The sequence below is a fragment of the Salvelinus alpinus genome, chromosome 13 (genome assembly GCF_045679555.1).
Source record: "Salvelinus alpinus chromosome 13, SLU_Salpinus.1, whole genome shotgun sequence".
Lineage (NCBI taxonomy): Eukaryota > Metazoa > Chordata > Actinopteri > Salmoniformes > Salmonidae > Salvelinus > Salvelinus alpinus.
This window is the reverse complement of record NC_092098.1, coordinates 25,676,386-25,747,897: the sequence shown is the minus strand read 5'-3', so window position 1 is coordinate 25,747,897 and position 71,512 is coordinate 25,676,386. Positions and strand designations below refer to the sequence as shown.

The 71,512-nt window shown below is 43.2% G+C and overlaps 3 protein-coding genes across 9 annotated transcripts in view; 2 read left to right on the top strand and 1 right to left on the bottom strand.

Annotated features, from left to right (window-relative positions):
- The window catches only part of LOC139537450 (vacuole membrane protein 1-like), a 376,416-nt gene extending 364,550 nt beyond the window's left edge, over positions 1–11,866 (top strand). For all 3 annotated transcript variants that reach the window (XM_071338748.1, XM_071338749.1, XM_071338747.1), the window contains 2 exons: positions 7,492–7,594; positions 8,928–11,866. In XM_071338748.1, the coding sequence (XP_071194849.1) occupies positions 7,492–7,594; positions 8,928–9,071 (247 nt within the window). In that variant the 3' untranslated portion in view covers positions 9,072–11,866. The remainder of the gene's footprint in view (positions 1–7,491; positions 7,595–8,927) is intronic.
- A 10,656-nt stretch (positions 11,867–22,522) lies between these two features.
- On the top strand, positions 22,523–43,329 carry LOC139537445 (ribosomal protein S6 kinase beta-1-like). 4 transcript variants are annotated; one of them, XM_071338741.1, is made up of 14 exons: positions 22,524–22,752; positions 27,857–27,900; positions 28,287–28,407; positions 28,527–28,595; positions 31,076–31,223; positions 31,349–31,406; positions 36,917–37,108; positions 37,299–37,389; positions 37,552–37,659; positions 38,621–38,683; positions 38,811–38,888; positions 39,008–39,115; positions 39,409–39,491; positions 39,604–43,329. In XM_071338741.1, the coding sequence occupies exons 1-14, from the start codon at positions 22,681–22,683 to the stop codon at positions 39,860–39,862; spliced, it is 1,494 nt and encodes a 497-aa protein (XP_071194842.1). In that variant the 5' UTR covers positions 22,524–22,680; the 3' UTR covers positions 39,863–43,329. The 4 variants fall into 4 exon arrangements, with proteins under 4 accessions (XP_071194841.1, XP_071194842.1, XP_071194844.1 ...); XM_071338743.1 differs by having other exon boundaries at positions 39,409–39,525; positions 39,629–43,329; XM_071338740.1 differs by having other exon boundaries at positions 22,523–22,752; positions 39,409–43,329.
- A 1,359-nt stretch (positions 43,330–44,688) lies between these two features.
- LOC139537446 (E3 ubiquitin-protein ligase RNFT1-like) lies at positions 44,689–51,602 on the bottom strand. Of its 2 annotated transcripts, none has more exons than XM_071338744.1 (9): positions 51,423–51,602; positions 50,220–50,683; positions 50,043–50,119; positions 49,843–49,943; positions 48,677–48,830; positions 46,710–46,868; positions 46,496–46,561; positions 46,210–46,311; positions 44,689–46,022 (listed from the first exon to the last, which is right to left on the bottom strand). In XM_071338744.1, exons 1-9 carry the CDS (start codon positions 51,446–51,448, stop codon positions 45,888–45,890), a joined length of 1,284 nt encoding a protein of 427 aa, XP_071194845.1. In that variant the 5' UTR covers positions 51,449–51,602; the 3' UTR covers positions 44,689–45,887. The 2 variants fall into 2 exon arrangements, with proteins under 2 accessions (XP_071194845.1, XP_071194846.1); XM_071338745.1 differs by lacking the exon at positions 51,423–51,602 and adding an exon at positions 51,179–51,275.
- Positions 51,603–71,512: the final 19,910 nt, after the last annotated feature.

Genomic DNA, 71,512 nt, shown 5'->3' with positions numbered 1-71,512 from the left:
TGGAATGTCAAAGTAGATGATCAACAAGGTGAATGTATTATATGAGCCGCACGTACACAGCCACCCATTATTCACTGCATACTCTATAAGCCACACATTCTGCATTGGTCAGTCATAGATTTGTTACTTACATAATTAGTTTGTTGACAATGGTCCAGAAATGGCGTGACGATTTTGCAACAATAAATATAGCATGGGAGATATTCAACCTATGTGGAGTGTCTCTGACTCAGTAATGTGGCCATCGATACCTGGTTAAATAAAGGTGAAATAAAACATTTAAAAAAATAAATTGATCAATGGGATCAGATCTGCCCAGGCAGACTCTGGTTCTAGCTTTCTCCCATACCCCCTGCTCCCCTCCTCTTGGCCTCTCCTGCGTTCCAACTTGGAATCCTGGCCAGGCTAGTCATGGCTGTCTCTATCCCTCTGTGAGTCAGTCAACCATCCCATTCCCCACACCCTACCTCTGGAAAGGCCAGCAGCACAGTCACTGAGTGACACAGACCTCTCACCTCATCACACCTCCTCAGCCACTCATAGGCCCAGACCCGGGTGGTTGTTGGTGGGTTGTTGGGGGCTGTTTTATAGGACTACGTGCATGTGAGGTGACAGGAATAACAGAGTGCTATATATAATTGGTGCTCCTTGTTTCCTGGCAGTGGGCACCCCTGGGGGCAGACAGTGTGTTTAGCTGGCAGTCCCTCCCTGCAGACCCGTGCTGATAAGTCATTTCCAAAAAAGAAATGATCTCATCCCTTCTTCCCTCCCTCCCTTCATTGTTTAGTGCTCCCTCCTTTCTGTGAATTTGTCTGAGAGTATGTCTGTGAAAGAGATTGTGTGTGTGTGTGTGTGGTGTGTGTGTGTGTGTCTGCCACAGATAGTTGAGAGGGAAGCAGGCAGAGTTGTGATAAACACACTGGCTGGGTAGTACTAGGGGGATCTCCATCCAGGAGCGGGCTCCATGCCTTAGTGATGAAGTCATTGGGAAAGAGCCTGATTCAACGGGACCAGATCAGACTGACACACTGAGACATGGAGTCACACATACATTTTTTTCACCGTATTTTTTCACCGTAACTCAACTAACTTTTTTTACACTCTTCACAAATCATTATCGGGGATTATTGTTTGCCTACATGGGCCATTATTACATGCAGGCATGTGCACATATAGAGTCCTAGGTGTGCTGAAGCACCTGCCCTTTTGATTGGTGTTGTTTTTTAAAGCACATTACAAATGTTTTCTCTCTTTTTTCTCTTGTAACTGTAAATGCAACGAATTGTCTATCAAAGGAGATAATCTTGAAAAATAGTCCCCCGCGAGCACGGTGGTGCGTTGCTGCATGAAGTACCCACCGGCGCCGAGCGGAGAAATTAATATTGCCAGTAGAAGGTTACTTTGGAGTTGTTAGCGTTTGTTGTCTCATTGTCAGGCACAGGGGTGAAGGGGCCAACTGCAGTAAAGACTAGCTTGTTTTGACAGCATAGCCTAGCTAACTAGCTGATTCATCTAGTCTAGTAGTGGTTGTAGCAGAGATACTTAACCAACTCCCTTTCATCTTTGGTTCTCCCTGGCTTAGCCTACAATGTGTGATGAGTCAGTGTGTTTTCGTAGAAAATGAAGGCCTATGTAAAACACATCGTGGACAATTTGGCTATAGGAGCAGTAGAAAAGTAGGAGCACCTGCCCTGATGCCATTATTATTACCAGATAACAACAATTCTACAGTTTGTGTTAAATCTTGAACAAACTGTACATTGAAATATTATAATTGTAAAATTAGATGGAAACCTTTTAGATGAGTGGTTTAATCATACATATTCATAGTTGTGACAAAGACTTCCAGGTTTCATTGTCTCAGGTCAGACAGACACAATGCCATTAACACCAAGCCTGAGTTTCTGGCTGTATCTGGTTGTACTGGCAGAAGTGTTATGTTTGATGTGAACTTGGGCCCTGACGGTGTTGTGTTGAGTAACACTAACGGTTGCCTAAGCTCTTTGTTGTGATGTTGTAACCAGTTGGACCTGGCCAGGGGTTAGCTAGCTGTGCTCGCTGTCATGTGAGAATTGTTCTCTATCGCTGTCATGTCCTGCCCCTGGGTTGGGTGTGTGTGTGGGGGTATTTATGATTGTGCCACTAGTTTTCATGTGTGTATTGTGGCTGCTTGTGGTCGTGTGTGTGTGAGAGAGAGAGAGAGAAAGTTGTGTGTGTGTGTGTGTGTGTGTGTGTGTGTGTGTGTGTGTGTGTGTGTGTGTGTGTGTGTGTGTGTGTGTGTGTGTGTGTGTGTGTGTGTGTGTGTGTGTGTGTGTGTGTGTGTGTGTCAGGCAGCTTCACAAGGGGCCAGGGGTCATAGGTTACCTCTGAATCATGTTCTGTAGAATTTGGTCTCAAGGAAATGAACGCACCAAAAAAATGGGAATATAATATACGTGACAGAAGGAAATGATAGCTCGTAAAAAAAATTGCCCATTGTTGACGGTCACAAATGAACTCTTTAATGTTTTGTCCTCTATGTAGGAGGAGGATGTATTGGTGGTGGTTTCGTTAAGGAAGCAAGTCTCCTTGTGAGATGTTAAGAACATGGCTCAGCACCTGAACATTCTACTCCTCCCTGGTTATTTATCAATAAGTAGATTTTTCCTCCTTGATGTGACTTGGCTGTGAGTGGGTAGGCAAATAGACCTTCACAGCCAGACAGGGAGCTCAAATCGCTGACGGGCTAAATGAAACCATGGTTATCTGATTTGGCACTGCTCGTTTCTTACATATCAAAATGCATTAGGTACTAGTAATTTCTATTCTTCTAAGTATGGCCTAGGCACTATCTCTTACCTGCTTCAGTCACAGCCTCTCGTCTCCCCCATCTTTAGATAGAACACTGTCGATTTGACCGTTTGACAGTCAGCGTATGGAGTGTGTGTGTGTATGTCTGTCACTGTGTGTGCATGCATGTTTGCTTCAGTTGTTGTATGTTTCAGTGTGTGTGTCAGTGTGTGTGGTGATACCTATACCTCCCATAGATCTGTCAGTTCTCAGTTCCCACCACTGACCTGAGATGTGAGCTCACAGGGTGAGGAGAAATGAGACTCATCATCTGCTTGATAAGGTCCTCCCTGCATGAATCTATATATCACTTCATTTAAATGGATCAATACAGGCTTCATAGAGTTAACAAGAGAGTTAGTACACCCAAATGTGGCACAGCAGCTGATCTAGTATATCAATGTAAAAAGTAAGTGTCCACTGATAGTTTGCTGCAAAAGTTATCTGTTAGGTCAGTGATGCATTACAAGTCTTAAAGTCCCCCTCTGTGTCCTACCTGGCATCATCAAATAGCTGCTGCTCCCATGTTATGTCCAGATAGTTTTTTTAGCGTGGGCTCTGTAGTCCAAACATACCACCTCTTCTGGTCAATGACGCCATATATTTGCCCTCAATGTTGCATATTGATTAAATCTAACCTTAAATCTAACAGAAACAACATTGATTTATTTATCTTAGCTCTCTATCTTAGCTTTTGATCGCATATAATTGGGCTTTATTATGCATTTGTAGATTATTGTAGGACTTTATATGTAGCTTCAGTTTGAATCTTTTTGTCAGATGTAGTTATGTAGGCTCTGGTATATTGTGAGTCACTGAATGAAGACCTGTCTGATCTAGTACATGTTTGAGTTTTCTTAATTCAGTAATAGTTCAAATTATCTGAATAAATGTGGAGACAAAATGTATGCTATGTTTTGTGTTTGATGTTGATATATTTTTTTAACGGCACATTTGAATCGTTTTGTCTCCCGTCGGAAACATTGCAATGTTTTCTCTCCCGTTGGATTACATAATATTACTGCAATTTGGACTCCCTTGTTATGGTTTATTGAAAATAGAATTATCTCATTCAATGTGAAAAATGACATTTAGAATTAAATGTAGCATTTGTTCAACAATAGTTAAATCAATAGCATCTTTTCACCAACATGCAAAAACAAACTGATTTTAGAAATTGGTGAATATTTCATACACTGATGTGTAAAAATATATTTGATAGGGATTTTATAGAAAAAAACATTTTCAGAAAAGTATTATTTTGCAAAAGTTCCAGATACTGTATCACAAAATCATAAAGATAGAGTCCTGAAGTACTAAAATCATGTTTTTGACCATTGGTTTTAGAGTTTTCTAAAGGTAGAAGGCAGTCAAGAAATAGACTACTATTGATTGTAGAATTTGTGGTTGATTTTATATTTTGCTTATGTTAATTTCCTGAGTTATTTGTATTAGATTCATGCTTTTAATAGATTTAGGATTATAGAGTAAATGCATGACGTGATTCAAATCTATCATTTAAATGTGTGATATGTTTTTGTTCTGTTGCTGATACTTATGTCTGCTTGTTGTTCATTACGAGAGACATTTTATTTTGAAATCAAGTGGCGTTATTTTAGATAGAATCTATATGGATCAATTGTGACTGATTACGGGAACTAGATAAGCCATATTCCTCTTTAATAGAGAAATCCTCTTTTTATATTTGATTGTTAGGCTAATTCTAAAAGTGTCAATTTGGTTATCTAGGTTTTTCTTGTTTGCATTGAATTATAATTATTCTCCACCCACCCACCCTATAACACCCACACTGTTGCTCTATAGTATATATCTTTATGTTCTAGTATTGTAAACCACATGATTTCAACAAACATGGTGGTTACAAGGTTTGTTCAGTAGCTGTTAAGCAAATAACAGGAATGTATTGTTTACTGAATAGCACTATTTTATTAGACTTTTACTGAAATACGGCTACTACCACGTTCTCCCTCTTATGATTAAAGAGCCAGCAAACTCAGGGTGTGGTTACAAAAATAATTTAAGAGAAAACATTTCATTTAAAAACTCACAGAGAGTAAATCTACTACAATAATGACCAATCACATTTTTTCATTTTTTTAATCACATATATTTGAATGCATACCTTCAGAAATTCTATATTTTCCAGATTCCACATACTCACATTGTCTGAATGTAACATTTACAATTCCCCTTGAACAAAAATACATTACAATCACTGTCTGTGCCTCTTACAAAAATACAGCACAATATATGGTTTTAAAGATACTTACTTAAGATATAGTACAACACAAGTCCAGAAGGTTCAGTCTGTAGAATGTTCTAGAAAGTTTGTGATAGTTCCAAAAGCTCAAAACAGGCAGTTTTATGTACATAAAGACACACAGATACAGCCCTGAGGTATTAAAACATATTTGTGACTGTTAGCTTTGAGTTTGTGTCAACTTGTTAAGTTTTGGTGTCAGGCTCATGACTCAGTGTTGCTCATCGTACAGGACATGAATTGAGCCCGCCATTTCTCAAACCCTGACTTGCTCTCTTTGTTCTTGTCAGTTTGCGTTTCAGTCAGTCGGAAATTGAATATCTGATCTGATTTTGAATTTATTTATTTGTCTTAGAGTTAAGTTATTACCAGAATTGTTGTACTATTTAGCATTTAGGAAGCGGTTTGGTTTATATGTGTGTAAAAAGTGCTGTAGAATGTGTTGGATGAAGGGTGGAGGGGATGAATCTTTAATCCACTCATCTTCCTCTGGATCTTCTTTTGTGCATTCTCTATTGGGTCAGATGAGCATGATCCATCTCTAGGATTTTCTTTGTCACTTACAGTCTTTTTATTCTGTCCATTCATGACAAGGATATCCGTAACTCTGTGTTTGGTTAATGATTAAAATAAACGTAACTGTTGTAAACTCATGCAAATGAAAATGCTTGCTGTGACAGCAGGCTGAGATAACTCTTGTTTTCTCACACAATGAGAGGGAAGATTTTGTGTGTGTGTGTGTGTGTGTGTGTGTGTGTGTGTGTGTGTGTGTGTGTGTGTGTGTGTGTGTGTGTGTGTGTGTGTGTGTGTGTGTGTGTGTGTGTGTGTGTGTGTGTGTGTGTGTGTGTGTGTGTGTGTGTGTGTGTGTGTGAGAGAGAACACGCACACGTGTTGGTCCCGTGTGGCTCAGTTGGTAGAGCATGGCGCTTGCAACGCCAGGGTTGTGGGTTCATTCCCCACTGGGGGACCAGGATGAATATGTATGAACTTTCCAATTTGTAAGTCGCTCTGGATAAGAGCGTCTGCTAAATGACTTAAATGTAAATCTGCTAAATGACTTAAATGTTCAGTGTGTGGGAAGTAAGTAAATTAAAGAGTTTGAAAGAGAAACTTATCGGTCCTATGAAGTCAACAGCCTTTGTGAACATACGGTTTGCACTTTGAGTTGTGTCTTGGAACATGCCATCCCCACACCACCGTTACAGATGTATAATTTTCACCTTTATAATCAGGAGTTGGAATGCTTTTAACAATGTTGGTAATGGGTTATAATTGACAAAGTTGTGCCACTAAAGAGTGTAAGGTCTTTAGTATGTATTTGTTTAGTGATTAATCACTAACTCCTGACTAGGGATGGGCCATTCTCTGTTCCAGAGCATTCTCTCTCTCTCTCTCCTCTCTCTCTCTCTCTCTCTCTCTCTCTCTCTCTCTCTCTCTCTCTCTCTCTCTCTCTCTCTCTCTCTCTCTCTCTCTCTCTCTCTCTCTCTCTCTCTCTGCCGCTCTCTCTCTCTGCCGCTCTCTGTCTGTTCCTCTTCCTTTCTTCTGTGCGTGTGCGCGCGTGTGTGTGTGTGTGTGTGTGAGAGAGAGAGAGAGAGGTGGGGGGTGGTAGTGTGCTTGTAGTTGGTGGCTGAATCTTGTAAAGGGTTTTCCTAATATGGGCTGTCTTACAGCAGCCTCCTCATCCTATGGCTGGTAGAGGGCAGGGCCTTCCCCCTCTCTCAGCCAGTGATGACACAGGCACGACTCACTTCCTCATTAATTGGCTGAAACCAGTTCTTACAGGAACCGCTGGTGATAAATGTGAGAGTTCTGAGAAGTCATTCATTTCTCCTCGCTCGCTGCAGCAGAGAGGAGAGGAGCACTGCAGGGGAGTTGAACGGGTTTGCGGATGTGTGCGTGTATGTGTGCCAGAGTGTGTGTGTGGTTGCCAGAGCCGGAGTATGTGTGTGTGTGTGTGTATGTGTCTGTGGACTTAGAGGACAAGCCAACTTTTTACCCTTTTCTTTTTATTCTCTCTCTTTTTGTTCTAAAACAAGCTGAAGTGTTAGAATATGTAGCTCTCAGTACATCCTGTACTTTTTCACTGTTTCTTTTTTTTTTGTCTGTTCTGAATTCCTGTCTGTGGGGATGAGCTGTTTGAATGCACAGTCTCTCTCGCTCTCTGTGTGGAAGAGGGAAGCAGGGAGAGAGGAAGGGAGCAGGAAGGCAGGACAGCATGTCTCCCTTTGTTGCTGCCCTTGGCTTGGTGGTGAGTAACAATGATGTGACGTGTTCTGTGTTCCCCTCCTCCCTCCCCTCTGTCTCTCTCCTTGCCTCCATCCCACCCACCCTCCCTCCTTCCCTCCCCTTCTTTTTCCCTCTATCTGTTGGCTGTGTGGCAGTGCTGTCCCAGTGCTGGGCTCCTTTCTACAGAAGCCCTTTAGGGAGTACTTGCAGGCCCAGAGAGCCAAGATGCACCACCACGCGGGAGAGGGGACCTCAGCCGTAAGTACCTCATCCAGGGGCCCATCCTCTACTATACTCTACTGCCTTCCTCTATTCACTACCTCCCTCATGGAGAGGCCCTCTCTCTAAAGAATGTTTCCCTCACTTTCTTTCTATCATTCTCTTAGACTCCCTCCACTTTTCTTTCTTTATCTTCTCTCTATCTCGCTCTCTCTTTTTTGTCTCCCTCTCTTTCAGTAATTTCCTTTTTTTATTATTCACTTTCCTTTCAATCTCATTTTCTTCTCTCTTTTTCACTTTTATTTTAAATTTTATTTTCTCAGATTTGTAATCCTCCCATCTCTCCCTGAGTCTTTCTATTACAGTAGTGGGATGAATATATATAGTGGAGATGATACTGTAGTCCAGCAGTAGCAATGTAATAGTATTGTACCTCTCAGGGCCTCTGGGCAGCGTTTAGAGTGACAGGGAGAGGGTTCATTGGGTGCATGGTGGGCTGGGCAGGCTGAGGGGAGGCTAGGAGGGGGCTGGGGCTAAGGGAGAGGGGGCCAGTGTAGGGTCTGGCTATAGCACTATTAGCAGTGTAGCACGATTAGCACTTAACAGTGTTAGCAGTAGGTGTGCTGAGTCATGCTTAGTCTGAGTTGATGGGAGTGTGTGAGTGTTCAGTGACTCCACCTTGTCACAGAGTGCCCCGCCTGAACCCACTGCTAGTGATGACTGGGGGGCGGGCGGGGCCCCCCTGCCCTGCCATTGACAATCCATAAAAAAAAAGCTGTCTGGAACAAAAAGAGCCAGTTGTAGCTCGAGCCGTATCTCTTTGAAAGCTTTTTAAAAATGTCTCTCCCTCTCTTTTTCTCTTTCTTTCTCTCTCTGTATCCCTCTCCCGCTCCTTCTCTCTCTCTTTCTCTCTCCCACTCCCTCTCTCTCAAAATGATTCATTGCAAACCTTTTTCTTTTTCCCCCCCTCATCCGATGTGCGAGCTAGTAAGAAAGAGAGAGAAAAGGAAAGGAGAGACTTTGAGTTGCACAACGAGAGATTAAGGCTGTTTCTAGAACAATGTTCCTTTTTTCTTGTAACTTGAACCTCCTGCAGTTACAGGAGAAAAGCGAGGCAATTTAACTTTGGGGAAACGGAGGCTGCCAGTTGGGGTCACCGGGGGCAAGGGAGGAGGTTTGGCGGGTTTGCTTTTTACTACTACTGATCTCTCTCTGTCCTGCACATGGATGTGGGAGCAGATCTCATCCCACTCAGATAGAACATAGGTTATAGTTTAGCATCAGAGACTGTAGATGCTAGGGACTACGTGGGGAAGGCTGACTCCAGAGTGACCAGGGTCTCGCCCTTCTGTTTCTGTTCCGTTTCTTGCAGGATGAAAACTGGCTGTCGTGGGGCTTTGAGAAGGTGATCGTGGTCATGGTTTGTTTCTTTGTCTGCTCCATCGTCAACTCCATGGCCCAGAGCTATGCCAAGCGCCAGCATCAGCAGAAGTACTCTGAGGGGAAAACCAAGTGAAGGCAACACTGAGAAGCGAGAAGAGCAGCTAGCCTAGCACACATTCTGGGCTCTCGGTCAAAAAACCCTCAGCACAAACTTGCTGTATCCTCCTCTTTTTTCTCTGTCTCCAATAATCTCCAATGAGACACAAACCGCCATAATCCGAAGTATGGGCGTCCATGTTATCGATCGATGGATATCCATCCGTATGAAGTAATCGTTTTCTTTGTTTCTGTAGTGATACTGAAGGTTATCCGTTTACATGGAACTTGGACTTAATTTATTTGCTTTCCAGGATTTTTTGATAGAGATGATGGCCCATAGTTTTTTGCTTCCTCAGTGGTTGTTCACTATAAGGTAGGTGCTTGGCCATGTGGTGTGGTGTTGTATGGATAGGACATCCATTTCATTGAGCAGCTCTACAGTGACTGTGTGTGGGTGGGTCAGCAGCTACTGGCACTGATTCTCCTCTGCGAGGCCTTAAGTACTCTTTGGTCCAGCTTCCACGACTAGAACTGATAGTCTTATCATAGAGCCTGTTTATTTAAATTATTATGTTTGGCTTGGATCGGTTTTATTTTACTTAAATGATTTGGTGAGTGCACTGTAATGCAGGGACTGATGTTATATATTATTTAAGTTATGTAAGGCCTAATCTGTTTTTTCCCAGTTAATTTTTTAGGATTTGTGTTTTTTTTGTGTGTTTTTTTTCAACTGAAATGGGATAGACAAGGAATGTACATGGACTGCACATCTTGTAAATATAGCTATGATAATATATGATTTTCATAACTTCACTTCTACAAGTCTGATGTAGATAGATCTGAATAAATCAAAACAGGGAGTTAAATCACTTGATTTTTATCTGTACCTATACTACTATTGATGTCATTTCTATGCTGTAAAATTCCACAGAGTGAGCACCTTTGGATCAGACTTCATAAATCGTCCATGAATCATTCTGCTGGTCCCTTTGTCTAGAGTTATTTTCTACTTCCAATAAGAGAGCACATGAGTCAGACCTGGGGCTGCTCAACCAACCAGACACACTGATGGATTGAATCAGATCTGTGTTTGTGCCACTTCTGTAACTCTCTTCCTTATAGAGCCTTTCATTCGGATCACAAGTCGTGTTTGGTGGTATCTGTTTACTTTATATGATCTTTTAGGGGTTGTGCCTGGTTTGAAGCTTGTGGTAAGTGATTCCTTTGTCTTCAGTGCCTGGCTGTGGAGGGAGTTTCAGACAGTGTGTGTGTTAATGCAGCAGACTCCTCTGCACTCTCTCAACTCCCATGTAAAGCTTGAACGCTCCGCAAGCTCATGTTCACAATTCCTCTGGGAGGAAGGGCATCACTTAAAATGATGTTATGTCATCAATATGTTACTTTTTTTCTGTCTTATGCTTGTTGGATAACGTCAGCTGGCTTGTGATCCAAGATTCCTATTTTTCGTAATTGCTTGTGAATTATTTTTGTATTTTTTTTGTACTGTTGCCCTGGTATGTTGGTTTGGGAGCTCCGGGCAGACAGGCAGGAAAGGGGGGGGAGCGAGCGGAGAGAAAAAGAGAGCGAGTGCAGTGAAAAGGGTCTGTGGCGTTACCTCCAGTGAACCCTCCTATGAACTCGCTGCACTGCCCCAGTGACGGAGCCAGGAGACGAATCAGTCGAGTAGATTCAAAACAGAGAGGCACTGTTGAACGCACAGAGCCTCAGCCTCCCTCCAGTCTGCTGCAGCTCTGATAATCACCCCATTCAAATACAGCCTCTCTCTCTCAGGGTAAGTAATGGAAGGATTTTTTTCCTCCTCTTTCCTCATATTACGTGTGTGTTTGTGTCTCAGGCATGTCCGTCACTCTCTCGGCCTGTCAGATAGCTTATCAGACTGGTGTTGGCTGTTACATTGCAAGGCGACAACAGTCTGTAGGCTGTCTGACATTTCGGGCTCTTTCATCTGACCAGCATCCTGTTTTCTCTTTGTCCGTCTGTGGTTGTTGTCATTGTTGAAGCATCGGTTCCCATTTTGAGCTGTGTGGTCTGATGTTATTGTTCCTTTGTTGCAAAATATTTTAGACATAAGTTTGGTTTATTCACTCTTTTATTGATATATTCTTTGTTGACTTCTTTTAAAGTGGTTATATATGTATATCTGTTTGTAAATGAAAATGTATTGCCGTTAATTTGTCCGATCGGTGTGTGTGTGTGTATGTGTGCATGTGTGCATGTATCATTGCATATCTGTTAAAAGGGCTTGTGTGTGTTTCTGGAGTTTGTCTTAATCCCCTTGAATTTCCAGAGAATCAGGAAAGCACACACCTTATTGCAACACTCCATTGTGACAGCCAGCCAGTATTTGCTATGGTACACACAGTCCTCACCTGAGATAGTTCCTCCTTCCACTTTACACTTCTCTCTTTTCTCTCACACACTTCTTTCCATTTTCCACTATTGCTCAATAGCTGATTTTTTTTGTCTAACGTTGCATTTTATTAGTACAGCTTTTTCTTGTTTTTGCTTCAGGGTTTGTATTTAGAAAAAGCTGAAATCATAGCTTGACCAGTACATGTTCTTTTTGTGTTCCTGAACCAGGATGACTTACCTTTTGAGAAATGACTTATGTTTTCCTTGGCAGTTTTAGAACATCTTGTTCCATAAGGGAGCCCCATTTTTGCGTGTGTGTGTCTTTCTCTGTGTGTTTACGTTTCTATGTGTAAATGTCTGTGTAATGGTGGGTGTCTGTACTTCGGAATTCTTTTCGATGTATGTATGCATGTCCTGTTTTATCTGTTTTCTCTTTAAATAAAGGACTGAAATAAAGTCACTGGGTTTTGTTCATTATTTTTTAATCATGTGATATGCCGTGACTGTGGCCACACAACCCATTAGTACTGGCCCGAGAGTTCCTCAGAGACACTCACATATCAGCCTTGGGGAGGGACAGGGAGTATATTGACTTCTCTCTCACATTTCATCTACTTATGTTTCACATTCAATCACGTTACAGACCGGCTCTTTTCCTTAAACATTTACATCATATCACTTTCAGATTGCAAATCATGTCAGCGCTGTGAGGTTACAGTAACAAATGTGATTGATTATGGTTAATGAAAAACGACTATTCCAAATCAAATCCATTTTTATTTGTCACATGCGCCGAATAAAACAGGTGTAGAATTTACCGTGAAATGCTTACTTACAAGCCCTTATCCAACAATGTAGTTTTAAGAAAATGGAGTTAAGAAAATATTTACTAAATAAACTAAAGTAAAAAATTTAAGAAAAAGTAACACAATAACAATAACACAATAAAATAACAATAATGAGGCTATATTCCGGGGGTACCGGTACCGAGTCAATGTGCAGGGGTACAGGTTAGTCGAGGTCATTTGTAGATGTAGGTAGGGGTAAAGTGACTATGCATAGATAATAAACAGCAAGCAGCAGCAGTGTAAAAACAAAGGGGGGGTTCAATATAAATAGTCCGGGTGGCCATTTTATTAATTGTTTAGCAGTCTTATGGCTTGGAGGTAGAAGCTGTTAACCTCTTAGCGCACGGATCCCGCTAGCGAGAGCCTTTTGGACCTAGACTTGGTGCTCCGGTACCGCTTGCCGTGTGGTAGCAGAGAGAACAGTCTATGACTTGTGTAACTGGAGTCTTTGACAATGTTTTGGGACTTCCTCTGACACCGCCTAGTATATAGGTCCTGGATGGCAGGAAGCTTGGCCCCAGTGATGTACTGGGCCGTACGCACTACCCTCTGTAGCACCTAATGGTTGGATGCCAAGCAGTTGCCATACCATGCGGTGATGCAACTTGTCAGGATGCTCTCGATGGTGCAGCTGTAGAACTTTCTGAGGATCTGGGGACCCATGCCAAATCTTTTCAGTCTCCTGAGGGGGAAAGGTGTTGTCGTGCCTTCTTCACGACTGTGTTGGTGTGTTTGGACCATGATAGTTTGTTGGTGATGTGGATGTGAATGGGGGCGTGTTCGGCCCTCAATTTCCTGTAGTCCACGATCAGCTCCTTTGTCTTGCTCACTTTGAGGGAGAGGTTGTTGGCATGGCACCACACTGCCAGGTCTCTGACCTCCTCCCAATAGGCTGTCTCATCGTTGTTGGTGATCAGGTCTACCACTGTTGTGTCGTCAGCAAACTTAATGATGGTGTTGGAGTCGTGCTTAGCCACGCAGTCGTGGGTGAACAGAGATTACAGGAGGGGACTAAGCACGCACCCCTGAGGGGCCCCCGTGTTGAGGATCAGCGTGGCAGATGTGTTCTGCCTACCCTTACCACCTGGGGGCAGCCCGTCAGGAAGTCCAGGATCCAGTTGCAGAGGGAGGTGTTCAGTCGCCGCGTCCTTAGCTTAGTGATGAGCTTTGTGGGCACTATGGTGTTGAACGCTGAGCTGTAGTCAATGAACAGCATTCTCACATAAGTGTTCCTTTTGTCCAGGTGGGAAATGGCTGTGTGGAGTGCGATTGAGATTGAGTCATCTGTGGATGTGTTGGGGCAATATTCGAATTGGAGTGGGTTTTGGGTTTCCAGGATGATGCTGGTGAAGTGAGACATGACCAGCCTTTCAAAGCACTTCATGGCTACCGACGTGAATGCTACGGGGCGATAATCATTTAGGCAGGTTACCTTTGCTTCCTTGGGCACAGGGACTATGATGGTCTGCGTGAAACACGTAGTTAATACAGATTCGGTCAGGGAGAGGTTGAAAATGTCACTGAAGACACTTGCCAGTTGGTCCGCGCATGCTCTGAGTACGCGTCCTGGTAATCCGTCTGGCCCCGCGGCCTTGTGAATGTTGACCTGTTTAAAGGTCTTGCTCACATCGGCTACCGAGAGCATGATCACACAGTTGTCCTGAACAGCTGGTGCTCTCATGCATGCTTCAATGTTGCTTGCCTCGAAGCGAGCATAAAAGGCATTTAGCTCATCTGGTAGGCGTCACTGGGCAGCTCGCGGCTGGGTTTCCCTTTGTAGTCCGTAATGGTTTGCAAGCCCTGCCACATCCGATGAGCACCAGAGCCAGTCTAATAGGATTCAACCTTAGTCCTGTATTGACGCTTTGCCTGTTTGATGGTTCGTCTGAGGGCCACATGAGGTGGAAGCATGAGGACAAAAGAGGACCACATGACAAAGTTAGACCATGATGCACAGTGATGAATGTCTACTAGGGGAAGAGGCAGATTGGTCCTGAGTCTGAGGGTGCTTCTCTTACATCTTGGTTGCCCTGTAGTCTACCCATATGCTCAGTACCCACTTCCTGTGTTAGTTAATCAGACGTCGTATGGGTTTTGGAAGCTGAGAACACAGGTTGGGGAAATGAGTTGGCATTGGTTTTGTCGGGCACTCATTGGACTGCAAATTGAACCAGGGTTGACCATCTAAATGTTAGTTTGCAACCACTTGCATGATGAGGCAGTAATATTAACAAGTGTTGCTTATTTGCTAAGTCATTATCAGTGATTTGTATGTAATTGTGGGAAAAAGTGAGAGAGGAAAATCTTCACCTGCTCCATTCTGCACAAACCACATGCATTAATGCAAGTCACCAGTCTCTGTTTGTCTTCTGAATATGCATATGGTTTCATTTCTGAGTAAGAAACCCCTCAACCCCTCACCTGTTCCAAACGAACCATAGTAAAGTTATTGGGTTCCTCTGAAAACACACACGCCACCCACTGGGCATAAACATCAGTTCAACATCTAGTTTTGATTTTCATTTAGTTGAGTTGTCAACTAACGGGAATTCACCTCAAAATCAACCAAACATTTCACCCTGTCATTCGATTTAGGTGAAAAGTTAGGTGAAAAAAATACGAAGTGTTTGGCTTTTTGCAAATCCAATCAGTTTTCCACATGTATTTAACGTCCTCACTCTTCACATTACATTTTCTGGTTTAAATGAGTTTGAAACAATGTTGATATAACCAGTTTTCGCCCAGTGGGCACTTCCAAACGGTCTATTGTGCCGTTACAGTGTCTTTCCACTAAAATCACACATGCACACAGGCTCACACAATAACCACTTCTGAACAAATGAAACTAAAAATGAATTTCACAGCTATGGCATAAATCATTTCCTTTGTTGTGATGTTATAGCCTACAGCAATCTAATTAATCAACTGCTTCAAACGGCATGTTCTCATGTTGTTATAACTCAGTAAATCTGAGTGTGTAGTCATAGTGACATTCATGTTAATCGATATGCTGTTTCGGAATGACTGTAGCTGCGTGACTGAAACAGCTTATTGAGAGGTTTTAAAGCCGGTAAACATGGTGTTACTGATGGTAATTGTAGACCAAAAGTGGTAGATTCCGGCTCCTCTGCACCACACCATTGCCAATATGGCAGAGTGCTTCACCCTTAACCTAACTGGCAATGCCAGCCAGGTGGCAATGCTAGCAGGATACAGAGTGTGTGTGTGTTGTGCGTGCGTGTGCGAACTGTGAGAATACAGAGGAGAACAGACACACCCTGGTAATCACCAGGCTGGCACAACCTGTTCTGCTCTGTCCCGCTGTACAAATCTCACCAGATTCCATTCACTCCAATTCACAATTTGCATAACTGTAATCATTACATTTTTGGTGGTTGTTGTGTCACATAACAAAAGAGCACCCTTGAATCCTTGTGGTGCATATCCTTTAGAAAGAGCACCATCATGATTTTGTGATGATTCTTTTAGGGAAGAACCCGACAACATAACCATGTAAGTTAATGTCCAACTTTCTCCCCCTCCATCTTCTTTGAAGCCATTCGTTACTGACAGACAAAGCTTGTTTCTATCTGCCATGGTCATCTACAGCAGTGGAAGCTGCTGAGGGGAGGACGACTCTTAATAATGGCTGGAAAGGAGCGAATGGCATCAAACACATGGGTTGATACCATTTATTCTGCTCCAGCCATTGCCACAAGCCTGCCCTCTACAATTAAGGTGCCACCAACCTCCTGTGATCTACAGTAATCTCTACAGCATATACACCCACAGTCTCTCTATGGCCGTGAAATACAACCAATATTGTCTATTGATTTGAACACGTTTGTCTGCCTCTTTCGCTCTCATTTCCTCTCTTCCACTAACCCGTTTTAATATTTTCATTCTCACTTCCTCTCACCAACAACCTGGCCAAAGGATGCACATCACTCAGTCGTGTCTCAGACAGTTACTCACTGGAACAGACCACTAATGAATCAAACATCCTAACATCCTAATGTGCATGCCAAGGCAGAGAATGTTGTAACTGCAGGGTGTACCCACTATACATGCATGCACACACTCAGGCACACAGACACACACAGACACACACACACACACACACATAGCCCCTTAATCTGGGAGCACTGAGTCCCTTAGACAAAGTCAACCATCTGAAGAACGCATGCAAGTCCTCTTCCCCTCTGGCTGAATAAGTGTGTGTGTGTGTGTGTGTGTGTGTGTGTGTGTGTGTGTGTGTGTGTGTGTGTGTGTGTGTGTGTGTGTGTGTGTGTGTGTGTGTGTGTGTGTGTGTGTGTGTGTGTGGTGAACAAATACTCCCAGGTATGTCGGTCATCATCACAGGCATGAAGGTGATGCTATATGTGCAACATCAATTCATAATATATTTCACACCTCCTCAACCCAGGGTGACTGTGTACATTTATGTGGGTTATTCTACAACAGGAAGACAAGTTGCAAGTGTGTGTGTGTGTGTGTGTGTGTGTGTGTGTGTGTGTGTGGTGAACAAATACTCCCAGGTATGTCGGTCATCATCACAGGCATGAAGGTGATGCTATATGTGCAACATCAAATCATAATATATTTCACACCTCCTCAACCCAGGGTGACTGTGTACATTTATGTGGGTTATTCTACAACAGGAAGACAAGTTGCACCTGAATCAGGCTAAGAGGCAAACTGTAACACTACCAAATACGGTTTAGCTATACAAATCTTTGGTAACACCATATGGGCGCCCCCTGTTGACACTTTAAGATCACTGCAATACTCAATACTCGAGGTTCAAAGAAGGATTCCTTTGTTCTCACTGCCATCTTTTGCTGATAAAGGGTAACCGCACACACACACTTATTCTGGTTACAGTTTAGCGTGATTACAAAACACAAAATGATCAAAATCAACCATGTGATAATACAGAAAAAGGCTGTGAACATTTTGCCACAGTGCAATCACACTTGTTGTTGGAAGGAAGATGCCAGTCCATTCGTGCCTGTGACTGACTGACTACAGTATCGCAATCATGGCTAACTCCTGAGCCATACCACACACATCCCTTTGTGCCTGATGAAGGATAAGATAACTAAGAAATGTAAAATATAAGATGTTCAAAATGGCAAAATCTCCCTAAAAAGAAAATACACAAATATGGGGCATCATGGACATTAAGCTACTATAATAATACCAAAGATTGTATAGTAGGTTTACAAACTCTGTGATAATACCAAAGATTTGTATCATTGTTCTATTGTTCTACCAAAGATATTTATAACTAACCCAAGTTAGTTCATCTGTGTTGTTTTCAATGGGAGCAAATTAAGCATAGTGGGCAGAACAAGCAAGGTGGGCAGAGCCAAGCAACAGTTAGAGAGATCCTATTGGAGCGTTCTAGCATGTATTTGCATATTATAAAACGATGGGGTCTAATCCTGAATGCTGATTGGTTAAAACCGCATTCCAGCCTGTGTCTATTCCACAAGTTACCACCTGCTAAATCTATGACATTAAAATGCCTACTTTGTTCCATCTGACTGCGCAATCCACTGTCTCATCAGCCCAGCCAGGCAATTTATAAACTCGATCTCCACTATAAAAAGCATCCTGACATTATCTCACATTTCTTTTAGACTTACATTTAGTTTTCAACAGCAGATATTTGTATAGACCTTGCTATCTGTCTTGCCGACATTTGCAACATTGTTTAAATGTTCAAAATTCGATCTCCAGCTGTCCAATAGTAATGAATGTGTCGTGAGTAAAAAGGTAAAACGAAACGAAGTGCAGCTAGTTTGCAGTCTTTCCAGCTTCAGTTTAAAATGATTGTGTTAGCTGTGTTGTTTACTAGCTCCTCTGAACAAAAGTGTCATGATGAGTGAGCACATGTTCTATGCCAGCCGAAATCGGGCCTCATTAGCTCATTGTTATGGATGTATCCAAATAAATGTCACTAGATAACAGCTTACACAAATGCAGCTACTTTGCTGTTATTTTGGATGCACTTTTTGACATGACTGTAAATTAAAATAGTAGTGTAACGACCCTGGATTTATAAGCGTGGATATCGACTCTGCCACTCGAGCATGCTTTTGCGGCACAGTCGATAGCGCGCTGGACTTCGGTCTAGAAGGTCGAGGGTTCGAGGCCTGCTCCCTGCTGTTTCATTACATTGGTGTCAGAAGTGATCGGACCTTACATCCTCGCATTACATTGATGTCAGAAGTGATTGGACCTTGCATCCACGACAGTGCGTGTGCTTGGCCGGTGAGCGCGTTCCTATAAGATGTTGAGTCGCAAGCTAGCGAGAGGACGTACTCTTTGAAAGGAGGGAGTAGTGCAGTGTTGCCAACTCCTCAGTAAGGAAATTAGCTATCCTGTCTCAGCCTCCAGTATTTATGCTGCAGTAGTTTGTGTCGGGGGGCTAGGGCCAGTTGGTTATATCTGGAGTACTTCTCCTGTCGTATCCAGTGTCCTGTGTGAATTTAAGTATGCTCTCTCTAATTCTCTCCTTCTCTCTTTCTTTCTCTCTCTCGGAGGAACTGAGCCCTAGGACCATACGTCAGGACTACCGGCATGATGACTCCTTGCTGTCCCCAGTCCACCTGGCCTTGCTGCTGTCCCAGTTTCAACTGTTCTGCCTGCGGTTATGGAACCCCTACCTGTCCCAGACCTGCTGTTTTCAACTCTTAATTATCGGCTATGAAAAGCCAACTGACATTTATTCCTGATTATTATTTGACCATGCTTGTCATTTATGAACATTTTGAACATCTTGGCCATGTTCTGTTATAATCTCCACCCGGCACAGCCAGAAGAGGACTGGCCACCCCTCATAGCCTGGTTCCTCTCTAGGTTTCTTCCTAGGTTTTGGCCTTTCTAGGGAGTTTTTCCTAGCCACCGTGCTTCTTCACCTGCATTGCTTGCTGTTTGGGGTTTAAGGCTGGGTTTCTGTACAGCACTTCGAGATATTAGCTGATGTACGAAGGGCTATATAAAATAAACTTGATTGATTGAGCTATTGGCTGTCCTAAAAGTCGCTAAATGACGTAAACACCTAATTTGCATAATTGACCATGTGCATGTAAATGTGATGGACGCTGTAGGAGAGAGGAATAACGTCGTGGGAGAGAAAAAAAGTGAGTTAAAAACACCCAAAATATATTTAGAACTACAAATGAACTTTCTTCTGTCGATTCTTGTTTTTTTAAATGTCACAATTCCAACCCTCCTCCTTTATCCGGGCTTGGAACCGGCAAAAGTGACCCAAAAGAGACACTCTGGCGGAGTTACTTAGTTAAAAAAAAAATATATATATTTTAGTTTTTTACATTTACATCCCGCCCTGAATGTAAGCCAGTGGGGGGGCCCACGGCAGCACCTGCTGCTCGTTGAGAAGAGTAAGACCGAGACGTGCTTTCACGTCAGTCTCCAAAAGTCTCCAATAACACCAGAAAAAGTCGCTAGATTTGTCGCTAGTCACTTTTTTGAAAATGTGTCGCAAGAGGGGTCTGAATACTCGCTAAATATAGCGACAAAGTCACTAAGTTGGCAACACTGGAGTAGTGTAACGACCCTGGGTTTATAAGCGTGGATATCAACTCTGCCGCTCGAGCATGCTTTTGCAGCACAGTCGATAGCGAGCTGGCCTTCGGGCTAGAAGGTCAAATCAAATCACTTCTTCTCGGGCCTAACAAAACACCGTCTTTTCCGGCATTATCACTTAATTACCTTTAAGGAACGCCTTCTCTGAAGTGCAGGTGTGCAATAACTAAATTCGCACTTGTAAACAATGCCATTTTTAGAAACTTTGGCAAATGGTCAAGTCTACAAATCTTGGTGCACTCTGTTTGTAACAGATTTTTATTTTTGGGAACAGGAAACATTGAGATCGTGTTTTTCTCTCCCGCTTCCCGCCACTGGGCATCCTTCCCTCACCATATTTGGTGGGGAGTGGAAATTGCTTCGTATTTATAAATCTGGTGAAATATCTTACTCCTTGTTCTATCTGTGATAATACCAAAGATGTTTTATAAATAAACAAAGACAGGCCACAGCCTGTCGTTTCCAATGGGGAACAAATTAGCCATAGTCTGCAGAAGAAGCCGGGGGGGGGGGGGGGGGGGGGGACAGGCAGAGCCAGCACGAGCTAGCGAGATCCTATTGGCAGAGAACTGTATTCAGATCAAATGTTTAATCGAATATCGGCCAAAATCCATCTCGTTCCATCTTCTCCCACTGTTCGCCAGTGGGCTTTCAATTAAATTCAAGGGGCTTTATTGGCATGGGAAACATGTGTTAACATTGCCAAAGCAAGTGAGTAATATACAAAATACTCACTACCATATTTGGTAGTGAGTGGAAACGCCAAGCGGATGCTTCACATTTAAACATCCAGTGAAATATCTGTCTCATTGTTCTATCTGTGATAATACTGTGTCATTTCAGCATGCTCGCCCACCATAGTAGGGCACATTACTGCGCAAGTGTATTATTGCACCAGTAGGGAGGGAAAAGTTCCTGACCAGACGAACGAAAGATGCGGAAGCGGATGAAGAAGTGGAATCTGAAAACAATGGTGGTAGAATCAAGGAGAATTTGAGAATTGTCCAAAAGAATGGAAAACAGAGTAAAGTAGTGTACAGTGATGAGAATGACCATTCGTATCTAGTAGGAGTACTGTTAAACAGCCACCACTAACATCGAGTGGCTGCTGCCAACATACTGACTCAACTCCAGCTCACTTTAATAATGGAAATTGATGGAAATTGATCAAAAATGTATCACTAGCCACTTTAAACAATGCCACTTAATGTAATGTATATGTATAAACTGTACTCTATATCATCTACTGCATCTTGCCATCTTTACGTAATACATGTATCACTAGCCACTTTAAACTATGCCACTTTATGTTTATATACCCTACATTACTCATCTCATATGTATATACTGTACTCTATACCATCTACTGCATCCTGCCTATGCCGTTCTGTTCCATCACTCATTCATATATCTTTATGTACATATTCTTTATCCCTTTACACTTGTGTGTATAAGGTAGTAGTTGTGGAATTGTTAGGTTAGATTACTCGTTGGTTATTACTGCATTGTCGGAACTAGAAGCACAAGCATTTCGCTACACTCGCATTAACATCTGCTAACCATGTGTATGTGACAAATAAAATATGATTTGATTTGTTAAATGAGGAGCAGTTGAGCATAGTACCAATCTTGAAGAAACCATTTGAGTTATCCAAACTGTTGGAGAGAGTGCTGGGTAAAGTGAGGAGGCAGTCTTGTTTCGATTTTTTTTGTGATTCTTTGGATCAGAAGGGATGTGCGTTGTGTCTCTTGTGTGTGTCTTCGGAACAGGGCATCCCTCAAGGGGGTTATATCTGGCGTCTCGTGGGAAGGCGATTTTGAGGAGATATTTCTGGCTTGATAGAAGCACATCAGATGAATCGTGTGGTGAAAAAGTGAAGAGTCTAACGTTATCTGTTCTTATATTTTTTGATATGGCGTCTCTCCCTACTCAAGTGCAGTTAGGGTATATCAACTACAGAGTCAGAGCATTTATCCCAAGACCAATGCAGTGTGATCATTGTAAAGCTTTTGGTCATGTAGCAAGTGTTTGCAGAAGGGAGAAGCCGAGATGTCCAAGTTGTGGAAAGAATCATATTATGTGTTATAAAAGTGATGAATGTTACAATTGCGGAGGGAACCATGAAGCCACGTCTTCCAAATGCCCCACGAGGGTGAAAGAGAATGAGGTGGCCAAAGTCAGGGTTGTACAGAGCATTTCATATGCAGCAGCTGTGAAAAGGTTTTGCATGGTAGTGGATAGGCCTACACTGCAGGCTGCAGGGGTTGCCTTTCATCAGCAGGATCCTGACATGTTAAGAAGGTGGACTTTGTGGCATTTATAGCTATGGTAATTAATGGCACTGTCAAGGTGGAGAGAAGGTCCAGGAAGATATAAATAATAGTGATTGCTGCAGAGCGGTTCCTGGGGCTGAAAGATTTATCAGCGAAGGAGTTATATGGAATATTGGCACAAGCCCTACCACCCTCTCATGGAGATAAGGATAACTGAAAAAATGTACGTTTTGTTTGTTTTGGCAATGTAGAATTGTTTTAGGGTGGACTAAGTTAGTTTCACTATTACGTATGGATTCATTTATTTAATTTGGTTTCAAACCGTCCAGTTGGTGGCAGCAATACACCTTTTGGGGTGTAGTCCGCCATAAAACCCAAAGAAGAAGTGCGCGTGCTCAACACTTGGCTCGGTTTTGTTTTTGTTCGGCAGCATGGTTTCTACTGTAGCCGGTATCGCGGCGATGTATATTCCATGAGGCAGTGAAGAAGAGCCCTTCATTCGCACTGAGTGAGAGGGAACAAGCAAAGGCCATGGCGGGGGTATTCGACATTGATTTGGATCAGCAGGACGAAAATGTGTCTGAGGACGAACTCGAGGATGGAGTGAGTTACCAAGCAAAACATAAGCTAGCTAGGTTCTATCGTTATGGTAGTTAGAGCTAGCTGCTAGTGATGTAGGGAGGTGCAAACTAACTCGCGCTAGCTAGCCATTAGCTAGCGGAACCCAAGGCGGTCTTGACGTTGGTGGCTAGATGGTTAGCTAACCAACTAAAACAGACCTATCTGTCTTCTCAAGAAACTATCCATGTTTCGCCTGATGTATTGTCTCTACCTTCTTGCCCTTTGTTTCTTTGCCCAATGTTTGTACCATGTTGTGTTGCTAATATGCTGTGTTGTCATGTTGCTGCTATGTTATTGTCTCAGGTCTCTCTTAATGTAGTGTTATGGGTTTTGTCCTATATTTTTATTTTTAATTCCAGCCCCCGTCCCCGCAGAATACATTTTGGTAGGCCGTCATTGTAAATAAGAATGTTCTTATTAACTGACTTGCCAAGTTAAATAAAAATAAAGGAGGCACGCATTGATGGATTCGTTTAACAACCAGAATATTTTTGAAGTGCATCAGCTAATAATTGTCTAGATAAAAAAAACACATGAAACCACCTGACCTCTGTCATGCGCATAATCAGATTTCTGCATCAAGTGAAACAAGTGGTTGTACTCTTTCAAACATAATTTATTTTAGCGTCATTAGCTTGTTTTTCTTCAGCAGTCTGCCACTAGATTGAGATGCAGTCAGTCCCTTATGAATACACAGTAACAAATAGTAGTTTTATTGCTGAGATACTTTTTTGTATTTTATTTGTCTACATTAACCTGGTAATTGTTTGTGATATGATTAAGAGAAAAAAAATCTGTGTTAGGGTGTGGTGCCTGACCTTAGCAGGACTGATCCTTCTCCATTGCTAAGCAACTTCAATAATACACCTGTTCCAGTTACAGTACCATTAGGTGCTGTAAAATGTATTTCCTTTATCATATCACTATCAACTGAATACCAGTTGAATGTAGATGCAAATAAAAAATTCTGGACACTGGATGATGTCAGCCTAAATCTTTTGGTTTAATTTTAAGATACTCCAGGCCTGGACTTGTCCAGAGCAGTGTGTATAAATACTATCATCTTTCTATCTACAAAATCCTAAAGGTGTATGTAAAATGCATTTATGGAGAATATAATATTTTTTTAAATAAAATGTTATCTAGAATAAAAAGCATTGTCAACAATTCCCTCTGGGCAAGTTGGGAGAATATATCTAAGGATAACCACACAACATTTGGTGAATGCAGATGCTTCTGAAGCTGAGATTTTTTGGGGGCATGTGAGAAGTCTGACTTTCGGGAAGTTACAGTTAAAGACAAGTACACTGAGTTAAAACTACCAAAAGCCTATTTAGACCCAATCACCATCTCTTCAAAGTAAGTTACGTAGGGTGCGTTTGTAAATTTAGTTGGGCTATCTACTCTCGTGTGAGTGTGCCAGAGCGCAGACTAACTAGGAATTTACGAACGCTCAACACCTGTTGAATATGGCTGGTGTCAGTAAATGTCAGCAAAAAAGCTTAATTAAATTGATGCCAGCAGTGGAGTTAGTCACCAATGCTCTGGATAACATGAAAACAGCATAACCAGCTGTGCTCAGGTGAGTAAAATGGTCAATGAGGTGTTCTCTCATTTGTGTCTGGAAGTAGCTAGTTAGCCAGTTAACTTGGGTGCTTGACTGCTGTTGTGTGGTCAGAATGCTCAGATCAACCCTACTTCTCAGCCAGAGCATCCAGTGTGCACTCTGAAAGCTCCGAGAGCGAAACGATCTGAATTTACTAACGGACAATCTGACAACGCTCTGAATTTACAAACCGCGCACTCTGGCACTCCAGATTGAATTTACGAACACACCCTAAATGTCATCCAGTTTGTAACATTCTCTATGAAATGGGCTTGGAAATTGTGTAATTCAATGAAGTGAGCTTTACAATTATTGACGTATGTTCATTTTTAAAGTGACTAAAATTCATACAAATGTTGACAATAGTATGATAAACTAAAGAAAATATACATTAAATTGTAAAAAATCTAATATCTTCCTCAATCTACACATAATACCCCATAATGACAAAGTAAAACAGGTTTCTAAATTGTTCAGAGACTTGTCCCAAATCCACCCCTGCATTGTCTTGTTGGAAAGTGAACCTTTTCCCCAGTCTGAGAACCTGCTCCAGAGCGCTCAGGAATTCATCAAGGATCTCTCTGTACTTTGCTCCGTTCATCTTTCCCTCGATCCTGACTAGTCTCCCAGTCCCTGCCGCTGAAAAACATCCCCACAGCATGATGAAGTCACCACCATGCTTCACCATAGGGATGGTGCCAGGTTTCCTCCAGACATGACGCTTGACATTCAGGCCAGTGTGTTCAATCGTGGTTTCATCAGACCAGAGAATCTTGTTCTCGTGGTCAGAGATCTTTAGGTGCCTTTTGGCAAACTCCAAGCGGACTCTCATGTGCCTTTTACTATGGAGTGGCTTCCGTCTGGCCGCTCTACCATAAAGGCCTGTTTGGTGGAGTGCTGCAGAGATGGTTGTCCTTCTGGAAGGTTCTCCCATCTCCACAGAGGAACTCTGGACCTCTGTCAGAGTGGCCATCGGTTTCTTGGTCACCTCCCTGACCAAGGCCCTTCTCCATTGATTGCTCAGTTTGGCTGGGCGGCCAGCTCTAATCAAAATAAAAATGTATTTGTCACATGCGCCAAATACAGTGGGTGTAGACCTTACAGTGAAATGCTTACTTACAAGCCCCTAACCAACAACGCAGTTTTAAGAAAATTCCTAAAAAAAGGAGATAAGAATCACATAATTAAAGAGCAGCAGTAAATAACAATAGCTATATATACTACAGGAAGAGTCTTGATGAGTCCAAACTTCTTCCATGTAAGAATTATGGAGACCACTGTGTTCTTCGGGACCTTCAATGCTGCAGAAACTTTTCATCATTCCCCAGATCTGTGCTGACACAATCCTGTCTCTGAGCTCTACGGACAATTCCTTTGACCTCCTGGCCTGGTTTTTGCTCTGAAATGCACTGTCGGCTGTGGGACCTTTTTATATAGACAGGTGTATTCCTTTCCTAATCATGTCAAATCAATTAAATTAACCACTGGTGGACTCCAATCAAGTTGTAGAAACATCTCAAGGATGATCAATGGAAACAGGATGCACCTGAGTTCAACTTTGAGTCTCGTAGCAAAGGGTCTGAATAGTTATGTAAATAATACATTTGCACTTTTTTTATACATTTGCAAACGTTTCTAAAAACCTGTTTTTGCTTTATCGTAACGGGGTATTGTGTGTAGATTGAGGACATTTTAAAATAAAAAATATACAGTGGGGAGAACAAGTATTTGATACACTGCCGATTTTGCAGGTTTTCCTACTTACAAAGCATGTAGAGGTCTGTCATTTTTATCATAGGTACACTTCAACTGTGAGAGACGGAATCTAAAACAAAAATCCAGAAAATCACATTGTATGATTTTTAAGTAATTAATTTGCATTTTATTGCATGACATAAGTATTTGATCACCTACCAACCAGTAAGAATTCCGGCTCTCACAGACCTGTTAGTTTTTCTTTAAGAAGCCCTCCTGTTCTCCACTCATTACCTGTATTAACTGCACCTGTTTGAACTCGTTACCTGTATAAAAGACACCTGTCCACACACTCAATCAAACAGACTCCAACCTCTCCACAATGGCCAAGACCAGAGAGCTGTGTAAGGACATCAGGGATAAATTGTAGACCTGTACAAGGCTGGGATGGGCTACAGGACAATAGGCAAGCAGCTTGGTGAGAAGGCAACAACTGTTGGCACAATTATTAGAAAATGGAAGAAGTTCAAGATGACGGTCAATCACCCTCGGTCTGGGGCTCCATGCAAGATCTCACCTCGTGGGGCATCAATGATCATGAGGAATGTGAGGGATCAGCCCAGAACTACACGGCAGGACCTGGTCAATGACCTGAAGAGAGCTGGGACCACAGTCTCAAAGAAAACCATTAGTAACACACTACGCCGTCATGGATTAAAATCCTGCAGCGCACGCAAGGTCCCCCTGCTCAAGCCAGCGCATGTCCAGGCCCGTCTGAAGTTTGCCAATGACCATCTGGATGATCCAGAGGAGGAATGGGAGAAGGTCATGTGGTCTAATGAGACAAAAATAGAGCTTTTTGCTCTAAACTCCACTCGCCGTGTTTGGAGGAATAGAAGGATGAGTACAACCCCAAGAACACCATCCCAACCGTGAAGCATGGAGGTGGAAACATCATTCTTTGGGGATGCTTTTCTGCAAAGGGGACAGGACGACTGCACCGTATTGAGGGGAGGATGGATGGGGCCATGTATCGCGAGATCTTGACCAACAACCTCCTTCCCTCAGTAAGAGCATTGAAGATGGGTCGTGGCTGGGTCTTCCAGCATGACAACGACCCGAAACACACAGCCAGGGCAACTAAGGAGTGGCTCCGTAAGAAGCATCTCAAGGTCCTGGAGTGGCCTAGCCAGTCTCCAGACCTGAACCCAATAGAAAATCTTTGGAGGGAGCCGAAAGTCCGTATTGCCCAGCGACAGCCCCGAAACCTGAAGGATCTGGAGAAGGTCTGTATGGAGGAGTGGGCCAAAATCCCTGCTGCAGTGTGTGCAAACCTGGTCAAGAACTACAGGAAACGTATGATCTCTGTAATTGCAAACTAAGGTTTCTGTACCAAATATTAAGTTCTGCTTTTCTGATGTATCAAATACTTATGTCATGCAATAAAATGCAAATTAATTACTTAAAAATCATACAATGTGATTTTCTGGATTTTTGTTTTAGATTCCTTCTCTCACATTTGAAGTGTACCTATGATAAAGATTACAGACCTCTACATGCTTTGTAAGTAGGAAAACCTGCAAAATCGTCAGTGTATCAAATACTTGTTCTCCCCACTGTATGTGTGTGTATGTATGTATGTATGTATGTGAATGAATAAGGCTGTAACGTAACAAATTGTGGAAAAAGGGAAGGGGGTCTGAATACTTTCCGAATACACTGTAGATGCAAAAAAAATCTATTCAGCCTTTGGGGCCTGGCCTTCTCCTTTTTTGTTGTTGCTAGATCCAAATGAGCGAATATGGGCGGCAATGCAGCGGGTTTGAATTGTGAGTATTTACAACAGGTTCAGCCTGTATTTTGGCACTCAAGCTTATGTGGCACACTTGCCACAACATGTTTGACAACACAATTCTTCTTTGTCATGTTATCCTGTTTGTTTTGTCTTAGGTGTCAATATATTTGCACTACAGGGATCTGTGTAATCTGATCTTTGTCAATTACAGGAACACCTTTGATCACTGTTATGATGTATGCTTTGATGAACAGATACAGGACAATTGTGATGGTAGTCCAGAGATGATAGAACTCCTCAGATAAAGTTGGTTGTGCAGGACTTGTCATTCAGGTCCATTCAACATTGACTCAATGTTGATGTGTATTTGACATGTATGAGTTATGTTTCAACGGTTGTCTTTTTTATTATTTTTTCAAGTAACATGGATGACTGTGAAAAGTTTGAAATCTCTGAAGACAGCGTCAACAAAGGAACGGAGCAGATTCGTCCGGAATGCTTTGAGTTGCTCCGAGTTTTAGGAAAAGGAGGCTATGGAAAGGTGAGCTATCCCTAATCGCCCTATGCCTTGATCAAGTATTCTCATGTCTTCCCCTTCGATTAGATGGCATCAATTCAGTGAAATTCATGTTTTTTTTCTTTTCCTCCAATCACATTCAGGTTTTTCAAGTTCGTAAGATGTCGGGTGCTACTTCGGGAAAGATCTTCGCTATGAAGGTCTTGAAGAAGGTGGGCTGTTTGGGTTATCAGGCTGAGATACTTATCTCTTGTCTCGTCTGCCCCTAAGGAACTGCACACTTAACTTCTGTGATATTTATTCTCTAAGTATCATTGATATGACAATGAGCACAGATTGAACACTGACCCTCTTGTTACAGTAGTATACAGAACGCACCGGTGCAGTCATTCAGGCACGCAGTCAGAAGTGAAGCTGCCGAACACATAACTTAAACAAATTGACTGAACGACTTACCATGAAACCTCAGGGCTGTTCGTTCTCCCCATTTTCTTTCCATCGGCTCCTTTCTGTAATTGACGACCGCCCGTCTGGTTTGCATCTTGGCCCCAGAACCAACCTCTGTTTCCCAGAAGCCTTACAGGTTTTGGTAATAGGGGTTTTGTTTATAGTTTGTATGTGTCTGTATTTACTGTTGCTACCATGCAGGAGCTAAGAGCTCAGATTCCTATTCTACCTCTGTTACTGAGGATGAAGGTGTTTAACCAGGCAACCAGCAGTCATCATCACTGCCAAATGAAACCCAAGGGTCCCACCTCTTTCCCTCACTTCTTGGAAACCCTCTCTAATTGGCTGATCTTTGTCCATCACCATCTAGCATAACCTTCAGAACCACCCCTTTGGATTTCATAGTGCAAGCAGCACAAGTGATTTTGGCTAAACAAGGAACTGCGTTTGAGAAATTGTAAAGTATGCGTCTTAGAAATAGTTTTCACTAACTTTATATGCGCTAACTCCGAATCAATTGGGTCTTCCAAAAATGATATGGTCGCTGTGAATGGGACATTTATTTTGATTGCCGATTTTTATTATATATATATATAATACATTTTATATATAAAAAGAAAGAATCAGAATTTTTCAAAGTCCCATCTAATAGGCCTACAGCTGTAGCAGGCTCTCTCTCTCCTGCCTTGATTTCAAACAACGCCCCCTTCAAGTCCCACTTTGTTGCAGTGTTTCCAGGTTCTATACGCAGTAGCAATTGAGCCTGGGATGAGGTTATGGAAACTCCTATGTGTGCAGCAGACATTACCCAGCATTGGTGTTTAGCATGGTTGACTTAATCTGCCGTGTCAGAACCCATCGCTGTGCATGTAAGTGGCTATGTAGCACGGTAGGCACAGAGCCTCACGCAAATGACTGACATTTTACATTACATTTAAGTCATTTAGCAGACGCTCTTATCCAGAGCGACTTACAAACTGACCATGCTCTGCTCTCGTGCTCTGGCTTCTAGTTCTGCCACAGGGCTCCGGCTTAATCCAACAAACAGATCTACTATTGGACCCGACGGCTGAAGTACAGTATACTGATATAAATGCAACATGCAGCAATTTCAAAGATTTTACTGATTTACAGTTCATATAAGGAAATCAGTCAATTGAAATAAATTCATTAGGCCCTTATCTATGGGTTTAATAGGACTGGGCAGGGGGGCAGCCATGGGTGGGCCTGGGCGGGCGTAGGCCCACCCACTTGGGAGGCAGGCCCAGCCAATCAGAAAGGGCTTTATTTCAGACAAATACTCCTCAGCACCCCTCCACACCTCCTCAGACTATCCTGCCAGATGTGGAGGTCCAGGGATGGCGTGGTTACATGTGGTCTGCGGTTGTGAAGCCGGGTGGATGTACTGCCAAATTCTCTAAAACGACATTGGATGCAGCTTATGGTAGAGAAATGAACATTCAATTCTCTGGCAACCACTTTGGTGGACATGCCTGCAGTCATCATGCCAATTGCACGCTGCATCAACTTGAGACATCTGTGGCGTTGTGTGACAAAACTGCACGTTTTAGTGGCCTTTTATTGTCCCCAGTACAAGGTGCACCTGTGTAATGATCCTGCTGTTTAGGCAGCTTCTTGATATGCCACACCTGTCAGGTGGATGGATTATCTTGGTAAAGTAGAAATGCTCACAAACAGGGATGTAAAAAATTTGCACAAAATTTGAGCCAAAGGTTTGTGTGATTATGGAACATTTCTGGGATTTTTTATTTCAGCTCATGAAAGATGGGACCAACACTTCATATGTTGTGTATATATTTTTGTCCAGAGTGGTTTGAATGTTTTGGATTCCTTTGAGCCAACAAGATTTGCACATGATCTGGACCTGAGGGCGAAGATAACTGCATTAATGACATGGCTCAGAGCAGAGAGGTTCTCTCCCTTTACTAATGCTGGGGAAAAAGGGAGAGCATTAAAATAATAATCTAAACCAGATACCAAATGAGAATTTCCTTCACGCTGTTATGTCTTCAGAGCGTCTGGATCCGGTAGTCAGTGTCCTTCTTTTCAAATGCATATCATACCTCAGTTTCTATCTGTAAGAAATGTTTTTAATTTGGGCTGACTAACTTACCATACTATTACCAGGTTATTACCATTATGTTCTCTGCTGTGAATGTAAAGTGCTACCATTGTTATAATACTGACAGTGCTTGACATTCCAAGCCTTGTTTGATCCCTCCAGGCCATGATAGTGCGTAACGCTAAGGACACTGCTCACACCAAGGCAGAGAGGAATATCCTGGAGGAGGTGAAGCACCCATTCATAGTGGACCTCATCTATGCCTTCCAGACAGGGGGCAAGCTGTACCTCATCCTGGAGTACCTTTCTGGTGAGTGGCTGAGGCATGGTGTGTGCGCATACACACAAACCACACAACACAGCGTAGCGTACACCTACACGCATCATTCGCACACACAATGGCAAATAATTTAATGCTGTATTTGTTATTTGTAGGTGGGGAGCTGTTTATGCAATTGGAAAGGGAGGGGATCTTTATGGAGGACACAGCGTGGTAAGTGATCAGTCATGCTGGAGATGTGTATCTAGTGTGTAGAATAGATATGAGTTTCTGGACCCTGCAGTCCTCACTCCCAAGTGTCAACAGACGGCAGATGAAGGTAGTGATTACATAGCATAAGGTTGAACCATTTCTAGAAGCAGACAAATGTAATGATGTTGAAACCACAACACCTCATGTTTAGAATGTAGCGAGGGCAGCTAAAGGCAAATCTGAAAGGATGCATTAAAAAAGGGCTGTGAAAATATCTGCTATTCCTGCTTGACGGAAAGGTTTTTCGTCATAGTCCTGTGTAACTATATACAGTGCCTTCAGAAAGTATTCATACCCTTGACTTATTTAGCCAGTTCGCCCGCGATACATGCCAGTATTCGACGTCCATCCATGTCTGAGGATGCCTGGAGATGACGTGGAAAACTACCTCTAGGGGCAACAGTGGGCGCTTTTACCTTCAAGTAGGTTTCGGTTTTGCTAGGGCGTTGTGGATGGGCGTAAGCATCTGCCTCTGGTGCCAAAGGTTGTATGTTCGAATCCAGCGATAGAAAGTTGTTTTTGTCTTAAACCTATCCCAATCCTTAACTCTTACTTTTAAAAATTTGGAGTTAATGCCTGAACTTAACCTTAAACACTTTGAAATTTGACGTTTGGAACAACGTTGAAATTTGACGTTTGGAACAACGTTGAAATTTGACGTTTGGAACAACGTTGAAATTTGACGTTTGGAACAACGTTGAAATTTTATGTTTGAGAAACATGGATGAATGTCTAATCCTGACTTGAGACAGAGCTTGTTGGACTTATTCCACGTTTTGTTGTTTCAGCCTGAATTCAAAATGTATTAAATGTATATTTTCTTACTCATCTACACGCAATACCCCATAATGACAAAGTGAAAATATGTTTTTAGAAATTAACACATTTATTGAAAATTAAATGCATAAATATCTAATTTCTGTAAGTATTCACACCCCTGGTCAATACTTTGTAGAAGAACCTTTGGCAGCGATTACAGATCTGAATCTTTCTGGGAAGGTCTTTAAGAGCTTACCACACCTGTATTGTCCAACATTTGCCTATTATTTATTTTTACAAGTAGATTTAGTCAACTGTAACTTGGCCACTCAAGAACATTCACTGTCTTCTTGGTATGCAGCTCCAGTGTTGATTTGGCCTTGTGTTTTAGGTTATTGTCCTGCTGAAAGGTGAATTCATCTCCCAGTGTCTGGTGGAAAACAGACTGAACCGAGTTTTCCTCTAGGATTTTTGCCTGTGCTTAGCTCCATTTCGTTTCTATTTTATCTTTAAACTCCCCAGTCCTTAATTATACTCATAATATGATGCAACCACCACTCTGCTTGAAAATATGGAGAGTGTTATTCAGTAATGTGTTATATTGGATTTTCCCCAAACATAATACTTTGTATTCAGGACAAAAGGTTAATTGCTTTGCCACATTTTTTTGCAGTATTCAGTGCCTTATTACAAACAGGATGCATGTTTTGGAATAGTTTTATTCTGTGCAGGCTTCCTTCTTTTCACTCTGTCAATTTTTTATTTATTTATTTATTTCACCTTTATTTAACCAGGTAGGCAAATTGAGAACACGTTCTCATTTACAATTGCGACCTGGCCAAGATAAAGCAAAGCAGTTCGACACATACAACAACACATAGTTACACATGGAGTAAAACAAACATACAGTCAATAATACAGTGAAAAATAAGTCTATATACAATGTGAGCAAGTGAGGTGAGATAAGGGAGGTGAAGGCAAACAAAATATATATATAAAAAATATTAAAAGGCCATGGTGGCGAAGTAAATACAATATAGCAAGTAAAAAAAAAACACTGTAATGGTTGGTTTGCAGTGGAAGAAAGTGTAAAGTAGAGATAAAAATAATGGGGTGCAAAGGAGCAAAATAAATAAATAAATACAGTAGGTAAAGAGGTAGTTGTTTGGGCTAAATTATAGATGGGCTATGTACAGGTGCAGTAATCTGAGCTACTCTGACAGCTAGTGCTTAAAGCTAGTGAGGGAGATAAGTGTTTCCAGTTTCAGAGATTTTTGTAGTTCGTTCCAGTCATTGGCAGCAGAGAACTGGAAGGAGAGGCGGCCAAAGGAAGAATTGGTTTTGGGGGTGACCAGAGAGATATACCTGCTGGAGCGCGTGCTACAGGTAGGTGCTGCTATGGTGACCAGCGAGCTGAGATAAGGGGGGACTTTACCTAGCAGGGTCTTGTAGATGACCTGGAGCCAGTGGGTTTGGCGACGAGTATGAAGCGAGGGCCAGCCAACGAGAGTGTACAGGTCGCAGTGGTGGGTAGTATATGGGGCTTTGGTGACAAAACGGATGGCACTGTGATAGACTGCATCCAATTTATTGAGTAGGGTTTTGGAGGCTATTTTGTAAATGACATCACCGAAGTCGAGGATTGGTAGGATGGTCAGTTTTACAAGGGTATGTTTGGCAGCATGAGTGAAGGATGCTTTGTTGCGGAATAGGAAGCCAATTCTAGATTTAACTTTGGATTGGAGATGTTTGATGTGAGTCTGGAAGGAGAGTTTACAGTCTAACCAGACACCTAGGTATTTGTAGTTGTCCACATATTCTAAGTCAGAGCCGTCCAGAGTAGTGATGTTGGACAGGCGGGCAGGTGCAGGCAGCGATCGGTTGAAGAGCATGCATTTAGTTTTACTTGTATTTAAGAGCAATTGGAGGCCACGGAAGGAGAGTTGTATGGCATTGAAGCTCGCCTGGAGGGTTGTTAACACAGTGTCAAAAGAAGGGCCAGAAGTATACAGAATAGTGTCGTCTGCGTAGAGGTGGATCAGAGAATCACCAGCAGCAAGAGCGACATCATTGATGTATACAGAGAAGAGAGTCGGTCCAAGAATTGAACCCTGTGGCACCCCCATGGAGACTGCCAGAGGCCCGGACATCAGACCCTCCGATTTGACACACTGAACTCGATCAGAGAAGTAGTTGGTGAACCAGGCGAGGCAATCATTAGAGAAACCAAGGCTGTCGAGTCTGCCGATGAGGATGTGGTGATTGACAGAGTCAAAAGCCTTGGCCAGGTCAATGAATACGGCTGCACAGTATTGTTTCCTATCGATGGCGGTTAAGATATCGTTTATGACCTTGAGCGTGGCTGAGGTGCACCCATGACCAGCTCTGAAACCAGATTGCATAGCGGAGAAGGTATGGTGGGATTCGAAATGGTCGGTAATCTGTTTGTTGACTTGGCTTTCGAAGACCTTAGAAAGGCAGGGTAGGATAGATATAGGTCTGTAGCTGTTAGGGTCAAGAGTGTCACCTCCTTTGAAGAGGGGTTAGTAATTAGGTTAGTATTGTGGAATAACTCCAATTTTGTTGATCCATCCTCAGTTTTCTCCTATCACAGCCATTACTACTCTGTAACTGTTTTAAATTCACCATTGGCCTCATGGTGAAATCCCTGCTGGTTTCCTCTCTCTCCAGCAACTGAGTTAGGAAGGACACCTGTATTTTTGGAGTGACTGGGATATTGATGCACCATCCAAAGTGTAATTAAGAACTTCACCAAGCTCATAGGGATATTCAATGTCTTTTTTTTTCTTCTTCTTTTTGGCTAGCCATAACAGTGGTTGAATACTTATTGACTCAAGACATTTCAGCTTTTACATTTGTATTTCATTTGTCAAATGTCAAACACAATTCCACTTTGACATTATGGGGTATTGTGTGTAGGCCAGTGACAAAACAATCTAAATGCAATCCATGTTAAAATCAGGCTGTAACACAACAAATTGTGGAAAAAGTCAAGTGGTGTGAATACTTTCTGAAGGCACTGTAGATGCCATATTTGCTGAGGCACACTGTGAATGTACAGTTGAAGTCGGAAGTTTACATACACTTAGGTTGGAGTCATTAACTCGTTTTTCAACCACTCCACAAATTTGTTAACAAACTATAGTTTTGGCAGGCCGGTTAGGACATCTACTTTGTGCATGACACAAGTAATTTTTCCAACAAAGACAGATTATTTCACTTATTAACACACTGTATCACAGTTCCAGTGGGTCAGATGTTTACATACACTAAGTTGACTGTGCCTTTAAACAGCTTGGAAAATTTCAGAAAATGATGTCATGGCTTTAGAAGCTTCTCATAGTCTAATTGACATAATTTGAGTCAATTGGAGGTATACCTGTGGATGTATTTCAAGGCCTACCTTCGAACTCAGTGTCTCTTTGCTTGACATCATAGGAAAATCAAAAGAAATCCGCCAAGACTTCAGAACATTTTTTGTAGACCTCCACAAGTCTGGTTCATCCTTGGGAGCAATTTCCAAATGCCCGAAGGTACCACGTTCATCTGTACAAACAATAGTACGCAGGTATAAACACCATGGGACCACGCAGCTGTCATACCGCTCAGGAAGGAGACGCGTTCTGTCTCCTAGAGATGAACGTACTTTGGTGTGAAAAGTGCAAATCAATCACAGAACAACAGCAAAGGACCATGTGAAGATGCTGGAGGAAACAGGTACAAAAGTATCTACATCCACGGTAAAACGAGTCCTATACCGACATAACCTGACAGGCCGCTCAGCAAGGAAGAAGCCACTGCTCCAAAACTGCCATAAAAAAAGCCTGACTATGATTTGCAACTGCACATGGGGACAAAGATTGTACTTTTTGGAGAAATGTCTTCTGGTCTGATGAAACAAAAATAGAACTTTTTGGCCATAATGACCATTGTTATGTTTGGAGGAAAAAACATCCCAACTGTGAAGCACGGGGGTGGCAACATCATGTTGTGGGGGTGCTTTGCTGCAGGAGGGACTGGTGCACTTCACAAAATAGATGGCATCATGAGGCAGGAAAATTAGGTGGATATATTGAAGCAACATCTCAAGACATCAGTCAGGAAGTTCAAGCTTGGTCGCAAATAGGTCTTCCAAATGTACAATGACCCCAAGCATACTTCCAAAGTTGTGGCAAAATGGCTTAAGGACAACAAAGTCAAGGTATTGGAGGGGCCATCACAAAGCCCTGACCTCAATCCCATAGAAAATCTGTGGGCAGAACTGAAAAAGCGTGTGCGAGCAAGGAGGCCTACAAACCTGACTCAGTTACACCAGCTCTGTCAGGAGGAATGGGCCAAAATTCCCCCAACTTATTGTGGGACGCTTGTGGAAGGCTACCCAAAACGTTTGACCCAAGTTAAACAATTTAAAGGCAATACACTCAATTAGTATTTAGTAGCATGTAAACTTGTGACCCACTTGGAATGTGAAATGAATAAAAGCTGAAATAAATCATTCTCTACTATTATTCTGACATTTCACATTCTTAAAATAAAGTGGTGATCCTAACTGACCTAAGACAGGGAATTTTTACTAGGATTAAATGTCAGGAATTGTGAAAAACTGAGTTTAAATGTATTTGGCCAAGGTGTATGTAAAACTTCCGACTTTAACTGTACTTGATGTAAAAGTTCTGTTTTCTGTTCTGCAGCTTCTATCTGGCAGAGATTTCCATGGCTTTGGGACACCTGCATCTGAAAGGCATCATCTACAGAGACCTGAAGCCAGAGAACATCATGCTCAGCAACAACGGTCACGTCAAGCTCACAGACTTTGGCCTGTGTAAAGAATCAATCCATGACGGCACTGTTACTCACACCTTCTGTGGCACCATAGAATACATGCAAGTTATGGTCCTAATCATTAATCAATTAAAAGTTAATGCCAGCCTCCGAGTCTGTTGTAAACGTCCCATCTCCTCAGAGCAATACTTTACGTACTCTTTTGTTTGAGGAAATTTGTGTTTGGTTGCATATTGTGTAGGCTTACCTGACTGTCCTCCTCACCCACTCCCCTCCCATCTGTCACTTCAGGGCCCCAGAGATCCTGATGAGGAGTGGACACAACCGGGCTGTAGACTGGTGGAGCCTGGGAGCTCTCATGTACGACATGCTGACAGGAGCAGTGAGTACAACTCTTCTTTCAAGAGAAACATTGATTTTCTTTAAAACGTATGTACTCTGTACAAGACAACATCAACATTTGATTGATCAATATTTATGTTTAACCTCAGCGGGACACAATGTCAGTATTGTAGTTGGATATAGCTTTTATGTTACTCCACAGCCACCATTCACTGGGGAAAACAGGAAGAAGACCATTGACAAAATCTTAAAGTGCAAACTGAACCTGCCACCTTACCTCACACAAGAAGCTAGGGACCTTCTGAAAAAGGTAAGGGTGTTAGATGTTCAACTGCCCCAGTTCTAATAGTGTTTTGATGGCATTTCAGGTAGGCTCTGCCTTCTGATTGTCTAATGCTGGGCTCTTCAACCCTGTTCCTGAAGAGCTACCGTCCTGTAGTGCTGAGCGATTTGTTTCAGGTCGGTTATATTATTCAAAAATAATCACATTTTTTTATTTCTGTTTCGATCATTTTAAAACATTAAATGTATTATAATTTTAAAACATGAAATGTATTATGTGGGTTGAATGCTGTAACAGAATAAAACAATTAAAGTCCTATGATGGTAGTGACTGTCCATTACTGCTCATCACTTATTAACCATAATTTATTGACATTAACTTACTTTAATAAAATATTTCAGTTTTATTTGATAGCTTTATTATTTCATTCCAAGTCATCTCATCTCTATAGATATGCTGTCTGACAAAATCACTATTTTGTAGTTCTTCAAAGTAAATAAGGCAAACTTTTTTATGAAGGTCTCTTTCGTAGCAGGCATTAAAGAAACACAGACCGGACAAATGGAATATGGTCATTGTAGTTAATTACCACATTTTTATGCACTAAACTATGTAGAATATTGGCCTGTTGGAAACTAACTCCCTACTACATAAAGCACAGTTCAGGCTGGATCTGATATCTCAAAATAAACTGTTTAATGTGTGCATTGAGCTCACAGAAGGGGAGTGGATAACGAAATGGAATTCAAGTCATTGAACCTACTATAATTTAAAGTTTTTGCTCCAACCCTAATCTAGCACACCTGATTCTAGTAATTAGCTGGTTGATACGATAAATCAGGTTAGTTACAACTGGGTTTGGAGTGCACCTACAGGAGGGTAGCTTTCCAGGAACAGTGTTGGAGGACCCTGGTCTAATGTAACACAAGTCAGATCAAATGAAGACTGAGGAGCAGACTTGCATTACCTGTCACTCCCTTTGTTCCAGCTGCTGAAACGCAATGCCTCGTTACGGCTGGGGGCAGGCCCAGGAGACTCCTCAGAAATTCAGGTAATACAGTTTAAACAGACCTGTTGTAGGATTATTAGAACATTGTTGAAGGTGGTAAAAAGAGCAACCTTCATGTGTTGTGGCTTTCTCTCTGGGAAAAGTAAAGTTATTCTGTCCGCTTCTCCAGAGCCACCCGTTCTTCAGGCATATTAATTGGGATGATCTTCTCGCTCGCAAAGTGGAGCCTCCATTCAAGCCTTTTCTGGTGAGCCGTCATTCCTTATTCATAGCATTTCCATTGTGAACAGCACCTGTGCCTACCAAGTCCTCCTTGACCCACAGAGACTAGAGGTTAACCGGTTTCCTTCTTTCCTTCCGTTGCAGCAATCAGCTGATGACGTGAGCCAGTTTGACTCCAAGTTCACTAGCCAGACTCCCGTGGACAGCCCTGATGACTCCACGCTCAGCGAAAGTGCCAATCAAGTCTTCCTGGTAGGCTGCCTACTGCTTACTCTGCACATTCCATTTGGTCTTGTGTTTGTGCGCGTGTGTTTTACTGTGTGCACGGCTGCACGTAAACGGGTAGGCAGAAGCTACACTGTTTTTTCTCTTTTTGAGACAAACAAAAATAGTTGGTTATTGCATTGCATCTGTTATTTTTTTAATGGAAACCGATATAGTTTAATGAGTGTTTCATTGCACATCTCCTCTGGCCTATGTTGTTTTGGTTGTGATTGACCATGAGGAGAATGGCTGTAATCTTCCCTGTGACAACCTCCCCACAGGGTTTTACGTATGTAGCTCCCTCCGTCCTCGAAAACATCAAGGAGAAATTCCCCTTTGAGGCAAAAGTCAGCTCGCCAAGAAGGTTTCTGGGAAGCCCATTTATCCTCACTGTTAAAATGTCACCATTCTGTCTGCCCTCCCCCAGTCAGTACTATTCTAACCTTGCCCTGTATCCTCTTCTCTTGGCCCCCCAGCCCAGTGAGGTTTGCTGTGGGGGACTGCTGGCCCCGGGCCCCCACTCAGCCTGGAACCTCGTCCCTTTGGGGTTTTGGGTCTGGAGACCAGCCCATGGAGGTTGGTGTGGAGCAGATGGCCATTTCCTCCAACGAGGTGTCTGCCCCCCTGCCTATCAGAAAGCCCTCTGGCAACACCACCACAGGCGGCCCCTTCAAGAAGCAGGCCTACCCCTACCCCATCTCCAAACGGCCCAAGCACCTCCAGATGAATCTATGACACTGTTCCATCTAGAACTTCTCTTTCCTAAATCCTCCATTCACTTATTTTTTTCTTTTAAGAGACTTATAGAAATTAAATGACTGACGGACCGTCGGCACCATTCACCAGCTCCTTCAGACGCACCTTCCATCCCTGCCTCCCTCCTTTCCTTCCATCCCTGCCTCCCTCCTTTCCTTCTATCCCTGCCTCCCTCCTTTCCTTCTATCCCTGCCTCCCTCCTTTCCTTCCATCCCTGCCTCCCTCCTTTCCTTCCATCCCTGCCTCCCTCCTTTCCTTCTATCCCTGCCTCCCTCCTTTCCTTCCATCCCTGCCTCCCTCCTTTCCTTCCATCCCTGCCTCCCTCCTTTCCTTCTATCCCTGCCTCCCTCCTTTCCTTCCATCCCTGCCTCCCTCCTTTCCTTCTATCCCTGCCTCCCTCCTTTCCTTCTATCCCTGCCTCCCTCCTTTCCTTCTATCCCTGCCTCCCTCCTTTCCTTCTATCCCTGCCTCCCTCCTTTCCTTCTATCCCTGCCTCCCTCCTTTCCTTCTATCCCTGCCTCCCTCCTTTCCTTCCATCCCTGCCTCCCTCCTTTCCTTCCATCCCTGCCTGCCCCTCTCCCTGGTTGGGCAGCTTGGCAGCCACACAGGGCTGTCTACCCTAGCAGATATGACAAACTATAGGAGCCTCCTGTTAGGGAGAGGAGGAACTAGGGAGAGAACTCCCTCCCACCAATTAGAGCTTTAGTCAAACAGCAAGAGGTCTTGACTACTTCCTTCAGCCCTGTAGAGTATATCTGGAGGAAGAGATGAGAGCAGTGCTGCTAGATGCTGCTGTCAGATTGCGGTGTGCTTCACTGGGCTGGCTTCTCATGACACGCTGGTGCTTTGTACTTTAGGTGAGTGGGGACAGAGTGTTACTCCTGATGCAGCAGTGCTTTCCCTCACCAGGAGTGAGACGTTATTGATCAATGAAACTGGGTAATAGACTTTTAAAGCCTGAGGGTGGAGATGATTCCCCCTTAAATGCCTCTACTTCATTTTTAGAACTTGCTGACGAGGGGTTACAGGATCCATTGTAGCTGAATACAGTAGATGGAGTCAATCACAGTGACACAATGTACACAGAACACAATATTCACTGTAGACTCAATTATCCTGCTATAGTGTATTACATTGTTCAATTTATAAAAAATATGGAATCAACAATGCCTTTTCTGCTTTGTCACTTGAACATCCCATCAGGATAAATCTTGTAGAACATGTCTGGGCCGTGTTCTGTATGTAGAAAACGTATTGACACTGAGTGAAACAGGAAGGTACAACCTGAACTCGTCCAATGAGAACATCGATTTCCCTGATCCCTACTTAACATGACCCTGAGCCACGTTCAGTTGCCAAGCGTTGTTGTACGTTGCCGATAGAAATGGAATGAATAAAGCTGACATGAGTCCTTGTTCTACATATCACATTTATACCTGAACGTTGTGTCCTGCTGAACACGCCCCACATGTGGTGTCATTGATGGAGGGGCAGCTAAAAACACGATGTGTACCATTTCAGCTGAATGCATCGCCTCCTGCCCCACTTATCCTTCAATGCTGACACTGCTTTACCAGTCTGACTGGATCTCTAGGTAGATGGAAAACCTTTATGTATGTTTTTGCGTTGAATGTAAACTGACTCGATGCCTTTCGAGTGTCACTTACTCAGAAGACCCACATAAGTTCTCCACGATTATGATGCATGCAGGTTTATTATAATATTATGGACCTATTCTTTTTGGGCGTCTGCCAATTTGTGATTGTCAGAGACCAACCGAGAGCTTGTCTTTTTTAATTGAAAGAAGCAAAGCATTGAGGCCAAATTCTCATCACCACTGCCTTTTAGTGTTTAGCTAATTGCCAGGTTGCATTTTTCTAATAATGTACCTGGCTAGGTGCTTCATGGATGCTTCCCTCAGTCTTTATGCAGCCTTGGTGATATCAGTAGGGCTAGTACCTCTGATTCCATTTTAGCTAGGGATTGTTTGAAATATGGTGTGACTTGAAGCTTATGTATGCATGTATGTGGTCTTTAACTGTCTTAGCCTCTGGAGAAAAGCCATTTGATCCTCCTCTTCCCCAAACAGGAACATTTGTCACATTAATAATAATCCAATTGTAAGGTTCTGTCTAGATGAAGGCAGCATGCTTCCTGAGACCTAAACTTGAAATTATTCCTTTTGTCTGGAGATGTAACTATTTGCTCCAGTGAGTTTAGATACTGTAGTTTCCCCCCACCATGGAGCTATCAGACTCACATGACCAAGATGACTATCATGTTTAAGTGTGTGTGTGATTTTGATAAACTTGAAAATATGCCTCATTCAATAAGCAAACAATTGTACTATTCTGTATATTTTTGAACCAGGCAGTTTTATTTGGGTCGTTCTCTGGAATCTGTTAGGCCTACGTCATGACTGATAGGTTTGTAGAGGGACACACACACACAAGTCCTGTTCAATACGATTGAATGCGTATCCTGACAAAGGATTTCTTATTCCAAGACTGAGGTTTATTAAAATATAAATGTTCACCCCCCTGTCTGCTTGTCAGTGAAGGAATGGACAAATTGCTTTGGCTTCAGGTTCCATTGGAGAGGATGTTTGGTGTGCTTCAGAGCAACTTTCACCCCCACAGTGACCATGGCTTACCTTTTTGAATATATTTATAATCCAAGTTCTGTTTTATTTTTTATAAGTGCCATTATATATTTTTTCCACTGCATCAGTCACACTATGCAAACAATGTATTTATGTATTTTACATTATGTTTAAAAAATGTCTAAGTATATGTTTTTTCCAATGAATCTCTTGAGAAACCTCAAAATGCAGCAGTTTGTTCTTTAGTTTGGAATAAAGAATGATGTAAGGGGCAAAATAGAATCCTATTGTACGAGGGACAAGTTCAGAAAGTAACTTTTTGATCATCTTGTACAGGCTTCTTTAATTCTGAAAACTTGATACTTAATACGATGCCTGCAGAGTGTTGACACATGGGCAGTTTAGGTGTGTGATGAAAAATAGTCACTGATGCAAAAACTAATGGGGGGTTGGGGATGTGACTTTCTTGAAGAAATTGCATGTATTTTCAGAGGAAGATGATTGGACCATGTGTTTCTATCTCTAGTGGTATAGGGTCTTTGAAGTGGTTTTCTGTGCTGCTCTAACCTGTTGATACTGAAATTATCTGAATGATACTCATCTGAGTGATTTCTCTCGTGGTTTCGGAGCTTGAGGACCTTTTTATAGTTCAGTGTTCAACTGAAACAAAATGAGTGAGCTTTTGGGAACATGAATATGATTGATCTTCTCATTAGAAGACTGCTGCAAACAGTTAATCAGAGTCAATATTTCACCCTTATATTTATTCCTAGACATTTCAGGGGGTTTGGATGTTGATGAGTAATATGGATGTGAACAAAATAAAAAGCATTACTGAGTTGAAGACTGTGAAAGTGATTATAGTGCAACCTGGATGGATTATGCAACCCCAAAGTTACTGCTCAACTCATAACAGCAGTTGCACAGGAATGGCCAAAAGGAACACTGACTTAAGGTAAGTGTGATTGTGCTCATCTAGTTGTGCTAAATATCAAGCTGTCTTCTGACATTTTTCTTCAGTGAAAGTTGTAATTGTCATGGGAAATCCTGAATAAATAGCCTGAAATTCTTCATTTACATTGCACTGCAGATGTCAGCTGAATCGGAAATTACCTTTAGATGTCAACCATGCTACAACCTGGATCCTCTGCGGTACAGATTGAATCCTGTCCCTAGGTTGCCTTGACACAAGCCTAGTTATTGGCTGCAGTGCCTCAAAGAGCTAAGCACAGGAAACATGGTTAAGAACATCCAAACTAAAATGACTGTCACTACCTGAATAGATGTGAACTCACCCAACTGTTGAATAAATGCAGAATGCAACAATATCAACAATTTTACTGAGTTACTGTTCATAAAAGGAAATCAATCAATTAGGCCCTAATCTATGGGTTTATGATTGGGCAGGGGCGCAGCCATGTGTGAGCCTGGGAGGGCATAGATCGAGACAATCAGAAAGGGCTTTATTACAGACAGAAATACTCATCAGTTTCATCACCTGTCTGGGTGGCTGGTCTCAGATGATCCCACATGTGAAGAAACTGGAGGTCCTGGGCTGGCGTGGTTACACATGGTCTGTGGTTGTGAGGCCGGTTGGAGGTACTGCCAAATTCTCTAAAACGACGTTGGAGGCCGCTTATGGTAGAGAAATTAACACTAAATTCTCTGCCAACAGCTTTGGTGGATATTCCCTCAAAACTTGAGACATCTGTGGCAATATGTTGTGTGACAAATCAGCACATTTTAGAGTGGTCTTTTATTGTCCCCAGCACAGGGTGCATCTGTGTAATGAACATTCTGATTAATCTGCATGTTGATATGCCACACCTGTCAGGTGGATGGGTTATCTTGGTAAAGGAGAAATGCTCACTAACAGGGATGTAAACAAATTTGTGCCAAATAAGCTTTCTGTGTGTATGGAACATTTCTGGGATCTTTTATTACAGCTCATGAAACATGGGACCAACACTTACCAGGTTGTGTTTATATTTTGTTCAGTATATATGCCTTCAGTTCACTTCTATGGCAGTCCTAATGGAACATTAGATAATATGGTACATATGTTTCATGTTACTGTGAATTCCTCCTGAGAACAGTAAGTGAACAGGGACAGGCTAGATTGATGCTTTTCTGTGTGTCCCTCACCTCTGCACACTTCATTTTAATGATGAATGGGTTGTAAATAACTGAAAGACAAAGTTGGTTCATAACAAGCTTAAACATTGTGTGTATTATATTGTGAGTAAATGTAAACGCCCAGAGCCAATTTGAATTCTAGGCTATAATTGAAAAGAAAAGGAATTTTATATATTTAATTTCATTTGTTGATTGAACGACTTTATGCAAGAAAAAAATGAAATTTCACTACATAGTTAAATATGATAATAAAATAAATGGATTCTCCCACTCTTTGGTTTTCAAAAAGGATGTAACCGTCATCGCTTTAGAAAAATAATTTTTGGATCAAACCAAATCTCAAATTTGTCATCTGGAAAACAAATGTAGAAAATCTGACTTTATTTGAAAAGAATAAATCTCCAAAATTAAGAACTTCTTAAATAGCAACCTTGGTGTTTGTTATTGTTTCTCAATGTGTTGAATACATTTTGTTCTTTAACCACTACTAGCCTGAGTGCCTGTATCAGACACAGAATGGCATCCCCTTTGCAACACGCTGGATTCTTTGCCACTCAAAGAGAAAAGTGTTTGAAAGACCAGGTATCTACCAAACAAAGATCAAAGCGTGTTTTAATTTGGTATGATTTAGGAGGGAGTGATATAATACATCTGATTAAAATACTCTAACATATTACTCTCATGAAGCCACCCCTATTTACAAGTAGGAGAAACCCCCAGGTATTCCCGGACTAGCCTGGTGCAAGATCAGTTTGTGCTGTCTTGCCAACTCCTATGGTCAATGGCAAACACAGATGTGGTAACAGGCTATTCCCTGACAGCTCTGCCTAATAAAGAAAGAGGCTGTCTGGTCTGTTTTTTTAGGCTGGCTGTGAAAACAAAAAACATGAATATTTCCACATCATGATAAAAAAATATAAACGTTTGAAAAGAAAAGGAACTAAAAACAGCACTAGAGGGCATGCAGAGAGAGAACTACCGTCAGTCAGTCGTGTAGAAAAGTGACAGTCGGAGAGGGAGTTACAGTTGCAACAGTAACAGTAACATGCCAAGGTGCTGAATGCATCCCAATCCTATTGCAAATATTATGCGCTCTTACTGACGTTGGCCAGTAGTAGGCACAGCCCTTAATGAATGGAGGAACAGCGTGGTCATCAGCTTCACAAGCCAATGATGAGTGGAGTATTGCTGTCAATACAACTATCATTCACACATCGCAAACAGTGTCTAAGAGTCTCCACTTCTTTCCTCCATTGTCTCCTTCTCTCAGTAGATTTGGAGGTAAGGTGACGTGGCCCCGTCCCTCCACTTGTGGACCTTGTCTGTGATGGCCGTGCGGCAGAGTGGACACATCTTCTCCCGGTTGAACCAGAGAGCAATGCACTCGTCACAAAAAATGTGCTGTTGTTGAGAGAATAAACAGGCATTCTTTATCCAACCATGTGCAGAATCAAAAGGAACACAATGAGTATACCCTTGTGTGGCTGGAATATTGAAATCAAACTAGTATGTGTAACTACATAGTAGGAGTAAAGAAAAGTCAGTAATATTAGTGTTTGCCGTCTCATGGATGAGTGGTGTATCTCACCTGACACAGGAGGGCCCTTGGGTCTCTGTACTCTGCCTGACAGATAGGACAGATGTCCCCAGCCTCACTGCACTGGCTCCTGGTGGCTGCTGCCCCCGTGTGCTGAGGAGGAGGAACAACGCATATTTACAATCCACAAAGTCATCCAAACTCCTTACAAGTGTCGCCATTATACTCACATGATACACATGAGCAAGACTGTTCAAGACAGTAGTCACTTGTCAGTCAACCCACATACCACCACTAAGGAAACAGTTAACATATTGATGTATTTAAAGTACTGTACCTCACCACTGAGAAATATCCTCACAGTTTTCTGGAAAGACCCCCACTGTCCATACAATCCTAAAAGCTACATTTCAAAAGTAAGAGTTTAGTACATTTAAACAAAGGTGAAAAAAATACAATGTAGCCGTTTTCAGAATTTCCACTAGTAAGGAGCCACTTCAAAACATACATCTTTGATAAATGCAGTGTGATGCAGTCATAAGGTCAGTCACCTTGAGTATGAAGTAGACCAAAGCCAGCAGAACTCCCAGGGTGAGGCCTGTATTTCCATCCACTTTCTGGTAGGTGACCAGGTAGCGGAACCATAGGGGGGTGGGAGCCACAGCCTGGTACACCTGGCCCACCTCTTCAGTCAGCATGTACCACCGTCCCTGGGGACAGACAGAAAGGCATAGATGAATGCTTTCTCTCCATACCTTTTGGGCCCCCAAAATGCTGGTAGAACCTACAATTAATTCGGAAAGTATTTCAGACCCCTTGACTTTTTCCGCATTTTGCTATGTTACAGCCTTATTCTAAAAATGTATGAATTTCCCCCCCCCCTTATCAATCTACACACAATACCCCATAATGACAAAGCAAAAACAGTTATTTTTTAAAATTCTAGCAAAAAACTGAAATATCACATTTACATAATATTCAGACTCTACTCAGTACATCGTTGAAGCACCTTTGGCAGCGATTACAGCCTCAAGTCTTCTTGGGTATGATGATACAAGCGTAGCACACCTGTATTTGGGGAGTTCCTCCCATTCTTCTCTGCAGATCCTCTCAAGCTCTGTCAGGTTGAATGGGAGTGTCGCTGCACAGTTATTTTCAGGTCTCTCCAGAGATGTTCAATCGGGTTCAAGTCCAGGCTATGGCTGGGCCACTCAAGGACATTCAGAGACTTGTCCCGAAGCCACTCCTGCGTTGTCTTGGATGTGTGCTTAGGGTTGTTGTCCTGTTGGAAGGTGAACCTTCACCCCAGTCTGAGGTCCTGAGTGCTCTGGAGCAGGTTTTCATCAAGGATCTCTCTAGCTCTCTGTACTTTGCTCCAGTCATCGTCTCCCAGTCTCTGCCGCTGAAAAACATCCCTACAGCATGATGCTGCCACCACCATGCTTCACCGTAGGGATGGTGCCAGGTTTCTTCCAGACGTGACACTTGGCATTCAGGCCAAAGAGTTCAATCTTGGTTTCATCAGACCAGAGAATCTTGTTTCTCATGGACTGAGAGTCCTTTAGGTGCCTTTTGGCAAAATCCAAGTGGGCTGTCATGCCTTTTACTGAGAAGTGGCTTCAGTCTGGCCACTCTACCATAAAGGCCTGATTGGTGGAGTACTACAAAGATGGTTGTTCTTCCGGAAGGTTCCCCCATCTCCACAGAGGAACTCTGGTCACTCTGACAGAGCTCCATCGGGTTCTTGATCACCTCCCTGACCAAGGCCCTTCTCCCCTGATTGCTCAGTTTGGCCGGACGTCCAGCTCTAGGAAGAGTCTTGGTGGTTCCAAACTTCTTCTATTTAAGAATGATGGAGGCCACTGTGTTCTTGGGGACATTCAATGCTGCAGAATTGTTTTGGTACCCTTCCCCAGATCTGTACCTTGACACAAACCTGTCTCGGAGCTCTACGGATAATTCCTTCGACCTCATGGCTTGGTTTTTGCGCTGACATGCACCGTCAACTGTGGGACCTTACATAAACAGGTGTGTGCCTTTCCAAATCATGTCCAATCAATTGAATTTACCACAGGTGGACTCAAATCAAGTTGTAGAAACATCAAGGATGATCAATGGAACAGGATGCACCTGAGTTCAATTTCGAGCCTCATATTAAAGGGTCTGAATATTTACGTAAATAAGGTATTCCAAAAAAACTGTTTTTGCTTTGTCATTATGGGGTATTGCGTGTAGATTGATGAGGATTTTTTTATTTTTTATTCCATTTTAGAATTAGGCTGTAACGTATCAAAATCTGGAAAACGGGAAGGGGTCTGAATACTTTCCGAAGTGCTGCAATTTCTATTTCAGTTCTTCACAGTGGAGACTAGAGCCATCTGTCACCTGTGTCTGACAAGAGCGAATGAGCATAGCCTACTTGTAGTCACACAACTGGAGAGAGCATCCTTCCATCTGTGACAGAAAAATTAACAATTGTATAGTGGATCAATAAAGCTGTATTGTATTTCTTCGTTACCTGGGATCTGTAGGTCACCAGGTTAGAGGGCAGCAGTAGGATAAGGCACTTAAACCACATGATGAGGAACTTGAGTGTGAAGTTGGTGACGCCCACCACCCATAGGACCTCCCAGAAACCTAGGGTCTCAACAGCTGGGTTTAGGAAGATGAGGCTGAGAACGAGGAAAAGATGTGGATTACATATTATGCTCCTGATGATTTTAATGTTGGTTTCTTTTGTGTATTATGTCACTATGTCAACCGCAAATGTCCACAATGTGTATCCAATAAGGTTTTCCTATTCTATTCGGTTTTCTGTTCTGGGCCCGGTTTCCCAAAAGCATCTTAAGGCTAAGTTCATCATTAGAACTTCAGTAGCAGCATTGTTAAATCTCTGAGCTGTTTCCCAAAAGAATTGTTACTAAAGTTGCACTTGAAAAATCTTGTTATAGAACAGCTGTGCTTCGTTAGATTAGTTTTTTCCTTACCACGTCACTTTATACACAGAAGACCTCCACTAAACATAGAATCAATATGTTTATCTGTCTCTCTGTGACCACCGGTAACTTCACAACAAAGTTGACTACAAATACAAAGTTGACAATGTCGAAGGATAAAAAGATGATTCAAATTAAAACAGATGACTGAATTAAAAGATGAATAGCTTACAGTATATGCTACAGGCCTATATAATTTAAAATGTCGAAATCAATTTCATGTTCATTCAACTGAGTTCTATTTAGCTAATTGGAGGCTAATGTTAAATTTTTGACTCATTTCATGATGTGTAACAACATGTGCGCATTGTGGCGGCAATTCTTGATTTAGTGCATTATTGTAGGGTAAGCATTAGAATAAGCCGCCTCAATATCGGCAGTCAAAGGTGATATCTTTCTAAGAGCTGCTCCGTCGTCAGTATTGTGGAAAAATTTGAATGTTAAAGGTAAGATTTGAATGGAGAAAGCTGATCCAAGAGCAGCGCTGCCTTTCCTTCGGTCCTATCAGTATCGACACAGGCCTCAACGACGCATTTAGCGAACGTTCTCGGGAATCACGTTACATCTTCGGCCTTTGTAGGAAAGATGCATCACTTAAAAACACTTGTAAAAATATTCCATTGCTATCGGGAAGTTGGGCCCAGGTCTGCTCTGGTAAGTGAAGTAAGGGGAAACGGAAGTGTCTTACCAATAGTAAAGTGTCTCAGTGAGAAAAGTGTAGTAAAGCAGGAGTGTGGAGGACACCAGGAAGAGGAGCAGCCATATGCACTCTATCTTTGACCGACGATCCTGAGGAGATACATGAAGGATCATATTCAGAGGTTTGAATAGTGTTTAAACACTGATGTAGAAATGAATGAAGAAATAGTGTTACTGTTAGTGACTTACCTGAAGAAAGACTTGGGTTTGAATGTTCTTATTCACATAAAGAAAAGTTGTAAATAAGCCAACTCCAACAGCTAGACCTGCAACAATGTCATGAATTATATTTATTTCAAACTAACTTGAGATAAATAAAAAGTTGTTCCTGACTGTATAGCTATGTTATTGTTGCCCGACACTTACCTAGGGCATGTTGGATGACCAGTTTAGCACAAAGGATGATTATGAAAGGAAGACTCTTCTGAACCCAGCGGAAGAGGTAGCGCAGCTCCAAGAATGAGGTGCTGGGCTCCCCTGACTCCAGATCAGCATCAGCCGGGTCCGCCTCACTGGGCTCACTGTGGGAGTGCTGGTGTCCCCCACAATGTGAATGAGAGTGGCTGTGGGAACTGGTTCTGGAACTGGCTCTGGACCTACGGGATGACGCCCCTCCTCTACATGACTCCCAGGGCCCGCTGGAGAGGATAGGTACCCGGACCTCTCCACTAGTCTCCGGGACAGCAGAGCCCCCTGTAGCCCCTGCTGGTGTCCTGGTCAGTAGCGTCAGAGACAAACCATGTCCTGCCTGATGGGCACCCAGCTCACTGGAGTTAGGCTGCATCACAGTTGGGGATTCCCTCGATTTCAACGTTCTTTTGGAATCACTCCTTCAACAAATAAATCGTTAGAGGTTAAGGAGGAAAGATAAGATGCCGTGTGGTTCTAAATGTGCAGATGCTAGCTAACAATCTAGCTAACTTTTTCACGCTATGTTCGCTAGCTAGGCCTAGCTACAGTAACTTACAGGTTGTTGACAGCATAAACAAATATTGTGATGCAGCCTAGTAATGTTACTTTGGCTGGCTAAATGACAATCAGATTCAGGACGGTGTTTTCATCAATATATATATATCAATACACACTTTTGTATTTGGTCTATCTAGCAACGGTTTTCTCTTTTGTTTACATTTAGGGAGTGAGTCAACTAGCTAACGTACATTAGTAGCTAGCGAAACAGCTAGCTAACATTAACTGTGTCGTTAACTGTGGCAAGCTGTCAGATCAACATTACAATTGACAGCTTTTTGACAAATATAAATATCATTAAGAGGTTGTTGACCGTGTTGGCACTGATTACAGGATTTCTTTTAAAGTACCCTTACTTCACCAGGTAAGTAGACTGAAAACATATTTACAACAACGACCTGGGGAATATGTTCTGCATGGGAGAGGAGGGGGGGGGGGTGAATGAGCCACCTGGAACATGATAGAGATGGCAGTTAGCTAACTACTGTACTGTTAGATTTCGGATGACAGATCTTTGCCAAACGGCTAACGTTAGCAGCTAGCTAGGCTAACGTTGTTATAACGTTTCTTTAGCAATGCAAGCAGAAAGGTTTAAAATACCTGTCATACTGAGTCTGGAGTTTCATGACAAGCCACCGTTCTCCATCTAATAATCTGTCCAAAACCCAAAATTGAACGAAAATAAAAGAAACAACCTAAAAGAAAACTAATTCGCAAGTTAAACCATAATCCTATCGTTTGGGAGCATAGAGCTAGATAGAGGACTCATCTTTATATCTGTGCCGTTATTCGCTTTATGTAGCCCCGCCCACTTGACCCAGTTCCATTCTGACTCGATTGTGTTTGTGTTTCCGTTTCACAACTTCCTTCAACGCTAGCGAATTACCTCAGAGCGGTGGCTAGCTAATAATATAAAACCGCACGTCATTAACACGTCTTAACAAATAAACAAAAACATGGCTCACATTTGGGAACACACACACATGGCTATTCGGAGGTCGGATGATAACCATAGGCCATCCGTCCATGATTAATTGATCAAATTGCCTGAAATTACGTATGGGGACATTTTTAATTACGTCGTGCTCTCCTTGGGAGTGGATGGTTCCACTATGAAAAATTACAAGAATACAGACGCCTATCAGTACCTCCACAGTGGTAAGGTGAGCCGAGTTCTTCACCAGGAGGGGAAAAGGATTGGTATTTTTTAAGGCAGATGTTCAGGCCAGCCAATCAAGCAGCTCTTACCACACTGCTTGGGTACCTTTCCAACAACGGATCAGTATAGACGGCTGGATGCGCGTGCATCGCTGACATTGGAAAGTCATGCAGCCTACATTTTGTGGAAGGTAGGAAAATAAGCAAAGTCACTTGCATTTCTATGTCTAAAATTACTTAACATAAGCGATTATAGCAGCCTGCATGTGTTGTGGTGACAGTTACTATAACCAATAGAGTTCTCAGATGATATCTATGATCAATATTCACATTTCTTGGTCTTGTAATTTATGTTTATAGTTTATTTTTTTCGTTCCTTTTTATAGATGAAAGTGCGCAATACTGCCTTATCTAGACACAGAATGATAAAATAGTCAGGCTTAACATAGCAGTTAGACCAAACGTTTTGTTGGATGAAAGCTGGATTGAGAATGTCATGATTTATTGGTTATGTTACATTTATTTGTGTGATCAACAGAACTGCCTTATTCATGTGGGGAGTCTGTAAGGATCCTGTCAAGTCACATGTTGGTGAAGCAATGTAAGTTTATGGAGTACAGGTGAGTAGGGTATAACATTTATTTAAAAATGTTAGCATCACATGTATTTCTTTAGTGTTATTGTTTTTCTGTGTGAATAAGGTTTGTAAAATATCCTTGTGGTTGGGGGTAATGCCTAAAGTATGGTAAGTAAAAGTGGTCTCATCTCATTGGGAACAGTAGCAAGGTAAGTTTATGATGAAACGTGCATGTGTTTGAATTAAGTTGATCACATAGTCCTCAGTCACACAATTTTTAATAATAGGATTTTTTTCTGAATGTCTTTTTTTGTAACAAACGTTATATCACAGGTGCAGAATGCAGTGTCCAGTGGCTAACTGGCATAGCCTGCACAGATGAGCAGCGACAATGGAATGTTGGGACTCTGAGGAACCTTGAGCCAATGCGGTTACATTTACATTTACATTTAAGTCATTTAGCAGACGCTCTTATCCAGAGCGACTTACAAACTGTGAATACTCTGTGGACCACAGAGCCACTGTTGTCAATGTTGAAGAGCCATGGCTATCCGAGTGCTGAAATCCAAGGAGCTGTTGGAGACCTAGTGTCCTGTCATGGGGAAGGTCTGATTCTTTGGATGATGTCTTCAATGGGAAAGCCAGTTTAAAGATGGCGCCGGAGGGGATGGCTGCCATCTTATCGGCTCTTAACAAATCATGCTATTTTTTTGTTTGTTTTTTCGCGTTGTTCGTAAATTGTTTTGTACATAATGTTGCTGCTACCGGCTCTTATGACCGAAAAGAGCTTCTGGACATCAGAACTGCGATTACTCACCTCAGATTAGATAAAGAGTTTTTCTTCAATGAGTCGGACGGGAGGGAGATCCTACAGACACCCGACCAGGGTCAGATACCCGAAACTGAGATTGTGCGGAAAAAGATCAGGGTGCCTTGTTGAGGATCAGGCGACGAGTGGCTAATCTGCCTTTGCCTTCCGTCCTGCTAGCTAACGTTCAGTCGCTGGAAAATAAATGGGACGAACTGAAAACACGTATATCCTACCAATGGGACATTAAAAACTGTAATATCTTATGTTTCACCGAGTCGTGGCTGCACGACGACATTAAGAACATACAGCTGGTGAGTTATACACTCTATTGGCAGGATAGAACAGCAGCCTCTGGTAAGACATGGCCTATGCATGTACAGTTGAAGTCGGAAGTTTACATACACTAAGGTTGGAGTCATTAAAACTCGATTTTCAACCACTCCACAAATTTCTTGTTAACAAACTATAGTTTTGGCAAGTCGGTTAGGACATCTACTTTGTGCATGACACAAGTAATTTTTACAACAATTGTTTACAGACAGATTATTTCACTTATAACTCACTGTATCGCAATTCCAGTGGGTCAGAAGTTTACATACACTAAGTTGACTGTGCCTTTAAACATCTTGGAAAATTCCAGAAAGAAATGTCATGGCTTTAGAAGCTTCTGATAGGCTAATGGACATAATTTGAGTCAATTGGAGGTGTATCTGTGGATATATTTCAAGGCCTACCTTCAAACTCAGTGCCTCTTTGCTTGACATCATGGGAAAATCAAAAGAAATCAGCCAAGACTTAAAAAAAAAAAAATTGTAGACCTCCACAAGTCTGGTTCATCCTTGGGAGCAATTTCCAAACGCCTGAAGGTACCACGTTCATCTGTAAAAACAATAGTACGCAAGTATAAACACCATGGGACCACGCAGCTGTCATATCCCGCTCAGGAAGGAGACGCGTTCTGTCTCCTAGAGATGAACGTACTTTGGTGCGAAAAGTGCAACTCAATCCCAGAACAACAGCAAAGGACCTTGTGAAGATGCTGGAGGAAACGGGTACAAAAGTATCTATATCCACAGTAAACCGAGTCCAATATCGACATAACCTGAAAGGCCGCTCAGCAAGGAAGAAGCCACTGCTCCAAAACCGCCATAAAAAACCCAGACTACGGTTTGCAACTGCACATGGGGACAAAGATTGTACTTTTTGGAGAAATGTCCTCTGGTCTGATGAAACAAAAATAGAACTGTTTGGCCATAATGACCATCGTTATGTTTGGAGGAAAAAGGGGGAGGCTTGCAAGCCGAAGAACACCATCCCAACCGTGAAGCACGGGGGTGGCAGCATCATGTTGTGGGGGTGCTTTGCTGCAGGAGGAACTGGTGCACTTCACAAAATAGATGGCATGAGGAGGACTGGTGCACTTCACAAAATAGATGGCATGAGGAGGAAAAGTATGTGGATATATTTAAGAAACCTCTCAAGACATCAGTCAGGAAGTTAAAGCTTGGTCGCAAATGGGTCTTCCAAATGGACAATGACCCCAAGCATACTTCCAAAGTTGTGCCAAAATGGCTTAAGGACAACAAAGTCAAGGTATTGGAGTGGCCATCACAAAGCTCTGACCTCAATCCTATAGAAAATCTGTGGGCGCAGAACTGAAAAAGCGTGTGCGAGCAAGGAGGCCTACAAACCTGACTCAGTTACACCAGCTCTGGCAGGAGGAATGGGCCAAAATTCACCCAACTTATTGTGGGAAGCTTGTGGAAGGCTACCTGAAAAGTTTGACCCAAGTTAAACAATTTAAAGGCAATGCTACCAAATACTAATTGCGTGTATTTAAACTTCTGACCCACTGGGAATGTGATGAAATAAATAAAAGCTGAAATAAATCATTCTCTCTACTATTATTCTCACATTTCACATTCTTAAAATAAAGTGGTGATCCTAACTGACCTAAGACAGGGAATTTTTACGAGGATTAATGTCAGGAATTGTGAAAAACTGAGTTTAAATGTATTTCGCAAAGGTGTATGTAAACTTCCGACTTCAACTGTAAGTAAACAACAGCTGGTGCACAATATCTAAGGAAGTCTCGGTTTTGCTCGCCTGAGGTAGAGTATCTCATGATAAGCTGTAGACCACACTATTTACCCAGAGAGTTTTCATCTGTATTTTTCGTAGCTGTCTACATACCACCACAGACCGATGCTGGCACTAAAACCGCACTCAATGAGCTGTATACCGCCATAAGCAAACAGGAAAACGCTCATCCAGAGGATGGCGCTCCTAGTGGCCGGGGACTTTAACGCAGGGACACTTAAACCAGTTTTACCTCATTTATAATCAGCATGTTAAATGTGCAACCAGAGGGGAAAAAGATTCTAGACCACCTTTTCTCCACACACGGAGGTCTCCCTCGCCCTCCATTTGGCAAATCTGGCCATAATTCTATCTTCATGATTCCTGATTACAAGCAAAAACTAAAGCAGGACGCACCAGTGACTCGGGTCTATAAAAAAAGTGGTCAGATGAAGCAGATGCTAAACTACAGGACTGTTTTGCTAGCACAGACTGGATATGTTCCGGGATTATTACGATGGCATTGAGGAGTACACCACATCAGTCACTGGCTTTATCAATAAGTGCATCGAGGACTTCATCCCCTCAGTGACTGTACGTACATGCCCCAACCAGAAGCCATGGATTACAGGCAATATTCGCACTGAGCTAAATGCTAGAGCTGCTACTTTCAAGGAGCGGGACTCTAACCCGGAAGCTTATAAGACATCCCGCTTTGCCCTCCGACAAACCATCAAACAGGCAAAGCGTCAATACAGGACTACAATCGAATCGTACTACACCGGCTCCAACGCTCATCGTATGTGGCAGGGCTTACAAACTATTACAGACTACAAAGGGAAGCACAACCGAGAGCTGCCCAGTGACACAAGCCTACCAAACGAGCTAAATAACTTCTATGCTCGCTTCGAGGCAAGTAACACTGAAACATGCATGAGAGCATCAGCTGTTCCAGACGACTGTGTCATCACGCTCTCCGCAGCAGATGTGAGTAAGACCTTTAAACAGGTCAACATTCACAAGGCCGCAGGGCCAGACGGATTATCAGGACGTGTACTCCGAGCATGTGCTGACCAACTGGCAAGTGTCTTCACTGACATTTTCAACCTCTCCCTGATCGAGTCTGTAATACCAACATGTTTCAAGCAGACCACCATAGTCCCTCTGCCCAAGAATACTAAGGTAACCTGCCTAAATTACTACCGACCCGTAGCACTCACGTCTGTAGCTGTATTTTTGAAACGCTGGTCATGGCTCACATCAACACCATTATCACAGAAACCCTTGACCCATTCCAATTTGCGTACCGCCCCAACAGATCCACAGATGATGCAATCTATATTGCACCCCACAATGCCCTTTCATACCTGGACAAAAGGAACACCTATGTGAGAATGCTATTCATTGACTACAGCTCAGCGTTCAACACCATAGTGCCCACAAAGCTCATCACTAAGTTAAGGACCCTGGGACTAAACACCTCCCTCTGCAACTGGATCCTGGACTTCTTGACAGGCTGCCCCCAGGTAGTAAGGGTAGGTAACAATACATCTGCCACGCTGATCCTCAACACGGGGGCCCCTCAGGTGTGCGTGCTCAATCCCCTCCTGCACTCCATGTTCACACACGACTGCGTGGCCGTGCACGACTCCAACACCATCATTAAGTTTGCCGATGACACAACAGTGGTAGGCCTGATCACCGACAACGATGAGACAGCCTATGGGGAGGAGGACAGAGACCTGGCTGTGTGGTGCCAGGATAACAACCTCTCCCTCAACGTGATCAAGACAAAGGAGATGATTGTGGACTACAGGAAAAGGAGGACCGAGCACGTCCCCATTCGCATCGACGGGGCTGTAGTGGAGCAGGTTGAGAGCTTCAAGTTCCTTGGTGTCCACATCATCAACAAACTATCATGGTCCAAACACACCAAGACAGTTGTGAAGAGGACACGACAAAGCCTATTCCCCCTCAGGAGACTGGAAAGATTTGGCATGGGTCCTCAGATCCTCAAAAAGTTCTACAGCTGCATTATCGAGAGCATCCTGACTGGTTGCATCACTGCCTGTTATGGCAACTGCTCGGCCTCTGACCGCAAGGCACTACAGAGGGTAGTGCGTACAGCCCAGTACATCACTGGGACCAAGCTCCATGCCATCCAGGACCTCTATACCAGGCGGTGTCAGAGAAAGTTCCTAAAAATAATTAAAAACTCTAGCCACCCTAATCATAGACTGTTCTCTCTGCTACTGCAGGGCAAGCGGTACTGGAGCGCTAAGTCTAGGCCCAAAGGCTTCTTAACAGCTTCTACCCCCAAGACTCCTGAACAACTAATCAAATGGCTACCCAGACAATTTGCATTGTCGTCGTCCCTTTTACGCTGCTGCTACTCTCTGTTTATTATCTATGCATAGTCACTTTAACTCTACCTACCTGTACATATTACCTCAATTACCTCGACTAACCTGTGCCCCCCCGCACATTCACTTTGTACCGGTACCCCCTGTATATAGCCTCGCTACAGTTATTTTACTGATGCTCTTTAATTACTTGTTATTTTAATTGTACATTTTTTGTTACGGGCTTGTAAGTACGCATTTCACTGTAAGGTCTACACCTGTTGTATTCAGCGCATGTGACAAATACAATTTGATTTGGTAATGCCTGGAGTGGAATGAGTGGAAAGGTATCAGCCATGTGTTTGATACTATTCGCTCCATTCCAGCAATTATTATGAGGCGTCCTCCCCTTAGCAGCCTCCACTGGTTGAAATCAGTTTGTCTATGAGGGTATATGATGGTCGTATGGTTGATTTCTCCATAACCATTCAAATTCAGCCTTAAATCTCATAGGGATCTCACCATCTGTCACCACTGGTCATCTAACTAGCCATGTTAGCCAGCAGGGTTGCATCAGTTTCCATTGGACTAGACTAGAGCTTGCTAGTTGGCTAGCTAGGTAGCTAACACTGCCTAGCTAGCTAACGCTAGTGTCACTAGCTAATGACGATACGCCATAGTCGTGGGTCTGCAAAATCATGCAAAGTGTCTTGCTGTTTTGGTTGTTTGTTTTTTTCTTAGTGACATTGCGAATATCATCTTTTTCCATTTTGTATCTAATCTGGTTTCGGCATTCGAATAGACTTAAATTCCAAATTCCCTCAAGATATTTTAGGAATTTGCACACTCACAGATGCAGAGCCTCAGAATTAAAGAACCGGTCACCGATTAGGAGACACTCCCTATTTATTATCGCTCCAATCTGGCACTTATGTTACCTTTCTCAAAAGCTTTAAAATTGGCAGCAATAATGTTTTTAAAGTAGTCCAACCTACAGAATAAACCATCAGACCACTTCAACTACAGTAGCATTCTCAGTAACATATTTTTTTCCTTCTTGCTATGACTGATACAGTGGGGAGAACAAGTATTTGATACACTGCCGATTTTTCAGGTTGTCCTACTTACAAAGCATGTAGAGGTCTGTAATTTTTATCATAGGTACACTTCAACTGTGAGAGACGTAATCTAAAACAAAAATCCAGAAAATCACATTGTATGATTTTTAAGTAATTAATTTGCATTTTATTGCATGACATAAGTATTTGATACATCAGAAAAGCAGAACTTAATATTTGGTACAGAAACCTTTGTTTGCAATTACAGAGATCATACGTTTCCTGTAGTTCTTGACCAGGTTTGCACACACTGCAGCAGGGATTTTGGCCCACTCCTCCATACAGACCTTCTCCAGATCCTTCAGGTTTCGGGGCTGTCGCTGGGCAATACGGACTTTCAGCTCCCTCCAAAGATTTTCTATTGGGTTCAGGTCTGGAGACTGGCTAGGCCACTCCAGGACCTTGAGATGCTTCTTACGGAGCCACTCCTTAGTTGCCCTGGCTGTGTGTTTTGGGTCGTTGTCATGCTGGAAGACCCAGCCACGACCCATCTTCAATGCTCTTACTGAGGGAAGGAGGCTGTTGGCCAAGATCTTGCGATACATGGCCCCATCCATCCTCCCCTCAATACGGTGTAGTCGTCCTGTCCCCTTTGCAGAAAAGCATCCCCAAAGAATGATGTTTCCACCTCCATGCTTCACGGTTGGGATGGTGTTCTTGGGGTTGTACTCATCCTTCTTCTTCCTCCAAACACCGCGAGTGGAGTTTAGACCAAAAAGCTCTATTTTTGTCTCATCAGACCACATGACCTTCTCCCATTCCTCCTCTGGATCATCCAGATGGTCATTGGCAAACTTCAGACGGGCCTGGACATGCGCTGGCTTGAGCAGGGGGACCTTGCGTGCGCTGCAGGATTTTAATCCATGACGGCGTAGTGTGTTACTAATGGTTTTCTTTGAGACTGTGGTCCCAGCTCTCTTCAGGTCATTGACCAGGTCCTGCCGTGTAGTTCTGGGCTGATCCCTCACCTTCCTCATGATCATTGATGCCCCACGAGGTGAGATCTTGCATGGAGCCCCAGACCGAGGGTGATTGACCATCATCTTGAACTTCTTCCATTTTCTAATAATTGCGCCAACAGTTGTTGCCTTCTCACCAAGCTGCTTCCCTATTGTCCTGTAGCCCATCCCAGCCTTGTGCAGGTCTACAATTCTATCCTTGATGTCCCTACACAGCTCTCTGGTTTAGGCCATTGTAGAGAGGTTGGAGTCTGTTTGATTGAGTGTGTGGACAGGTGTCTTTTATACAGGTAACGAGTTCAAACAGGTGCAGTTAATACAGGTAATGAGTGGAGAACAGGAGGGCTTCTTAAAGAAAAACGAACAGGTCTGTGAGAGCTGGAATTCTTACTGGTTGGTAAGTGATCAAATACTTATGTCATGCAATAAAATGCAAATTAATTACTTAAAAATCATACAATGTGATTTTCTGGATTTTTGTTTTAGATTACGTCTCTCACAGTTGAAGTGTACCTATGATAAAGATTACAGACCTCTACATGCTTTGTAAGTAGGAAAACCTGCAAAATCGGCAGTGTATCAAATACTTGTTCTCCCCACTGTATGTTGTTGTTTATCTACCTTAGTTGAATACACTGTCAGAGCGTCTGCTGAATGACAAAAATGTTAATGTAAAAACAAACACTTCCAATGCATGCTGGGTATTATTTGAATGAGCTCCGTCCCCCAAACAAGTACAAATTTGGTCAGTGCAGACCAGATCCAAATCTGAACGAATCATAGATGGCTTGGTTTCAAAGTTTGAACATCACATTACAGTACGGCAGTTTACATGACAGTAGAGTACAGTAGGGCAGCAGGAAGCCTAGCGGTTAGAGCATTGGGCCAGTAACCAAAAAGGTCGCTGGTTCGAATAGCTGAGCCGACAAGGTGTAAAATCTGTCAATGTGCCCTTGAGCAAGACACTTAACCCTCATTTGATCCATTAACTACTATGGCTGAACTTTTTTTTTTTTTTTTGTAAAGTTTAATTCATTAGAGTGCAGTTTAGTTCAGTAGAATAGAGTACATTAGAGTAAAATAGGGTACACTATACTTTACTGTGCTCTACTGTATTGTACTATACTCTACTTATCTTTACTGTACTCAAGTAAAATTTTGTGGGCCTTTCCCAACCATGCAGAGAGAAAAAATATTCGAAAAATAATAAGGAATACATATACAGTGAGTAACTTGGCTATATACACAGGGTACCAGTATCGAGTCTGTGCAGGGGTACGAAGTAATTGAGGTAGATACATGTACAGTGTATTCGGAATCTATTCAGACCTGTTTTTCCAAATTTTGTTACTTTACAGTCTTATTCTAAAATGTATTAAATAAAAACATTTCCTCACCAATCTACACACAATACCCCATAATGACAAAGTGAAAACAGGTTTTCAGAAATGTTTGCTAATTTATTAAAAATAAAAACAGAAATACCTTATTTACATAGGTTTTCAGACCCTTTTGCTATGAGACTCGAAATTGAGCTCTGGTGCATCCTGTTTCCATTGATCATCTTTGAGATGTTTCTTCAACTTGATTGGAGTCCACCTGTGGTAAATTAAATTGATTGGACATGATTTGGAAAGGCACACACCTGTCTATATAAGGTTCCACAGTTGACCGTGCATGTCAGAGCAAAAACCAAGCCATGAGGTCGAAGGAATTGTCCATAGAGATCCGAAACAGGAAGCCACTCCTCAGTAAAAGGCACATGACAGCAAAAGACACCTAAAGGAGTCTCAGACCATGAGAAACAAGATTCTCTGGTCTGATAAACCAAGATTGACTTCTTTGGTCTGAATGCCAAGCTTAACGTCTGGAGGAAGCCTGGCACCATCCCTATGAGGAAGCATGGTGGTGGCAGCATCATGCTGGTGGGATGTTTTTCAGCAGCAGTGACTGGGAGACTAGTCAGGATTTAGGCAAAGATGAACGGAGCAAAGTACAGAGAGTTCCTTGATGAAAACCTACTCCAGAGCGCTCAGGACCTCAGACTGGGGTGAAGGTTCACCTTTCAATAGGACAACGACCCTAAGCACACCGCCAAGACAACGCAGGAATGGCTTCGGGACAAGTCTCTGAATGTCCTTGAGTGGCCCAGCCATAGCCCGGACATGAACCCGATCGAACATCTCTGGAGAAACCTGAAAATAGCTGTGCAGAGACGCTCCCCATCCAACCTGACAGAGCTTGAGAGGATCTGCAGAGAAGAATGGGAGAAAAGCCCAAATACAGGTGTGCCAAGCTTGTAGCGTCATACCCAAGAAGACTCGAGGCTGTAATCGCTGCCAAAGGGGCTTCAACAATGTACTGAGTAAAGAGGCTGAATACTTACAGTACCAGTCAAAAGTGTGGACACAGCTACTCGTTCCAGGGTTTTTCTTTATTTTTACTATTTTCTACAGTGTAGAATAATAGTGAAGACATCAAAACTATGAATTAACACACATGAAATAATTTAGTAACCAAAAAAGTGTTAAATCATTGTATATTCTTCAAAGTAGCCACCCTTTACCTTGATGACAGCTTTGCACACTCTTGGCATTCCAATTCCATATTTCATATTTTTGATGTCTTCACTATTATTCTACAATGTAAAAATAAAGAAAAACCCTGGAATGAGTAGGTGTGTCCAAACTTTTGACTGGTACTGTATGTAAATATATTTATTTATTTTTACCCCCTTTTTCTCCCCAATTTCATGGTATCCAATTGTTAGTAGTTACTGTCTTGTCTCATCACTACAACTCCCGCACGGACTCGTTAGAGGCGAAGGTCGAGAGCCATGCGTCTTCCGAAACACAACCCAACCAAGCCGCACTGCTTCTTAACACAGCGCGCATCCAACCCGGAAGCCAGCCGCACCTGGTCAGTGTGCACTGCACCCGGCGCGCCACAGGAGTCGCTAGTGCGCGATGAGACAAGGATATCTCTGCCGGCCAAACCCTCCCTAACCCGGACGACGCTAGGCCAATTGTGCGCCGCCCCATGGGTTACCCAGTTGGAGAAAAGGGTTTGTTGGGTTGAGTGAATGTGACATTAGGGGGGGGCCATGGTGACTTCCGGCCCTCCCTGGAAGCTCAGTGTGCCCCTATTTAGGTCTAACTGGCAGCCTGTGCTCCTAAGAAAGTCCAACCCCAGGATACAAGGGTCCTGCACAGCCGCCACCCACACAGGATGACGCACAGTCCTGCCCACTACTGTCAGAGTCATTATTCCCTTCCCTTTCATGGGTGCCAGCTCACCTGTGACTGTGCGGAGCTGCACAGTTGTAGGCTCACACTGAGTCCAACCTGGCACAATATCTGGCCTCACCAGGGTTACTGTGGACCCAGTGTCCACCAGGGCGGAGCAGGGTACCCCCTCCACAGGGACATGACAAAAGTCCCCAACACAGGTCCGGCCCACCACAACAACAGGCTCCATCCGCTTGCCCTCGTCTGCTTCTGGGGGAAGTGGAGCCTTGCTTCCCCTTCTGTGCCGGTGGGCTCCTCCTGAAGAAGATGGTGGTTGGGATAGAAAGCCAGGGGTCCGCACTACCCAGTCTATGCGGACCCCGAGCTGTTTCCCTGAGCTCTGGGAGACATGGGGCAATCTCGGCGCAGATGGCCTGGCTGGCCACAACCCCAGCAGACCCTGGGACCAGGGCGTGTGTTTCGTGCCGCCTGTAGCGACACAGCACGAATGAGTTCTGTCATTTCAGCCACCAATGCAGGCTTTTCCGGCTCCGGGCTGCTCTGCCCCCCAGCTCGCACAGAGTCTGTCTCCCTGCACCCCCACCAAAGCCCCAGCTGAAGCCCCAGCCCACACCAGCTCCCTCTCCAAAGCCATCTCCAAGGCTATCTGCAATGACTCAGGATGAGCCAGCTGGGTCTGTATGCGCAGCTCCGTAGGAGAGAGCGCCTGTATGAACTGGTCCCGTGCTAGCTCGCTCTGCACGGAGGGGGGCATGTGAGCATATGCCTGCCGAGAGAGGCTCTCAATGTCATTAGCTAGCACCCGTAGAGGCTCTCCAGGCTGCCTGCGTCTATTACTCAGTTCGGAACGCAGTAGCCCGGGCTGTACACACTGTCCATAGCGCCTCCTCAGTGCTCCCACTAAAGCACCATAATCATGTCTGTCCTCGGGGCTAATCAATATCAAACAGGCCAGAGCTTCATCCGTGAGGCATAAAGCCAACTGCAGTGCCCTTTCTTCATCCGACCACCCCCTAAAATTAGCTAACAGTTCAAACTGAGCATGAAAAGCTTCCCAATCCGCCCAACCGGAATACTTCGGGGTCATAACAGATACGGACGCAACCGGGAACTGGGCGCCGCCATGTTTGTTTACATCCTGAGCCCCAGATTCCTCGTCCCGCCGCGTCGACGTCACCCCTTCGGTCCGCCCACCAGAATCCGCGCGAAACACAGTCGACGAAGCACTCATGCCCGCCCGCTTCAACCGCAATCACTCTAACGTCCTCCCTCAAGCGGCCTCTGGGCTCCGACGCCCTGGCGATCTCCTCAGCCAGAACCTCCGACGTCCATGCACACGCACCTCCTTGGCCATAATCGTCCCCTACCTCCACCTTCACTTTCGGATTCCCTCGAAGCATTTTCAACCCCCGTTCTCACCTACGGTAGCTAGCCACATAAGTCAGCTAGCTAGCTGGTTAACTTTTACCAACGTCTTTACTTCTGACACCAATGTAATGACCTGACTAGATCATAAATGAACAACGAGTTTGCGAATTGACGGTTTATTAAATCAACTTTACACAGGCTACTGTTTGGCCGTAACACACGCCAAATAAATGGAAGATAACCCACAAGCCAATCGTGACCTTCTCTTGTGAAGCCCAGACGTAAGAGAGAGAACAAAGGCTAAACCTGGTCTTAACTTCCAATGCTCCCTCCCCCTGCCCAACCCCCCTCCACGCCACTCCGCCAACCGCCAGGATGCCCGGCATCAGAACATTCCAGGCATTCCCGTGATTGGCAGATAGCAGGTTGATTGACATGTCGGACCCCGTGAACACTGGGTACTGGTCAGTACAACACAACCACCTACTAGCCTAACACATAACACACAGCTGTCTGTGCGGGTCGCTACAGTATTTTGCCCCCCCACACCAAACGCGATCACGACACGCAGGTTAAAATATCAAAACAAACTGAACCAATTACATTAATTTGGGGACAGGTCGAAAAGCATTAAACATGTATGGCAATTTAGCTAGTTAGCTTGCACTTGCTAGCTAACGTTAATTTGTCCTATTTAGCTAGCTTGCTGTTGCTAGCTAATTTGTCCTGGGATTTTTTTATTTTTTATTTTTTTTTAACCTTTATTTAACCAGGTAGGCAAATTGAGAACACGTTCTCATTTACAATTGCGACCTGGCCAAGATAAAGCAAAGCAGTTCGACACATACAACAACACATAGTTACACATGGAGTAAAACAAACATATAGTCAATAATACAGTGAAAAAAAAATAAGTCTATATACAATGTGAGCAAGTGAGGTGAGATAAGGGAGGTGAAGGCAAACAAATATATGTATAAATAAATAAAAATATAAAAAGGCCATGGAGGCGAAGTGAGTACAACACAGCAAGTAAAATAAAAACTAAAAAACACTGGAATGGTTGGTTTGCAGTGGAAGAAAGTGCAAAGTAGAGACAGAAATAATGGGGTGCAAAGGAGCAAAATAAATTTATAAATAAATACAGTAGGTAAAGAGGTAGTTGTTTGGGCTAAATTGTAGATGGGTTATGTACAGGTGCAGTAATCTATGAGCTGCTCTGACAGCTGGTGCTTAAAGCTAGTGAGGGAGATAGGTGTTTCCAGTTTCAGAGATTTTTGTAGTTCGTTCCAGTCATTGGCAGCAGAGAACTGGAAGGAGAGGCGTCCAAAGGAAGAATTGGTTTTGGGGGTGACTAGAGAGATATACCTGCTGGAGCGCGTGCTACAGGTAGGTGCTGCTATGGTGACCAGCGAGCTGAGATAAGGGGGGACTTTACCTAGCAGGGTCTTGTAGATGACCTGGAACCAGTGGGTTTGGCGACGAGTATGAAGCGAGGGCCAGCCAACGAGAGTGTACAGGTCGCAGTGGTGGGTAGTATATGGGGCTTTGGTGACAAAACGGATGGCACTGTGATAGACTGCATCCAATTTATTGAGTAGGGTTTTGGAGGCTATTTTGTAAATGACATCACCGAAGTCGAGGATTGGTAGGATGGTCAGTTTTACAAGGGTATGTTTGGCAGCATGAGTAAAGGATGCTTTGTTGCGGAATAGGAAGCCAATTCTAGATTTGACTTTGGATTGGAGATGTTTGATGTGGGTCTGGAAGGAGAGTTTACAGTCTAACCAGACACCTAGGTATTTGTAGTTGTCCACATATTCTAAGTCAGAGCCGTCCAAAGTAGTGATGTTGGACAGGCGGGCAGGAGCAGGCAGCGATCGGTTGAAGAGCATGCATTTGGTTTTACTTGTATTTAAGAGCAGTTGGAGGCCACGGAAGGAGAGTTGTATGGCATTGAAGCTCGCCTGGAGGGTTGTTAACACAGTGTCAAAAGAAGGGCCAGAAGTATACAGAATAGTGTCGTCTGCGTAGAGGTGGATCAGAGAATCACCAGCCGCAAGAGCGACATCATTGATGTAAACAGAGAAGAGAGTCGGTCCAAGAATTGAACCCTGTGGCACCCCCATAGAGACTGCCAGAGGCCCGGACAACAGACCCTCCGATTTGACACACTGAACTCGATCAGAGAAGTAGTTGGTGAACCAGGCGAGGCAATCATTAGAGAAACCAAGGCTGTCGAGTCTGCCAATGAGGATGTGGTGATTGACAGAGTCAAAAGCCTTGGCCAGGTCAATGAATACGGCTGCACAGTATTGTTTCCTATCGATGGCGGTTACGATATCGTTTATGACCTTGAGCGTGGCTGAGGTGCACCCATGACCAGCTCTGAAACCAGATTGCATAGCGGAGAAGGTGTGGTGTGATTCGAAATGGTCGGTAATCTGTTTGTTGACTTGGCTTTCGAAGACCTTAGAAAGGCAGGGTAGGATAGATATAGGTCTGTAGCAGTTAGGGTCAAGGGTGTCCCCCCCTTTGAAGAGGGGGATAACCGCAGCTGCTTTCCAATCTTTGGGGATCTCAGACGACACGAAAGAGAGGTTGAAGAGGCTAGTAATAGGGGTGGCAACAATTTCAGCAGATAGTTTTAGAAAGAAAGGGTCCAGATTATCTAGCCCGGCTGATTTGTAAGGGTCCAGATTTTGCAGCTCATTAAGAACATCAGCTGACTGTATTTGGGAGAAAGAGAAATGGGGAAGGCTTGGGCGAGTAGCAGAGGGGAGGGCAGTGCTGTTGTCCGGGGTAGGGGTAGCCAGGTGGAAAGCATGGCCAGCCGTAGAAAAATGCTTATTGAAATTCTCAATTATAGTGGATTTGTCGGTGGTGACAGTGTTTCCTATCTTCAGAGCGGTTGGAAGCTGGGAGGAGGTGTTCTTATTCTCCATGGACTTTACGGTGTCCCAGAACTTTTTTGAATTTGTGTTGCAGGAAGCAAATTTCTGCTTGAAAAAGCTAGCCTTGGCTGTTCTAACTGCCTGTGTATATTGGTTTCTGGCTTCCCTGAAAAGTTGCATATCACGGGGGCTGTTCGATGCTAATGCAGAACGCCATAGGATGTTTTTCTGTTGGTTAAGGGCAGTCAGGTCAGGAGAGAACCAAGGGCTATATCTGTTCCTGGTTCTAAATTTCTTGAATGGGGCATGCTTATTCAAGATGGTGAGGAAGGCATTTTAAAAAAATGACCAGGCATCCTCTACTGACGGGATGAGATCAATATCCTTCCAGGATACCCCGGCCAGGTCGATTAGAAAGGCCTGCTCGCTGAAGTGTTTCAGGGAGCGTTTGACAGTGATGAGTGGAGGTCGTTTGACTGCTGACCCATTACGGATGCAGGCAATGAGGCAGTGATCGCTGAGATCTTGGTTGAAAACAGCAGAGGTGTATTTGGAGGGCAAGTTTGTTAGGATGATATCTATGAGGGTACCCGTGTTTACGGAATTGGGGTGGTACCTGGTAGGTTCATTGATAATTTGTGTGAGATTGAGGGCATCAAGCTTAGATTGTAGGGTGGCTGGGGTGTTGAGCATGTTCAAATTTAGGTCGCCTAGCAGCACGAGCTCTGAAGATAGATGGGGGGCAATCAGTTCACATATAGTGTCCAGAGCACAGCTGGGGGCAGAGGGTGGTCTATAGCAGGCGGCAACGGTGAGAGACTTGTTTTTAGAGAGGTGGATTTTTAAAAGTAGAAGTTCAAATTGTTTGGGAACAGACCTGGATAGTATAACAGAACTCTGCAGGCAGTCTTTGCAGTAGATTGCAACACCGCCCCCTTTGGCCGTTCTATCTTGTCTGAAAATCTTGTAATTGGGGATGAAAATGTCTGAATTTTTGGTGGTCTTTCTAAGCCAGGATTCAGACACGGCTAAAACATCCGGGTTGGTAGAGTGTGCTAAAGCAGTGAACAAAACAAACTTAGGGAGGAGGCTTCTAATGTTAACATGCATGAAGCCAAGGCTATTACGGTTACAGAAGTCATCAAAAGAGAGCGCCTGGGGAATAGGAGTGGAGCCAGGTACTGCAGGGCCTGGATTCACCTCTACATCACCAGAGGAACAGAGGAGGAGTAGGATAAGGGTACGGCTAAAAGCTATGAGAATTGGTCGCCTAGAGCTACTAGAGCAGAGAGTAAAAGGAAGTTTCTGGGGGCGATAAAATAGTTTAAAGGAATAATGTACAGACAAAGGTATGGTAGGATGTGAATACAGTGGAGGTAAACCTAGGTATTGAGTGATGATGAGAGAGATCTTGTCTCTAGAAACATCATTGAAACCAGGTGATGTCATCGCATATGTGGGTGGTGGAACTGAGAGGTTGGATATGGTATAGAGAGCAGGGCTAGAATCTCTACAGTGAAATAAGCCAATAAACACTAACCAGAACAGCAATGGACAAGGCATATTTACATTAAGGAGAGGCATGCTTAATCGAGTGATCAATAAGGGTCCAGTGAGTAGAGGTTGGTTGGGGTCGTGGCGATCCAGACAGCTGGCCGGGTATATGGCTATCGGTAGCAGCATAGGATGGAGGTCTGTTTGTAGATACCTCGTGCGTTTCCGTCGGTAGGTTCCGTGTAGTGGGGTTTTGTTCAGAAAGCAGCCGATAAGACAGCTAACGATTAGCGGGCCTCAGATGAGCGTTCAGGTAACGTCGGGACGGAGGTGCCGGTTGGATAAATCCCTCGGGCAGATAACGTCGGCAGTCAGTCGCGGCAGTCAGTCGTGAAGGCCCGGTGGGGTTCCGTATCTGCAGCAGCAACAAAAGAAACGGGTCCGGATGGTGATGGAACTCCTCAGCTGGCTAGCTCCAGCATGATTTGAGTTTGCTCCGGGGTCGACGTAAGCCAATAGTCACACGGTATGCAGCTAGCTAGCTGCGAAATCAAGGTGCAAGTGTCCAGAGCCTGCGGCTGGAATCCGGGGAAACTGAGAGAAAAAAAGTCCCGGAATGCTCCGGTCCGAGTCGCGTTGCACAGAAGTGCCGGTAGATTATCGAGCTAAAGGAATAGCTGATGACCACAAAACGTGGGCAGCTGAAACACCAACGCTAGCCAGCAAACCGGCTAATTTCGGGGCAGCTACAGATTAGCTTCTGGCTAGCTATCGGAGTAGCTTCTGGTTAGCTTTCAGGCTAGCTTCTGAATTAGCCCCTGGCTAGCTTCCACGATGGATTTTCAGATTGAGGTAAATAATACTTTTTGTAATTGGTGAAGCGGGTTGCAGGAAAGCTTTTGCAGGAAAGCTTTTGTAGTTGAGTTCTTGGATAATAAAATAAATAAAAGATATGCGAAGAAAGGTGTAAATATATATATATACAGGACACGACACGACAATACGGAAAAAGACGTCTGAACTGCTAAGCCACCTTGGACAATATAAACATTGAGTTGTTATTTTACCTGAAATGCACAAGGATTTCTACTCCGACAATTAATCCACACATAAAACAGCCAACCGAATCGTTTCTAGTCATCTCTCCTCCTTCCAGGCCTTTTCATCGTTTAAATTATATGGTGATCGCATCTAAACTTTCATTGTATTACTACGACTACCGGCAAAACAGTTCGTCTTTCAATCACCCACGTGGGTATAACCAATGAGGAGATGGCACGTGGGTACCTGTTTCTATAAACCAATGAGGAGATGGGAGAGGCAGGACTTGCACCGCGATCTGCGTCAGAAATAGGAATGAGTTCTATTTTAGCCCTTGGCGTCGCAGCGCGCGAGCAGTGTGGGTGCAATACTTGAATAACATGGATTTCTAAATGTATTTTGCGACGCTCGAGTACGCGATGTGTCCGGTCTGGTCAGCATGTTAGGCTACCAGTCACTAGCTTAGACTATCAGATGTTTCACGGTCATGGCTACCATCCCATTTCTGACACCAATGTAGCGAACAACAAACCTGGGTCGTGGCATGTAAGGCAAACACCCTACAGGACCAATAGACCAATAGACTATATTTGGGCCAAATCAAGGCTAGTCAGACCAAATCTGTATCATTCATTTATTGCAGGCATTTAGCTGATATCGTTCATTACAATAACTAGCTTATGCTAGAGAAATGTAAAGTTTGAAATGAAATGTTTTAATCAATCAATTTTATTTTATATAGCCCTTCGTACATCAGCTAATATCTCGAAGTGCTGTACAGACACCCAGCCTAAAACCCCAAACAGCTAGTAATGCAGGTGTAGAAGCACGGTGGCTAGGAAAAACTCCCTAGAAAGGCCAAAACCTAGGAAGAAACCTAGAGAGGAACCAGGCTATGAGGGGTGGCCAGTCCTCTTAATGGTACAATTGATGGCTAGAACCATCAAACTAGTAGTAGTTTAAAGAATCATGAATAAAAAATGTATGTCATAAACGTATCGTTCTAGTTATCATTATCGCATCAATTCGGGCAATTTATTGTGATATGGATTTTTGTCCATATCGCCCAGCTCTTCCAGTCCGGACGACACCAAAAAAAGACCTAAAAGATGTCGCCTGACAGTAAATTCTTACTGGGATCATGTGGTAATTGTTCTCTGTTGGTGCTTGTTTAATTGGTTGGTGGTTGGCTTATCTATGGGTTTTTGTTTACTCTGTCATAAAATATTACAGTATTATTTTCTGTTCTATGATCTTGACTGAAGCTGAATTGCTCTCAAATCAAATGTATTTATAAAGCACATCAGCAGATGTCACAAAGTGCTGTACAGAAACCCAGCCTAAAACCCCAATCAGCAAGCAATGCAGATGTAGAAGCACGGTGGCTAGAAAAAACTCCCTAGAAAGACAGGAACCTAGGATGAAAATAAGAGAGGAAGCAGGCTCTGAGGGGTGGCCAGTCTTCTTCTGGCTGTTCCAGGTGGAGATTATAAGAGTACATGGCCTTAAGGGCAGATCGTTCTTCAAGTTGTCCAAACGTTCGTAGATGACCAGCAGGGTATTTTTCTTTATTCCTTTATTTTCGAATGAGGCTGAATATT

Bases quoted from the DNA above. Each gene is read 5' to 3' on its own strand.
- LOC139537445 (XM_071338740.1), top strand. From the start codon at position 22,681: ATGGCGGGGGTATTCGACATTGATTTGGATCAGCAGGACGAAAATGTG. The intron at 31,224-31,348 runs GTGAGTGGCTGA...TGTTATTTGTAG, and splicing joins CATCCTGGAGTACCTTTCTG to GTGGGGAGCTGTTTATGCAA. The intron at 39,116-39,408 runs GTAGGCTGCCTA...ACCTCCCCACAG, and splicing joins GTGCCAATCAAGTCTTCCTG to GGTTTTACGTATGTAGCTCC.
- LOC139537446 (XM_071338744.1), bottom strand. From the start codon at position 51,448: ATGAAACTCCAGACTCAGTATGACAG. The intron at 50,120-50,219 runs GTAAGTGTCGGG...ACATTGTTGCAG, and splicing joins GGTCATCCAACATGCCCTAG to GTCTAGCTGTTGGAGTTGGC. The intron at 48,831-49,842 runs GTAAGACACTTC...CCTCGTTCTCAG, and splicing joins ACTGAGACACTTTACTATTG to CCTCATCTTCCTAAACCCAG.